This window comes from Microtus pennsylvanicus, chromosome 4, assembly GCF_037038515.1.
Source record: "Microtus pennsylvanicus isolate mMicPen1 chromosome 4, mMicPen1.hap1, whole genome shotgun sequence".
In the NCBI taxonomy this organism is placed as follows: domain Eukaryota; kingdom Metazoa; phylum Chordata; class Mammalia; order Rodentia; family Cricetidae; genus Microtus; species Microtus pennsylvanicus.
This window is the reverse complement of record NC_134582.1, coordinates 20,436,521-20,501,447: the sequence shown is the minus strand read 5'-3', so window position 1 is coordinate 20,501,447 and position 64,927 is coordinate 20,436,521. Positions and strand designations below refer to the sequence as shown.

General features: G+C 39.5%; 1 protein-coding gene across 3 annotated transcripts; it reads left to right on the top strand.

Annotated features, from left to right (window-relative positions):
* The first annotated feature begins 4,200 nt into the window (after positions 1–4,200).
* On the top strand, positions 4,201–59,154 carry Malt1 (MALT1 paracaspase). 3 transcript variants are annotated; one of them, XM_075968458.1, is made up of 20 exons: positions 4,201–4,442; positions 6,926–6,995; positions 12,846–13,052; positions 14,836–15,815; positions 21,316–21,482; positions 25,130–25,251; positions 30,036–30,195; positions 30,865–31,043; positions 31,436–31,532; positions 32,091–32,123; positions 34,765–34,791; positions 36,700–36,732; positions 39,876–40,079; positions 47,505–47,682; positions 48,906–48,980; positions 49,593–49,720; positions 52,331–52,480; positions 55,108–55,265; positions 57,278–57,403; positions 58,236–59,154. In XM_075968458.1, exons 4-20 carry the CDS (start codon positions 15,589–15,591, stop codon positions 58,674–58,676), a joined length of 2,505 nt encoding a protein of 834 aa, XP_075824573.1. In that variant the 5' UTR covers positions 4,201–4,442; positions 6,926–6,995; positions 12,846–13,052; positions 14,836–15,588; the 3' UTR covers positions 58,677–59,154. The 3 variants fall into 3 exon arrangements, with proteins under 3 accessions (XP_075824573.1, XP_075824575.1, XP_075824574.1); XM_075968460.1 differs by lacking the exons at positions 4,201–4,442; positions 52,331–52,480 and having other exon boundaries at positions 6,830–6,995; XM_075968459.1 differs by lacking the exons at positions 4,201–4,442; positions 32,091–32,123 and having other exon boundaries at positions 6,837–6,995.
* The last annotated feature ends 5,773 nt before the right edge of the window (positions 59,155–64,927 follow it).

Sequence of the window (64,927 nt, the reverse complement as noted above, 5' to 3'; positions counted from 1 at the left end):
CCTCCAGGGTCCTACTTCAAGTTCCTACCCCGACTTCCCTCCATGATAGACTGTAAACTATAAGACGAAATGAACCCTTTCCTCCCCAGATTGCTTTTTATCATGGTGTTTATTGCCATGGGCTAGAACAGGGAAGTAGAACAGGATATGAGAGGTGAAGGAACAAGAATGAGAAACAGAACAGGTGAGCAGGGCAGCACACATATAAGAGCTATGGAAATGTTATAATGAAACCCATTGCTTTGTGCAATTTATATTCTGATGAAAGTAAAATGAATGTATGAAGCTGATATATATATGTGTGTGTGTGTGTATATATATATATATATATATATATATATATATATATATATATATATATTAGGTCTGACCACATTTGATTTGTCAATCATCTCATCAGCCCACAGATACTAGAATTCTTGTTTAAATAACAGATTTTGAAGGGCATAGATTCATAAAAATCAATAAAACAAACAAAACATGGAATTAAGTCCTATTTAGCCAGGATATTTGCTCTGAATTTTCTGCTTACTCGGGAAAGATAGAAGTAAGATTTTGAAGAGGAAATGTAAGGCCTATACATTTTTATTACATTAAAAACTACAAGTTTGTGCATAAAAATAAAATGGTAAAACATTTAGCACCATCTCAAGTAAAGCAATATAGAATAAAAGAAAAGAGGTTTCAGTGATCTCTTTTTCTGATGCTATAAACCAGCAGTGCCCGACCTGTGTGTGGATCGTGACCCTTTCAGGGTTCACATCAAATATCCTGCATATCAGGTACATTATGATTCATAACAGTAGCAAAATTACAATTATGAAATAGCAGCAAAATAATTGTATTATTGGGGTCAGCACAACATAAGGAACCATATTAAAGGGTCACAGCATTAGGAAGGCTGAGAACCACTGCTTAAGCAAAAAAAAAAAATATTTCTTCTATAGGGAGATTTCCCTCCTACTGAGTACAGTTAGAAATATAGTTTTATTACAGATGTTTTTTTTATTCCTCTTCCCAGAATCCTGTTTGCTATTTTCTCAGCTTCACAAAGTAGTGGATGTCCTCATGATCAAAGGCATCAGAGGTTTTGGGGTAGAGACCGAGTTGATCGCTAACTAATCTGAACACTTAGAGCAAATCCACTTGGTTCTCAGCTGCTCTTTGCTCCCATATCTGGGGCTAGGACTGGTACGTGGGGAACTTATCTGCTTGTATTCGTCTTCTGGCAGGGCAGGTCTGTGAACGCTGGTGTAGGATGGCAGAAGTGATGTCATACCCTCCCCTGCTGAACACATTCTTGGCTGAGGCTTGGTACCAATCACATGTCTGAGCAAAGGTTCTGCCAGAATCCTTGGGACAAGCTGCAGCTACTTAGGTGTCTCTTGCTTTAGGGAGCTATCAGTGTTTGAAGGAACCACACACACACACACACACACACACACACACACACACACACAGCATACACTCACACAGACACATAAATAAAAATAAATCCTAATTAAAAAAAAGAAAAACCAAACAAAAAATAAACAAACCAAACAGTGTAAGACCAACCATAGCTGTTATGCTGGAAAAATACTTACAGAAATCACCTAAAGGCATGCCACAATTTGATGTCTTATGTATGATTGAAAACCTTGTTGGTGCTGGGCAATGGTGGCACATGCCTTTAATTCCAGCACTCTGGAGGCAGAGACAGGCAGACCTCTGTGAGTTTGAGGTCAGCCTGGTCTACAGAGTGAGTTCCAGAACAGGTTTCAAAGCCACACAGAGAAACCCTGTCTTGAAAAAGAAACAAAAAACACCTTCTTGGTTTGGGGCAATAATAGTGAATCTCTATGATGATCTGCCTGGATCTGTTCCCATCTCCTCCCCTCACTTTGAAGCACAAAGGATCCATCATGGGCGTTTTCACTGTCATGGGGGTTTTCACTGTCATGGGTGACGGAGGCCCACTAGATTTAAACAGCAGAAATGTTTGCACTCAACAGTGTCAGTGCTGGGTGTAATCTTGGCGGCAGGTGAGTGGAGAAGGCCGTCATCACTGTTCCTGGCTTAAGAATGAGACTGCGACAAAGTCTACATTCACATGCAGGTCAGAGAGAACCCAGCTGTCGGCAGAGCCTCCCCATGAACAGAAGACTCAGGTCAGGGCATTGCAGAAGCAAACCCAGGGCAGGCTTGAAAATGGTAGAAACTTAACTGCCCTCCTCTTGGCTCTCACTAATCTATTGGCAGGACATGGGAGATATTAATCATTTATGCTTTATGCTACTAAACTGCTCATTTCAAATGGGTGTGACAAGTGGTAAACTCTACACTGTTTACATTTTACCACGTATCTTGTTGATAGAGATGCCCTCCCTCACCACTGCAACCAACTGTGATCATGTGACTATGCCTATACAGTATATCAGCTCTCTGAGACCTAAGTATCACAAGGTAGGAAATACACCCATGCAAAACAATGCAACACATTTTTGGAAATAAACTGAAGAGTGTGCACCCGGAAAGCCCCTCCCAAATACTAACCACAATGGGAGGAAACATAAGAGGGTGAAAACCCAAAGTTTGCAGCCATAGCTTAGAGTCCATGCTGTCGCATTGGGTATAGTCTGACACAGCGCAATCACAAATTAGGGATGCTGGGAGCATTTGGGCTTTTTTGTTTTAGTCTGTGCTTTCTGTTCTAGGGATAGCCTTGCTCCCAAACATTTTTGAGGCAAACAGGTTTGAAGCACTTTAAACTACTTATGTCACCAGAACTAGGCAGTCTGTGTTGAAGAACTCCGAGACAGCTAGGCTGAAACTGAGTTACTGCTGGTTAAGCTGATCTGACGGGTGATGATGGACCAGAAGGACGCTGAACACTCAGTGCTACTTCCAAAAATAAAAATAAAAAAAATCTGTATTTTATTAAATTAAAAAGTTTTCTCCCAGAGGACAATTAGTGGAATCTACTGTAAAATTTAGAGACATCCAAATGCACAAACAATTCATAAAGTAAATTGTAAAGTGGTACCCAGAAAAAGGAAGGCATAATTTGATTAATATTGTCAAACTAAGGGATATAAATCACTTAGAGCGATAAAATTCTTTGGAAATTTTCTACACAGAAAATCCATTTTCTCAACCTAAAGTCATCATAGCTTTAAAGAATGTGCAAAAATGGGCCTGCAGAGGTGGCTAATGGTCCAGAGTATTTGCTGCACTTTCAGAAGACCTATAGTTAGTTTCCAGCACCCACATCAGGTAGTCCACAAGGACCTGTAACTCCAATTCCTGAGGATCTGCTACCCTTTCCTGGCCTCTGCAGGCACCCACACACTGACACACACAACACACATAAGTAAGAGCATACAAAGATTCTGGCATTGGGTTGATGCTAGGAAGTGCAAGTTCAGTCCAAAAGGAAATCCTTCCCTTGGGAGGAAGGTGGGGGGTGACAGTGTGGGTGCTTTAAAATCTACTATACTGTAGACATCAGTGAGCTTGGGCAAATGCCAAGAGAAAGAAGATAAAAATCACAGCCTGATAAAAATTGTTGAGTCCCCTGAAATAAACATCAAATTCTAAATCGCTGTCATCTGGGGCCATTTTTATTCCTCCTCTGCTCTCAGCTCCTGGAGACCTATACCCTTTTTTGCTCTTTATTCGCACAATTTCTGGACTAATCTTGACCAATAAATGAGACTCTCCGCATCTCCACTATACAGTGTTCCCAACTCCTTAGACCCTGGAGTTAACCTTTAAAACTCAACAATGGCAGACTATGCTGTGCTCCTGCTTGGACCGAATCTTGGATTGTCCAGCGATTAAATGGTGGTCAAGGGGAGGAAAGCAAGAACCGGCCCTGGTAACCCCTTCTCAATGCCAGCTGTGTCTTCAGCTCCTCCGTGGTTTCCCTTCTGCTGAGACCCACCTGGGGCTGTTACCCACAAAGGCATGTAAGCGCAGTAGCTTACACTTTTGAAGACTGAGGCCTCCGCCCTTCAAAGCTTTGAGAAGATAAATTTAGATGTGAAACAGGAAGTAATCTCTATGTGACTGAAAGGGATCACAGAGAAATTATTGCCCCCAAAATATTTTGAAGCTGAAGTGTGGGGGAGCCATTCTCAGTCATTAGCATGGACCAGAATCCCCTGTTGGGGTTTTGAAGCTACCTCAGTATGTGTGTGTGTGCATTGGGGGGGGGGGGTATCTCCATTTTCTGGTTTAGGCTGTCTGTGCTGGAGCCTGCAATTTTGCATTTCTAAGGAGCTCCCCACGATGCTGACACTGCCGAGGTAGGACCATCGTTTGAGAACTGTCACAGAGGTTAAAGAAGAGAGAGAAAAATTTTTCTAGGCTCCAAGGTCTTATCCAGATTGAAATGGGCAGGATGCTGGACCAGGTCAGCTAAGGTGCTCTATTGGTGTGACTTGGTTAAGACTGATCAGGTAAGTCTGCACTGCCGTTTTATAAGTTATTGTTTTCCATTGACGTGACAAAATGCCTGACCAAAAAATAATAATAATAATAACTTAAAGAAGGGAGGGAAGGAGGGAGAGAGGGAGGGAAGACTTACTTTGGCTCATGGTTTGATGGCTACCACCCGTTATGGTGGAGAAAGCATGGGACAGGAACCCTCACCTTTCCTGGAGACACATGCGCAAACATCTATGATAGAAACGGCTATGTAAAGAGCACCGGTGAAAGACCAAATCAATGATGTCATCCACCTCTGGTTTGTTGGGCGAAGGACTACTGATGAGTAATTGCCTGCCCCCCTACCACCACCAAATAGCTGCATCATAACACAACTCCAGCCTAGCATGGACGATGACCTCCCAGAGCCTGCATAGGCAGGGTCTCTTCCATAAACCTGTCTCTTGCATGCTCTAGCATTTCTCAGACCACATGCAGATGATGGCTGGAAACATGGGGGGGGGAGGCACTGTGGTTCCATGCTAGTGTCTAATGACCCTCTCACCACCCCCACCACCAGGCCCCAGCTGGGAGGGCCTCCTGCAGGTAGAGCAGCTGCAGCTGCTTAGACTTCACAACAGCAAAGGCAATGTTAGGCCCTAAATACAAAGCTCCACAAGGAGGTGATTTATAATGATGGAGGATTATACGGCTTATAACTCTGGAGTCTGGAAAGTAGAGAATAAAAAGCTGCTTCCTGGGTGCTGGGATTAAAGGTGTAACCCACCACACCCAGCCTTCCCCAATGGTTCCTCTCTAGATCACAGGGTGAGCACCAATATCCTGAAGGTTATGAATCCCTTCTTAGGCCATGGAAGATTTGTTAAGGAACTTTAAAAATCAACCCAAACCAACTAAAATCAGTCTAAGAGATTTGGGGGTGGGATATCAGTAATTTCTTAGGGTTTTTCAAATGAATATTGAGGATATAGATTATACCCAACATTAAATTTATCATTTTAATTTATGGGGATGGTTTAATTTTTGGTTTTGGTTATTGGCTTTTGGTGTTTTGATTTTAAATGTAAAAAGAAATATTTTATGTGTATGGGTATCTTGCTTGCATGTATGTCCGTGCACTTCATGCATGCCTGATGCCCTGGGAGGTGAGACGAGGGTGTCAGCTTTCTTGGAACTAGAGCGTAGATGATGTGAGCCACCATGTGAGTGCTGAGAGCCGAACCCAGGTCCCCGGGGAAAGCACCACTGCTCTTAGCCACCAAGCCACCTTCCCAGTCTCACTGTTTATTTCGTTGGTTTTGCTTGTTCATCTTGAGACAGAGGTTCATGTACCCCAGGATGGCCTTAAATTCCTTGTGTATCCAAGGATGGCTCATAATGTGGAACACACTACATAGTGAAAGTGTATGAAATCCTGACCCTTCTGGCACCTCTCAAATTCTAAGATTATAGGCATGCACTGTAAAGCCTAGCTTCATTGTAACCACTTTAAGTATCCAAGTTCGTAGCATGAAGTGCGTTCACAAGCATAGTAGAACCAGTATCCACTCTCAGAATGTTTCATCACCCCAGAGTATCTCTCTGCTTTCCTGGCTCCCCAGCCCCTGCAAGCCACCTCTTTATTTTCTGCCTCTGTGACAATCTATGAACCTCAGGTCACAGAATATTTGTCATTTTGCATCTGGATTATTCGCTGCATAATGCTTTCCAAGTTCATCCATGCTAAAACCTATATTAGTCTTTGCATATTTTTAAAGTTAGAGATCAAATCTAGGGCCTTGTATGCACTATGCTGAGCTACAGCCCCAACTGAGCTACAACCCCAACTCCTGCAGCATACGTCAGAAACAATCACTTTTGGTGTCTAAACAATATTCAATTATATTTATGTACCACATTTGACATTTGAATTTTTATATCAGTTTTAGTGCTGCTATGAACATTAGTACATAAACACTTGAGTCCTTGATTTAAATTCTTTGGGGTATATATACATGTACTAATAAAATGGGTTGTATCAATTCCCCCTAGAGGGTCTACAGTACCATCATGTGAGACTTACATGTAGCCTATGGTGAAAAACACTAGTATGCCAGCATCCCTCTTATCCAAGAGAGTGCAGATTGGAAGTAGATAGAAATTAATGAGTTCATTACTAGATGAATGTCTTTATATGCTGTACTTTAGTCAATGCAATTGTTATTACCAGAAATTTAAAAACCTGTTTTATGGTCAGTGCAGTGATAGCACTGTTGAAAATCCCAACACTATCTCATTTTATTAGAAATGACACCTCACTTGTAATTCCCACCTGCAACTGAAATCTATCTCCATAGTAAACATCATAGAATGTAAACATCATAGTTTCTAGATGTTTTTACTTGAAGATAATAAATCGTATAAGTTTTTTTCCTATCACAGTGTCACTTTTATTAGAATGTCTAGTTTTACTCTTGTCATAACACCTGTGCTCAAATATACTCTTTCTCCCCAGGGGGTTTCTACTCTGAGATACCAACTATCTTTTTCAAAGTTCTGTTGTCTTGCTGAAGATTGAACTGTGTGTAAGTTGTTTTTCTTGTTGTTCTGAGAAAATGCCTGACATTATAATTACAAAAGGATTTATTTTGGCTCACAGTTTGAGAGAGGATAGGGTCCATCACAATGGGAAAGGCCTGCTGGTGGGAGCAGGAGGTGCTGGTCATATTGCATCTGCAGTCAGGGAACAGAAATGAATACTGACGCTTAGCTGGCTTTCTTTTTTTTATTCAGTCAAGACTTCAGTCCCACCTCCCTCAGTTAAACCTTTCTGGAAAGCCCCTCATAGACTCCCCAAAGGTGTGCTTCCATGGTGATTCTAAACCCAACCGAGTTGACAGTGACTAGTCACAGTCTAGACTGATTCTTTGATTTTACAACAGCTTTCACCCAGGCATCAGCTGGGATTCTGTGTATAGACCCAGGGGAGGATAGTGAGAGATGAAAATAAACGTAGTATCCCTGCAGAAGTTCTACAGTTCTACACTTCAACACATATAAGTCTGTAACAAAATACTAATACTGAAACAAAAAGGAAGCAAGAAATAGTTGATTTTAGAACAAGGAACAAGGATAGACACCTCAAGATTAGCCAAATAACTTAACCTCTTCCTTTTTTCTTCATGCTTTACAATTTAAAAAAAATGTGTCTGTCTGGCTGTGGTGACATAGACCTATAATCCTAGCAACGGGGGGTCGAAGTGTAGAGGCTGCAATATCACGAGTTCAAAGCCAGTCTTGATACTATAATAAGTCTGACTCGAAACCAAGCACTAAAAAGTACTTGAGGCTGAGAGTAGTTCCTAAGTATGGGAGAAAATACAGTGCTTGGGGCATCTATGGTTGTCAGTGAGGGTGGCAGAAAGAGCAGGGTGGGTCAGTGCTGCTCGGACACTTCCTGGGTAGAGATGTGGCAGCCACTCCTAGTCTTGAGACGACACTTTAGAAATTACATGTATTTATGTGCTCATTCTGTTTATGTGTAGGTAGCTGTGCCAGGGTTCAATCTCTGAAACACACATTGTGAAGGAGGGAATCTGACCACAGTATACACCCTGGTGCACACACACCTGGTGCACACACACCTGGTGCACACACACCTGGGTCCATCCGTCCTTAGCAATACATACACAAAACGTAAACAGAACTGATTTGTTTGGGTTCCTCCTGAACAAAATAAGTGGAAGTTAATACCTCAGGATTTTTCAGTCATGATGATTCCTACAGTCTGGCAGCTCTGTGGCCCAATACCTGGCAAGAAATAACACGAGGGGAAAGGTTGATTGGGGCTCATGGTTTGTGAGAGTATGGCCCGTCATGACAGAGAAGGCCTGGCAGCTGAAGGCCTACCTTCTCCAGCGACGGCCCACCTCTTAAAGATCTATAGCCTTTCAAAACATCACCAGTTGAAGGCCAAGTGATCACACAGGAATCTGTAGGGGACATTTTCATTCAAATTCTAACAGTCCACTCATGGCTCCCAAAGGTCATGTTATCTCACTATCAGTCCAACTTTAAACCTTCCTACAGTCAGCTGGCAGGGTGGCTCAGCAGATAAAAGGTGTGTGCCTCCAAGTCTGACAATCGGAGCTGTATCCCCAAGATACATGTGATGGAACGAGAGAACAGACTCCTAGGAGTTGTCTTCTGGCCTCTCTATATATGTCATTGAACACATATGCCTGTGACACCTGCAACACATACACAAAAATAAATAAATGAAATAAAAAAACTTTTTATACGGCTTATAGTTCCAATATTGTTCAAAAGTCAAAAGTATCTTTTGTCACGAAGGCACTCTTAGCTATGAGGCCCAGCAAATCAAAACATAAAGTTACTTAATTTCAGCACATTATGGCACAGACTAAACATTCCCATTCCAAAAAGGAGGAATGGAACTATATCAAAACAAACAAAAAAAAAACTATACCAGAACAAGATCAAATCTAGCAGAGAAAACACAAACTCTGCAGCTCCATATCCATTATCCAAAACCTTGAGGTCCTTATCACACCGGAGGCTCCATACAACAGCCTCTCTACTTCTCCCTCCAGGGAATCTGACTGTGCCACACATTGCATGGATTCAATGGCTTTCAAGAACTTTGGTGCAAGGCATGATGGCCTTGTTTGAATGAAAGTAGTCCTCATAGGCTCATATATTTGCATACTTAGTCCCCAGTGGATGAGACATTTGGAAAGGATTATGAGGTGTGGTCTTGTTGAGGAGGGGTATGTCACTTGGAATGGGCTTTGAGATTTCAAAAACCCAGGCCAGGCTCAGTCTCTCTCTCTCTCTCTCTCTCTCTCTCTCTCTCTCTCTCTCTCTCTCTCTCTCTCTCTCTCTCTCTGCCTGCTGCCTGTGGATCAGAATATAGAGCTCTCACTATTGCTCCATCCAGTGCCTTGCCTGTTTTCTTCCCACCATGATGATAATGGACTAACCCTCTGAAAATGTAAGCAAGCCCCCAATTCCCCAGTTGAACTCTTTCATAAGAGTTGCCTTGGTCAAGGTGTCTCTTCACAGCAATAGAACAGTGACTAAGACACTCTGTAACTCTTGTGTTTTGTCTGCTTATCATGGTGGTGAGTATGCGAGTTTGATGCAATCTAGAGCCACCTGGGAAGGGAGTCTCAATGAGGGACTATCTGGATTGGGTTGGCCCATGGGCACATCTATGAAGGACTATCTTGTTTATAGTAAATGAGGTAGGAAAACACACCCACTGTGGGTGGCACCATTCCCTCGGCAGAGGATTGTGAACCACAGAAAGTGTTCTCTGCTCCCGATTAGGGATATGATTTCTTAAACTCCTGACAACGTGACATCCTCCTTTACCCTAGAATTGTGAGCTTACAGCATACTAAGGCTTTGCTAGCCCATGGCTCTAAGCTCTTCCCACAGCCCTCCTATGTTCTATTTCCAAACACATACAAACCATGTGGTCAGGATTATCATAGCAATAGCTTTTACTTCTCAGTATCCATTTTCTATATTCCATACTTTTTTCATACTAGCCAAAACTTAAAGGAATAAGAATTTACTTTCTTTATAATCCATCATGATAGGAAATGCATGGTATCTGAAGTGGCTGGGACTATGGCAGGGGCATAAGACTGCTTATTTACATCTGAGTGACTGAACAGGAAGTAGTAAGACTAGGACCAGAAGAGAGGTGAGGCTATACCCCTCAAGGCCCAGACCAAAGCAACCCACTTTCTAGAGCTAGGGCTCAAATCCATAATTTCCCAAATCACACTCTCAGCTGGGATGAGGTGTTAAAGACATGAGCCTGTGGGGGATATTTTACATTCAAATCTACAAAGACTGGTTAAAAGTAACTCTATATATTTCTTCAATTTATGGTTGCTTTTTTTTTTCATTCCTAGATTACTATTGGCAAAGATCACTTACTACCACAAAATACTATAGTACACTACACTATACTATATATAGACCGCTCATCTATACTATTTTATAATACTTTTTATTTAGATTTTGCTTTTCCAGAGTCCAGATATATAGCTCAGACTGGTCTTAAACCTTTGATCCTTCTATCTCAGCCCTCTGAGTACTCGCATTTCAGGCCCGCACCACCAAAGCCAGTTGTAAGACTCCTTGAACTTCTAGTCTTCTTTCTAGTGCAGACTAAATAAGTTCTCAAAACTCCAAAAGTTAAGTAACTATCGTGATTGCAATATTTCAAATATTCCCCATCACTTACTAAAATCAGAATTTCTCAAGCTTTAAGCTCTTGCCAGTTTTTAGGATTTCAACACCCTCACATGCCTTGGTAATTTTATAGGCCCTTTAGAGAAAAATTACATTTTAACTTAAATAAATTTGGCATTACTCTAGTCAAATTACTGGAGAACTGATGACTCTGACAGACATTTTCTTTTAAATACTATGAAAAGAAAATCGACATGCTATTAAAAAGGCATCCTGTATAACCCGCTGATGCTATAGTAGGCACAAACCTGTAACAACCTAGCCCTTTAGTCTGACTTATTCTGATCTGACTCCTTTCTTCAGTTTGGTCTTCGCCCTTTTTCTTGTGAGCCTCCAGTTCGCCTGAACCAACCACAGTTGTTCCCGTGGTTTCCTTGGGTCTTCTTCCTGCTCTGCTTATGAGAGCACTTCTCTCTCTGGCCACAAAGAAGGAAGTGCTTATCTTTGTCTTTCATTGTCTTTGGCTAAGGCTGTCTCACTGAGAAGTGGAGAAACCTCACAGCAATGTAAGCAATTCTTGTTCATTAATAAACTCTGTAAAGTGGCAGCTCAGCTGATTCTCTCTTTCACTGTGGGAAAAGGCCAGTTTTGTGTCTGTGAAGCAAATGCATTCCAGCATCCCTGATAGGTTTGTATGTTTGCTTGTATTTATCACTGCTAATCACATCATTAGAATCTCTTCCAAAGAGGCAACAATTTTTGGCTCCCTCACTAAAAAATGAGTTACATGAAATCTCTGACATATGTTCATTGTGTGTTTGCTGAGGTTCATGACTTCAACTTAAAACAAAACTATCCTCCAGCAGTACTTGGCACAAGGGTCAGACACAACGTAAGCACCCAGTGCCTATTGGCTGGCACTTGAATGGATGGATTTAGGCAAGTACAGTCTTCAAAATAACTAGAAGCAGTAAGATCTAGATGGTTCATTATGAGAGTAGGGTGTGGAACACTGGAATGATGTACTTAGCTACCATGTTTAAGTTATAAGTGAAATAAGATAATTCCCTCTGTTCTTTAGGAAACATCAGCCAAAATGGGCTACGAGGGATGTGGCCAGTATTGTGTCTGAGTGCGGCCTTCACGGTCCTACCTCAAGGATGAGTCAGAGAGGTCACTAAAGGTTTAGACATGGAGTAAGGGATGGGGACAATGAGTGACATTTAGTTGTTGTCATTTTCAGTTCCCTTATCTTCAGTATATACAGACCCAGAGGCCTTTAGATATTCTCCTATACCAAGTCTTTTAAGACCTGTTCATTTACGAACTATAGCATCTGTCATTTTTTGGTTAACATCCACAATCAAATTCTGTGAGAGAGAAAAAAACTGAGTCAGTGTCTACATCCATGAGTAAGATTAAGATTACATCATCAGACTTTTCTATGGACTGCAACCGTAAGCTTCCTCAAATTGTCCAGATTCACAGAGACTTTTATCCCTTTCAGCTAATAAGGAAAAACTCCCGGTGATATTTATTACCTATACATACGCATTATATTTAACGGACATTGGGAAGCCGTGATCTTTGGCCAGTGAAGGAAAGGCTCTTCCTGCCAAACCCGACAATCTGAGTTCAATCCAAGGACCCATACAGCGAAAGAAGGGAACCCTCTCTCAAAAGTTGTCTTCTGGCCTCTGCATGTTTGCTCCCGCTAACCTCCCCCCCCCCCGCCTGCTGCCACCACCACATATACACATTCACACAATAAATAAATGAATTTTTCATTAAAATTTTAGAAAATTTTAAGTTAAAAATTAAAGCCATTTCTAGATGGTTGTGGCTCATGTCTTTAATCCCAGCACTCAGGAGGCAGAGACAAGGCAGATCTCTGTGAATTTGAGGCCAGACTGGTCTACAGAGCGAGTTCCACGACAGGCTCCAAAGCTACAGAGAAACCCTGTCTAGGAAAAAAAAAATAAAGCTACTCATACATTTTCTCTTGGCATTAATATAATTGTTGGGAGAGAAAAACAAAGCTAAGTTCTTAAAATGTTCCCAAAATTAATGTATCAGTTTTCAAAGTACTAACTAATATAGACATACGCCACATAACATGGTGATCAACAACTATGCTAATTGGTTTAACAAAAACTAGGGGCATCTGGGAAGAGGGAATCTCAACTGAGACAATGCTTCATTAGATTGCCTGCAGGCACGTCTGAGGGACATACTGTTGATTGATGGAGGAGAAACAAGCTCACTTTGGGTAGTGCCATCTCCACCCAAAGTTGTATAAAAAAGCAATCTGAGCAAGCCATGGAGGCAAACCAGGAAGCCGCATTCCCTGTACGGTCTCTACATCAGTTCCTGCCCTGCCTGAGTGTCTGCCCTGACTTCCCTTAATGGTGGTAAGATGAAATAAACCCTCATATGTTGTTTTTGGTAGTGGTGTTGATCATAGCAACAGAAATCAAACTAGAATAACAACAGACTGCACCTGTTGTCCCAGGAGACTGGGTTCACACAACAAAAATCACCTCATGAATGGAGGTTCCTATGTCCCACAATCATCGTGAGCTCCTGGGTTTCACAGAGCTGGGGGGAGGAGGGTAGGAACTCAGTGAATGATACATCCTGTGCCTAAGAGATGGCTGACAGATAACTGAGTTCAATAGTGGGAACCTTCGTGGTGAAAGAGAGAACTGACTTTTACCATTTGTCCTCTGATCTCCATACAGGTGCCACGGCACATGCAATTGCATGCACATAGGCAGATAAGTAAATGAAAACAATAAACATGTCTGTAATGGAAAAAAATCACCGCATGATGCATTTCTCAGAATGTACTCCCACCCTCAAGTCATGGATATGCTGTGCTTACTTTTCCCAGTCATAGGCACAGAAACTAAAGCTCAGCAGACAGGTTCACTAACTCACCTAAGGGGATATCAGCAATAAGTGGCAGCATCAAGTTGTGAACTCACAGCTAACTTTAAAAGTCACGCATGCCCCAGAAGAAAAGTGAAAATTAGGTAGTAGAAATATAAGGACTTTATTAAGAGAAGAAATATACCAACCATAAAATGCAATGTCTGTCAAAGTACGGAATGGAGGGTAGCAGAAAAGGTGGCTGTGTAGATTCTAAAATAGTAGACAGAAAAAAAAAACTCTTAGGAGGAGGGCGAAGTGAAAGAGGCACTTGGAGAACAGGGGGATGGGAAGGGAAGCCACATGGCACCTAGCTGAGCTATACTGCATAAGGAAGCCCAGACTGCAAACAGAAAGGATACCCACATGGTAAATAGTATAAGCATGGACTTATGATCTTTTCACATAGGAGAAGCTTCATAAGTAATGACCTGCGCAAGTAGGTTTGGAAGGGGAAATAAAATTATTGGATTTAAATTTAATTGAATTTCAATTAAAAGGTAGAATGACAATAGATGAGGAAACTTAGGACTGGAGATGTAACATAGCTGACGGAGTGCTTGTCCAGCAAACGACAGGCCTCCGTTTCTAGAACCAGGTCTGCATAGAACTGTGCACGGTTGTGAACACCTGCAGCCCCAGCTCTCAGCATCACGGTGCAGAGAGGACAAAGTTTAAGGCCAGCTTGAACGACATGAGGTAAACTGGGCCGGGAAGGCTTGTACCTCAGGGCTGATTGGTCACCCTAAATTGTTTGTTCCTATGTCAAACAAGCCTATAGTTTCCAACGGGATAACAACCTTTGCTGTGGATGAGACTAGGCAAGAGATAAATGTAGTTCTTCCTACCGCTTTGTCTAGAATCTAGGCGGTGTTCATATTCCAAGCAGTTCCCCTGCATGATCTAAATCATCTATGATCTAGACTCATGAGCTAGGGTCTAGATTATCCAGGGGAACCGTTTGGAATATGAACACTGTGACAGTTTGATCTGAAGGACACCACACCATTACTGCTAAAATCCATTTGCAGGATCTAATAAGTTAAAATAGACAGGAAGTATTTGGGTTTTGCTTGCTTGCTTTTGCGGAGCTGAGGATGGCTCCAGAGCTTTAGACATGCCAGACCAGAGTCCTACCACCTAACTGCACGATTGAATCCCTCAGTCTTAAAATAAAAAGACTCGAAGCGAGTTGGGTCAATTCCCTTACGAGTATCTAAATCTCCAATTCCACTACTTTCCTCTGGCGACATCATCCGCTAGCAGAGGAAGCGTCTGCTGAGGTTGCCCAATGTGGGGAGCTGGCGGCCTCTTGGAGAACACCGCACATACGCAAGCCCCGGGGTCCTCGGAGAGCAGACGCGCGCGTGGGGGCGCCGCCAGGAAGCGCGTGCTACCCTCTCCGGCGTGAGGTAAGCATCCTCCCACGGTCCCGGGAAGCTCCTACGCCGCAGGCTTCCTAGCTGTGGCAATGCCTCCACCGCTGCTTCCTCCAACTGTTCTACCCACCCATCCCTTCCTGCTCCGCAGACTCAGAAGCCGCCCGGGAAGGGCGGCCGCATGCCCCGCCCACATCCCGCCCCGTGCGAAGAGGGGGAGGCAAGCCGGTGGCACGCCCGCAGCCAGACCCCGCCCCCTGTCCCGCCCCCCTCACCGCAGGTGGGACTGTAGCCACTCGTGAACCGGCCCCACCCTAGGGCCCGCCCCCAAGCCCAACTCTCCCTGCAATTGGAGAGGCCGCCCGCACGTAGCAACGAGGCCCCACCCAAACTCCGCCCACACACGCGCAGCCCGGCCCCGCCCCCCTCTTCGGCCGGCGCGCCCCGGGGCTTCTCAGGGGAACCTGTCGCGCGGGCCGGGAGCAGTACTTCTTCCTGTGAGGGCCTCACTGTGCGGCGGACTTCTCCTTCCGCTCCTGCTACTCGCGGGACGGCGAGGAGCAAGCGGAAGGTGCACACGGGCGCCGAGGCCCGAGGTGACCGGCTGGAGCTGGGCGGCGGGGCCACCGGCGTAGCCATGTCGCTGTGGGGGCAGCCGCTGCAGGCCTCGCTGCCCCCGGCTGTGCACCCTCCTCCGACCGCGCCCTCGGGGCCTCCGAGCGCCCCTCCAGCCGGCGCAACCCTCAACCGCCTGCCGGAGCCGCTGCTGCGGAGGCTCAGTGAGAGCTTGGACCGCGCGCCCGAGGGCCGGGGCTGGAGGCAGCTGGCGGAGCTGGCGGGCAGTCGGGGACGCCTCAGGCTCAGGTGAGCGGGGACGCGCGACCCTCGGGTAGAGGGGTGTGCCCCGGGGCAGGGAGTCGCGCGAGACCGGCAGGGACCCTGGGATCGGGAAGGAACTGGCACTTAGGGCCAGATGGCACCTTCACACCGACCTTCCTCCCCTGAAGCTGGAGAGCCCTGGCTGGGAATGAACCCGCGCTGTTTTAATAGGAGGAAAGCTTATCAGCAGGGTTGTAATCCGATGGGTTTTAAAGCAAAAGAGAGGGATGTGGACACCGCCCTCGGACCCCAAAAGGGCGATCCCGAGGGACCCGGGCGGGTGGAGGAGCGAGGCGTGCAGGGGTTCCTGGAGGCTGGGTAGAGAGAGACAGAAGGAGAGGAAAGACGGGACAAAATTCCCCATTGGTTTCAGTCCAGCGAGCTGACCAAACTTTATCCTGACTTCACCACGTACATTAGACTCTTGAGAAATTAAACTGCTTTCCTGCTGAGAAAAGGGACCGCTGACATATGCCTTGGCCCCACAGTCGGTGTTTCTCAACGTTTTGGATCTCAAGATGACGTGTTGAAGACGACAGATAGGTTTTGTGGGGGTTCTGTATCTTCTGCAGGTGTATACGAATATTTATCATTTGAAAGTAAAACCAATAACCCTTAAAATATTGATCTTAAAAGTAATTCTTACACAGTCGCAGAAACAATGTCAGGGTTTTTTTTTTCTTCAGAAAAAGTTTATCCAAAACCAAATAGAGCATTGGTTAACATTTTTAAACTCTGTTGCTTTGGTTTGGTTGGTTTTTGTTTTTCAAAACAAGATCTTGCTATGTGTCCTCGGATTTCTCTGTCCTGCTTCAGTCTCCCTAACGCTGGGATTCCAAGCTGGCACTGTCATATTCATCTTGAAGTCTTTTTCCCTTCTTGGTTTTTGCGACAGGATCTCACTGTAGCCTGTGGTGTCCTGAAACACCATGTCAACCACTCTAGTCCAGATCTTGTAGCCTTCATTCTTCCTGCCTCAAAATGCTGAATGCTCTGGACGTCTTTACAGTGCCGTAGTTTAATTGTAGAGTTGGATTCTTTTCTGTATTTGATTCATTCCGTTGAGCATCGTATCAGAACTCTAGAAACTTGTGTATACACCTTGAAAAATAAATAGAAAATGGTGACTTAGTACTAGTAAGAAAAAAAAGTGTTTTAACCTTATGGGTCACCTGAAGGTGGACTCAGGAGCTGCACTAGGGGTTCCCACATGAACTGTGAACCTTATACACCTGTTAAGGTTTCAACCTGCCTTTTAACTCCTCCAGTTTCTTGTCAAATAACTAAACTTAAACTTTTACTGAAATTATTTGTGTGCATCTTTATAAGCTCAGGAGCAGGAGTCATTTCTCATACATAGAACTCTTAGACAAATACTTCTTAAACCAAGAGGGGAGTCTTCACTCAAAGTTATATTGATTGAGTGCTTCTTTTTAGCTGGAAGTTCTGATAGACTGGTTTTTGGGAACATTCACAGTAACATGTGAAATGCTGGGTTGGATGTAAACAGTATCCTTTATTGAACACATAGTGTGTTACAGTGTCCTGCTTACATGCATTATCCACCTTAACCTTCCCAACAACCCTGAGCTTCAGAGTTTAGGACTGAGGCAGAGTACTGTTGGTATGGGATTATTGCTCAAGTAGAAGAGGCCCATGTTGCCTGATTTTTAAAAAAATCAGAAAATGGCAAACTAAGCTGGTGCCACATACTTATAATCCTAGCACTTGGGAGGCAGAGGCAGGAGAATCAAGGAGTTCAAGACCAGGCACGTGAGACCCTGTGTCAGAGAAGAAGTCAGACAAACAACGGACTAGCAAAGCTGAGCAAAGGACTTAGTTCTGTTCTAGGGAAAAAAGATACTGGTGTTGGGTATCCAAAAAGATAGAAAATGTTATTCAAACTTCATAAATTTCCCAACTTCTAGACTTACATGATACAAGAAATTGTTTTCTTTGAGGGCAGATCTGCAGGATATTATGGCGTTAACTGTGAATCCAGTTAAGGAAGGTGCTAGGCTTCCTGGAGAGAGCCTATGTGGAGATGGAGGAAGACACAAGAGTCAGTGTACTAAGCTACTAAACTATAAAAGGAGTGGGTTCTTGATTCTGGGTATTAAGTTTCCCTTCCCACGCCTTCAGGAAGATATTGCTAAGTAAACTGCAGAATGGTATTAATCATTGTTTGGGGGAATTTAGGGAAACGTTTGAATTACAAGGAGTTATTAATATAGAGAGAAGGCCAGTTACTGTCCACTTTTAGGATATTAGAATTTGAGATAGATTTCATGAGTCTTTCAAGATAGTGTTTAGATAGCTCCGTGTAGGTTAGTTGGGGTAGGGAGGGTTGGAGAATCTGGTAGTAAACTCACACTGATTGACATTAGAAGAATTGGTTGCTATTAAAAGTTAGTACTGAAAGCCAGGCACATCTTTAATCCCAGCACTTAGGAAGCAGAGGCATGTGATCAGTGTTGAGTTCTGGGGCAGCCAGTGCTACATAATCAGACGCTATCTCACAAACAGCAACAAAAATTAGCGCTGAAAACTTGAAACTGGCAAGTCTGAACCAAAGGGATAGGTAGTTACAGCTGGAGATGCTTACTGTGTTTAAGACCTTTTTAAACGTTCTTTTCAAGTGACTTCATGCTGGTGGTAGAAGAGTGTCTGGTAATAAGAGGTGGTAAAGACATTGTCCTCTGGTTGCAGAGAGTCTGGTCCAGAATGTATGACAAGTCGTGGGGAAACATGAAGTGCCTTCCCCAGTCACTGAATTCACAGCCCTAATCTCAGAATGTTGTCTTTTCTACTTATTTTTCTTCTTTCTTTTTTTGCTGTTTTGGTTTGTTTGAGGTGAAGTCTTACTACATAGACCAGGCTGGCCTTAAACTTATCATGATCCTCCTGCCTCTGCTTTCTGAGTGCCACCGTTCTTACTCGACCTGTTATCACACTTCCCTTTCACTCCTTACATTTTTAATTAAGCGGCATTATTAAGAATTTAATAATATAAACCACAGGGAGGGTCCATTCAGAGCTATCTCCAGAGATGAGGAATATCAGAAACGTTTTCAGGTGATTATTGATGATTTAGTTTGAATCTTTGCATGTAGTCTAGTTTGCTCTAACCAGAGACATGTAGGAATGCCCTGTATTCAAACCCTGATTGTGTTCAAACTGATCTAACATCAGACATTTAAGTGAGGATCTCAGAGAGAGCTTCCTCTGCCTCTCAGGTGTCGGAATCAAAGGTATGCACCACCATGCTTGACTAAAATCAGATGTCTTTGCTGCCAGTTGAGACAGTCTTAGAGTGTCAGCATATGTTGATTGGTGGTGAGTGGAACAGCTGGCCTCCAAGGATTGGCAGAACTTTCAGAAGGCTTGAAAGTAGGGTTGTGAAACATGAGCCAAGGGGGAACATCTGTTGCCGCTAGTCTGCAGCATGAAGATGCTCTTTAGCTGCAGAAATCTTACCCTCAAGCAGATCATGATAAAACAGAAAGCATGTATTTAAAAGATTAATGCAAATGTCCCTTATCTGTCTGTTCAGTCTGAATTCTGAAGTGTGCTAGAAGTCAAGCTTTTATATCTCAAATGCTTTTCTACCTAATCTTCTGATGTTATCCTTCACTGACGGTTTTAAATAGTCAAGCTGATTACAACTATTAAGTATATCTGCTTTCCCCAGATGTGTGTGTGTGTGTGTGTGTGTGTGTGTGTGTGTGTGTGTGTGTGTGTGTGTGTAGACTGCTATAGCTGTCTCCTCTTAAATGACTAGTAGGCATCTTAAATGTAACATGTGCAAAACTTAGTATGTACCCTCCAGTAAACCTCTTGCTCTTAGTTCTCTGTATCTGAGTGACTACTACATCTCCCCAGTTGACCAGAAAATCCAGTCACTCCAGACTTCACTTGTATACACATCATCTTTGTCAGTAAATCCTGACTGCTATGTATTCAGTATATATTTGGAATCCAGCATCCACTGCCACACTAGGCTAAGCCTACATATCTCACCCAGTTTTTTTTTTAGTAGTTGCTTGAGTTCTCCTTTACTCCATTCCAACCTGTTCGAAACACAACAGTAAGAATGCTTCTTTCAAAATATTGGTTAACAAGTTGGGGTTGTAGCCAATTCTATAGGACCTAAAAATTTTTTAAAAGCAAAATTTCGGCTGCTTCAGTGATAAAGAAGTTCTTTTATTTCTAAATTTAAGTTTTTAGAAACCACATCAAAACACTCTTACAAGAACATAACTAAAAGAGGAAAAATAAAAGTTGGCTAAGTGTACATATCACCTTAACCAAAAACCAGTGAGTGCCCATGCAGAAAAGCAGTAAAGCAAAAGATATACAAAATCTTACTTCTAGTTTTATACCTTGTTTTGGAACAGAAATATCTAACCTCAATTTGATCTTTGTTAAGAAGGAAAACTCTGGCCATTGAACTTTTTTTTTTATATCAGTTAGAACATCCCTTGTTTATATCTGATGTAATTTCAAGTCTCAGTGACTGGCAAACTTCTGAATCATGAAACGTGTATTTTGTGTACTGCACTCATGTATTTATGAATCTCCTATTCATGTGAACACTTAGTAACTTATTTCTAATACATGTTCTTTGACAAGGCTTCTTATGACTTTTCTAGTTTCTAACTTTATAACATTGATTATCCTATCCAGTATCATTTTTGAGGCATTAGCTTCTCTGTTCTTAGTACTTCTCACACTGTTTATATCTGATCATGCTATGATTTACAGTATCTTGGCCTCATGGGATGAGAAGCACATTCCTCTCAAATGAGAGCAGCATCTTGCTAACTGGGTAGTCCCTTCATTTTGAGTCATATTTGGCTTCATCTTTTAAAAACGTTAAGGGAGCTGTAATTCTGTTAACCTGAACATATATCATGCTTAAGATTCAGCTGGAAGTTTATCAGAAATGCTGTCTAAAATAATCAAAGGATGTTGAATCCAGTAGTCATTATCATCTATAGCTTTTCAAACCTTTTGTGTCTTTACTGCAACTGTTAACCATAGAGTATTTGATACACAAATAAAAATATTTATATTTTAAAAAAAGAACCAAAAAGAAGAAAGAGTGAAAAGAAAAGGAAGGAAGAGTGCAGAGGCCTGGTGCAGTGCCCTAACACTCAGCAGCTGGGAGGAGACAGGTAGCTCTCTAAATTCAAGATCAGCTGATCTTTATAGGAAGTTCCAGGCCAGCCAGAGCTACATAGTAAAACTCTGTTTAAATAAATAAATAAATAGAGTGAAGAAATTTTCTAGTCTTTTTTAGGATAAAATTTCTCTCAGTCTCTTTAAAAGTAATTATAGGAGCTAAGGGGGAGAAGAGGAAGGAATGCCGGAGGAGGGAAAGGAGGATGGAGGGGCTTAGTTTTCATCATGTAATTAGTTTCCTGCCGCCTATAATGGTCCAGCTACATATTGGGCATATCATGAATTAAATCTGTTGTTTCAGTTGCCTAGACCTGGAGCAGTGTTCTCTTAAGGTACTGGAGCCAGAAGGAAGCCCAAGCTTGTGTTTACTGAAACTAATGGGTGAAAAAGGATGTACAGTCACAGAATTGAACGACTTCCTACAGGCTTTGGAGCACACTGAGGTTCTTCAGCTTCTCAACCCCCCAGGTAGATGGTTTTTGTTTTGTTTTGTTTTTTCCTTTAGGAACGTTCCTCAAAAATTCATGGAGTCAGATTTAGAGAAAAGCACATCTTTTAACCAGGTAAATTGTGTTCAGTATTTTTTAGAATATATAAATGCATAGAGCATCATTCTCTCCCCCCACTCCCCCATTGAGACCAAAGGAAAGCATCAAAAGTGTTGGATTATAGTTCAAGAAGCAAGCTACATAGGACATTTTAAGCAATTATTTTAAAAATGTGATGTAACCACATATTTAATATTAGAGAATTATGCAATAATATTATAGTTCAGTACAAGACTCCCCTATTGTAGAAAGATGCATGCTAAAGTATTTACATGTAAGGTTTCTATAGCATACACTGAAATACACAGAAACACAAATACACAAAAATAAAAATGAAATTCAAAATTAAAAACAAAACAAATAGGAAACAGGCTGGAGAGAGAGCTACTTCAAAAAATAGAAAACAGTTTGTCCATGTAGCTGCAGGTGAAGTTGATCAACCACAGTGATATCAGAGAGGAAGGACCTTTCATCAAGTTGCTTGATTGGGCCAGGTATGGTAGTCCATGTCTGTAGTCCCAGTACTGTAGAGACTAAAAGGAAGACCAAGAGTTCCAGGCCAGCCTAGACTACATAGTGAGATTCTGTTTCAGATAAACAAACATTGCTGGTGGCAGCAGCTGTGCAAGCCTCCTTTCCAGGATTCCATTTGGCCATATGTTCCATTAGAAGCGAATAATCCAGTCAAGCATGGAAAGACTGTAAAAGTTAGACTTGATGCTCTCTATTTTACACAATTTTGGTGTATTAATTAATGTTTCCTTATATAGCCAAACTGGTTATTATGTATTTTTAAATTATTTATGTATATGTGCACATGTCTATATAAGTTTGTTCACCACATGCATGCAGGTGCTTCGAGGCCAGAGGGCATAGGATCCCCTGGAGCTGAAGTTATAGGTAGTTTGTGAACTGCTTGATGGTGAGTGCTGGTCACTGAACCTGTATCCTCTATAAGAGCACTAAATACTCTTAACCACTGAGCCATCCCTTCAGCTTCTCTGATATAGTTTGACTATGAAAAATTAGGAATATAAGATATAGTGGTAAATTGCCAATTACACCTACCAGAAACCCAAACTCAAATTGATGAGGGTAAATTATTATTTCTACCTGAAACACCCAGAAGTGGAAAAAGACTTCCTAAGAGACAGAGAAGAACCCTAAGTGTAATGTTTTTCCTCTTCTTTCTTGTCATTGACTTCCTTCTAAAACTGACACTCACCTAGCCCAGGATGTCTGCTAGGTGTTCTTAAGCTCATTTATCTTTGTCCCAGAATGCTAAGCAAAAAGGCAGGTTTATTCTAATTAACTAGTTTTGCTCACTTGCTTGTTCCTCATACTTTCATTGTAGCCAAGATGTGGAATGTGTTGATATGCCTGGCTTAAAGCCAAGAATGAAGTTAGGCTGAGTCAGCTTTCCAGGAACCACATGGATCACCAAACAAGAATAGACTTGCTGGATAAGAAAAAGAGGCAGGCGACCTGGAGATGTAACCAGGCTGCTGACTACAAATACAAAGGGTCCTAGACTCCCAGCCTTCCTCTTATACCCTTGCATACCTTCTTTTGAGGTGTACAGTATTGAATGGTTGGCTTCAACTGGAGCCTATGAGCTAGGAGCAATGAACTGCTAATGCAGATGCCACGTGCTGTTATTGCCCATCTCTAAAGGAGCATTTAAATTTTTTTATATACTCAGTACTTCAATTAACAGGTACTCAGAAGTTCTAAAAATTGAAATCTACTAGCTTAATGCACTGTACTATCTACTAATTTCTCATGCTTTATAGAACACCAAAGCCTCTGAAAATCTAAGCCTTTCTGAGAAATAAATATAACTTTTGAATCTTATTCTCCTTTTTAGTAATATAATCACTCTGACTGTAGGTTACATGCAGCGAGTGGGCTGTTCTCTGCCTCAGAGAGTTACAGGAATCACATGGAATGGAAGCCCATGCCTGTAATTCATCATTCAGAAAGCTGAAGTAAGAGGAGCACCATGAGTTTAAGGTTAGCCTGGACTACGTAGTTAGTCCAGGCAAGCTTTAGCTACAGAGTAATTCTATTTATCAGACAGACAAAAAATAATTATAGAACTATCTTTTATGTTTTAATAACAAATTTGAGAATAAGACTATCGTAAGAAAAAGATAAGCTCTGACAAAAATCAGTTTAATTTGTGACTTTACTTGGAATTATTCATTGAACACTTCTTGTATTCCATTATCTTCACAGTTTCAGGCATTAAGTATATGGATTCAGAGATGAACAAGGCAATCATTTCTGCCTATTAAAAAGGTCTTTGAATTATAAACCAGATGTAGTAGCATACATCTTTAATCTGAGAACTTGGAAGGTAGAGATAGATTCCTAAGTTCAAAGCCAGCCTGGTTCTAGCACAGCTGGAACTACATAGTAAGATCCTGTCTCAAAAACAAAACAGTCTGTGTGTGTGTGTGTGTGTGTGTGTGTGTGTGTGTGTGTGTGTGTGTATGTGTGTGTGTGTGTAAGTTTATCTGATCGCCTGCTTTCCTTTTTAATACATTAATAAATCTTACTGAAGATGTAGAATGTGCTGGTATTTTCTCTGTTTTGTACTTAATGCCATTTTTTTAAAAAAAATTGAGTTCCTATTCCAGAGAAAGCCATGTTTTTCTCTGACAGTCCTTGCAGAGAGATATGATTAGGGTAAGATGTTCTTAGAAGATGCTATGGCATCTTACCAGACCTTTAAGGTCCAAATGCAAGAAGGAAAAACTAGATGCATTTTGATTCAAGGAAGAACTTTAGTCTAATTCTGCCATATCCCATTCAATTGTTATGGAACTGTAGCCAGATATAGGTTTCCCCCATGACTTAGCTGGTCTCGGATTCTTTGTCATTTTAGCAGTGGCAGCTACAGGTCCCATCTCATGGAGTAGGCCTTAAAGCCAATCAAAATTGGTTGGTTACTCCGATGACATTTGTGCCACTATTGCACTATTATATCTTGCAGGCAGATCATTGGTGTACATTGCACCATTTGCAGCTGGGAGATATTGAAGATTTTCTTTCTTCTTTGCTATATTCAGAGTCCTTTCCAGTACTATGAACACTAGTCAGTAGGGGTGATGCTTCTAGTTACGCACCACCTCAACTTCACAGAAAAAAACTAACTCATACACTACTTACTTAAAAGTTATGACCATATGAACATTTACGACTAGGTATTGAGCTGGCATTGAGAACTGCACTACAATGTCTGTCTAGCAGGTGTCTTAAAGGGTGCATCCTGATCTCAGAAATGTTAGAGTTTGGGGGAAAAGTATTCCTAATTGGAGAAATGAGGCAATTAATTTCCCTTCCTAACCATGGAGAAATAGAGTATATCAAAGTCTTTTGCAGATTTTTTTCTTATGGTTTTACAAAGATTTCAGCTAAAGAATACATACCGATAGAGAAGGAGAAGTAAATATATGATTTATGATAAAGATGAATATTTCATTGTTGTTTTGTATATATAAGCAAGGAAAATCTTCCTTATGACTTTACTTTTTTGTTTGTTTGTTTGTTTGTTTGTTTTAGGATTAAAGATCACTGTAAACCCAGAATCAAAGGCAGTTTTGGCTGGACAGTTTGTAAAACTGTGTTGCCGGGCAACTGGACATCCCTTTGTACAATATCAATGGTTCAAAATGAATAAGGAGGTAATTTTAAAATGTCTTTTAATTCTACTTAGGTTTATTGCTTAGTTGATTGGAGGCAAGATCTTATTCTGTAACACAAGCTGCCTTGGAACTCACTGTGGAACCCAGACTGGTCTTGAATTGTGGTATACTGCTGCCTTGCTTCCTGAGTGCTGGGATTAGAGTGTGAGCCATCAAAGCCTGACTATTTCACTAATGTGATTGGGTAAAGCCACTCCCAGAAGACGTAATGTTATTAAATGAAAACATGGAAAAAAGCTATGTTGCCTCTAGGGGAGATTGGAAGATCATGGGTTTCCATATAGCTTTTTCATGCATCCTTCATTTTGGTTAAGCCTTCCACCACCCCTCAATTTCCCCATCCCTTACCCCTCTTTGTGCTTTCTTGGTAGTGATTATTCCCTGTGGCCCCTTGACTTTGTTTATTCTTCTCTTAAATCCAAAGTATTCCTTCAGGTACCCTCTGTAGAACTGGCCTGATGGTCATAAATTCCTTTTATTTTGTTTTTATTGTAAAAAGTTTTATCTTTTGTAATTTTAATCAATAGTTGTGTTGGGTATAATAGTCTGGGTCAACAGTCAAGGTCTTTTAGCACTTCGAATACATTTTTCCAGGTACTTCTGGCAATAAAAATTTTTATTGAACAATCCTAGGTATTATTCTGATGGGCCTACCTTTATAAGTGACTGACCTTTCTGTCTTTCAGCTTTTAATACCCTTTCTTTATTCTCTGCTTTTAGTATTTTAACTATAATTATGTCATGGGGATTTTCTTTCTTGGTCATCTCTATTTGGTATTTTATCTGCCTTTTGTGCCTGAATGTGCAGTTCATTCTTTAGGTTTGGAAACTTTTTTTTCTGTTATTTTGTTGAAAATAATCTCCATGTCTTTGGTGTGGCATTCTCCTTTCTCAGTGCTCATATCTCTAAGGCTGTGTCTTCTCAAAGTTCTCCAGTGTTCCATACTTTTTTTATAAAAAATTATTATTCACCTTTACTAAGCAATCCAAGTTTTCCATCTCTGACACTGTTGTCCACATGATCCATTATATTGCTTAAGCTTTCTGCTGAGGTTTTTATTTGGCTTATTGATTTTTTATTTTTAGCATGATTTCAGTTTGGGTTTTCTTCAGCAAGTCTACCTTGACTTCCTCATTTCCCTCAGCTTTTTGCTTTTATTCTTCTGAAATATTTTTATATCTTCGCTGAGTTGTTTGAACATAATTAAAATCTTTTGAATTCTACTTGTTTGAACATAATTATAATCTTTTGAATTCTATATCTGGTAGTTCTTCCAAGTCATTCTTACAAGATTAGTAACTTTAGGAGATGACATATTGTCATGATTTTTGTATGTATGTTACTTTTGTTTCTGCCCTGGGACTTGTGCATCTGAAATAGTTTGTTGATTGAATTTTCTTCTCAAGACACATTTCTTCTTGCAGTGGAGGTTTTGTACAGTGTTTAGGAGAGGCTATTGTAAATTGTAAGAGGGTTAAATTGAAGGCTGTAGGAAAAGGGTCTACCTAATGGTACAAGGAAACATGTTCTCAGAGAAGCAGGATGGCCTGTGTGAGGGAAGGAATGGGCCTAGCTAGAGACACAAAGACATGAGGTCCTAGAGTAATCAGGCAGCCTGACAGTGAAGAGAAGTCAGATTCTGGAGGAGTTGGATGTGATGTCAGACTAATGGCAACTCAGAAAACTGGAAAGCCTAGCAGCTCAGGACTTTTTGAGGAGCCCTGCAGCATATGGGCTGGGACAGAGTGGGGCCTACCTCAGAGTGCTGAGAAGTGAGATCCGGGAGGCCTAACAGTTCTAATAGTTGTTTGCAACAGATTATGTTATTTTATAGAAAAAAATATGGTTTTGTACATTTTTCCCTACATAAAAATAAGACAGAGCAGCTATGAGGTATAGCAAAATGATTACATAGACATTTAGTGCTAGGTTAAGTCTGTGTTGGCCCTTAGTTACCATTACTGGTTGTGTGAATTCTTGTCACCAAGGTTGGGAGATTCTACATGTATCTAGCCATTGAGAGATGGTAACTAAAAGTATTTTATCATATTTTTTCTAGTTTTTATTTTAATGAATTTTTTGAAGAAATATAGAAAAAACTTACTCCATGAAGTTTATAATTATAAAATACATCATGACTGAAAGAAGTTAGGAATATAGGGAATGTAGAACACATCTTGAATTTAAAGAGCTGTAATGGAGTTGGACTGTTTTAGGAGATTTTTGTGGGCACCTGTTTTGTGCCAAGCCATGATAAAATGGAACAGTGACACATAATGTCTCTTTCCCCCAAATAATCTACATCTAGAGGAGAGAGATGGCGGTCTCTTTATGAGTTCAAAGCTAGGAGGAACATAAGCAGATGGTCATAGGATGTGAGGAACCAACAGTCTTTAAACAGGATTGATGGCCTTTGTACATACAAGCTCTCTGCTTGAAGAAGGCAGAGAACAGCAAGACAACCAGGTACCTATTGTCTGTGCTGCTGAGAAAAAGCTGTAGTGTGGTCTTGGTGAATTCATGACAGTGAGATCCCAGGGCACGCTTTAGCATATGTTCTGAGGGTATGCTGAACCAGACCAATAGATCAGTGTGGAACAAGAAGAAGCAAAAAAAAAAAAAAAAAAAAAAAACTTAAGGAGAACTCCCTAGCTTTTCCTCTTGAATCTCTTAGCCATGGTTACTCTATAAGTTTTGTTTGTTTGTTTTTGAGAAGACTGCTGAGGTCTTTGTCGAGGAGGGAAATAAGAGTGTGACTTCAGACCATGCCTGTTATATGTACAAGGGAATCACATGGGCAGTTTGGGTATCCTGACAGACAATAGTGAGAGTCTATAATGAATGAAATTAAAATATGGACCAGTCAAGAGAGTTAGAAGAATAAAAAAAGCAAAGTCTTTCAAGAAGATAAGGGTGACCAGCTTCTTCAGTGCTGCTTGCTAAGAAGAAGCTGTAAACGAAATGTGTGTTGGCTGATTATGATACAAAGGACTTAGAGTATGTTTTTGAAAATGATTTGATAAAGGGAAAAAGCACATGCTGAAGCAAAGAAAAAATATAGGAACAATTTTAGAGAAGATGAGATCAAGAAAGAAAAACTTTTCCCTCTGAGACTTTGTGCTTGGGTCTTGCAAATAGCAAATAAGATGGATTAGTGGGGACTGGAAGTGACTCGGCAGTTAAGAGCACTTGCTGTTCTTCCCAAAGAACCAGGTATGATTTCTAGCACTAATTTGACTGGTTACAACTGTCCATAACTCAGTTCCAGGAGAGCTGATAGCCTCTTCTGGCCTCTGCAGGCACTGTGTGCTTATAGTGCACATATAAATATAGGCAATCACATATATAATGAAATAAAAATGTATCTTCAAATTTAAAAAAATTATGGATGGGCATGCCTTTAATCTTAGGTCTCCAGAGGCAAAGGCAGGTGGAGCTCTGAGTTTGAGACTACCCTTGTCTACATAGTGAATTCCAGGATAGCTGGAGTATGTGGAGAAACCTTGTCTCGGTAGATAGATGGATGGGTGGGTGAGTGGGTGGATGGAGAGAGAGACAGAGAGATTAGCAGTAGAGAAACATGAGTCTACAAGATGGCTCATTGGGGAAAGATTCTTGCTGACAAAACCGATGATCTGAGTTTGTCCCTAGGACTCACGTGATAAAAAAGAAAGTAATTCCCAAAAGTCGTCCCCTGGCCATCACAACATGACTTGTGATACATGCACATGTGTGCACATACATACAATAAATAAGTGTAAAATATTTTGAAAAACTATTTATATGCATGGAGAAACCTACAAATTAAGCAGTTTTTAAGTTGGTAAAGTTAGATGCTTATATGTCTAACTTATGAGAAACTATGAGAAAATCAAGTGTGTTTCTTCATAAAAGACAAGAGTTTCTAGATGGTTGGACCACACCTTTAATTCTAGTAGTTGGGCAGAAAGGCAGATGGATCTTTATGAGCTCAAGGGTGCCAGAGCTACGTTATAAGACCCTGTCTCAAAACAAACATACATGCTCAAAAAATTACATACTCAAAAAATTACTCTAGAAGAACAAGGGTTTTGTATTTCTTCATAGAGTTGTGAAAGTCTTCTTTATGACCATAAAACTGAGAGAATTTGTGATAGATTTATTTATTCTGATCTCAGAGTAGCATGAAAAGAACACTAACTGTTGCTTCAGATTCTGACCAAAGTGAAAAAAACATGTGATGGCCATTTCTTCCTTTCTTGTCCATGTTTCCATGAAGCCAAAACCTTGAAAGATAGCTGGATATGGTTTTGTTAAGCAGCCTGTCTCATAGTGTTTTGTAGGTGAGAAAGTGAAGTCCCAAGGTAAAATAGTTTATGCACACATTCATAGCCATTTGTCCAGAAATGAAAATAATAGGTAATTTGTTCCCTTCATGCCACTGTGGTGTTTACTGCATTTTATATATATATACATATATATATATATATATGATAGTTGTATAAGTGTACTAATGACTGAACAGACAGGTTCAGTGAGCTCCTTTAAGATCTGAGGGATAACTAACCTCACTGTTGAATGGATTTGTTAAGGACTGTATTTCTATTATTCCAGTCCTCAAAATCATACTTTTTACTCCTTTAACTAGCACATTTTAGAACTTGAAAAAAAAGAAACATACTTTTCAAAGGTCTGTAATGAAATCAGATTTTACACAGCGTGTATTATAAGCTGAATTTTTGATGAATCCTTCACTTATGCTCACTTGTTGTTTCTTTTACAGATCCCATATGGAAATTCATCAGAACTTATTTTTAACACAGTGCATGTAAAAGATGCAGGCTTTTATGTCTGCCGAGTTAACAACAGTTCCACCTTTGAATTTAGTGAGTGGTCACAGCTAGACGTCTGTGATGTGACAGAAGTAACAGAAAGCTTCCAGGGTATGTGATAAGTGAAGTTGCATATTGTTTAGTGGATCACTTTATTTTATTTAAATGTTTATTTAAAAATAGCTTCAAGCCGGGCGATGGTGGCGCATGCCTTTAATCCCAGCACTCGGGAGGCAGAGGCAGGTGGATCTCTGTGAGTTCGAGACCAGCCTGGTCTACAGAGCTAGTTCCAGGACAGGCTCCAAAACCACAGAGAACCCCTGTCTTGAAAAACAAAACAAAAACAAAAACAAAAAAAAATAGCTTCAGAGTATAACTGTCACGCCTGAGTCGTTAAGAGTTAATGCCACATGGTTTGATTGTCATTTTCTGTGTCAGTCCCTTAAGATGACATGGCCCCTTCTCATTCTTGTACCTGATGCTGAACTTGAACCTTTACATGTGGCAGCTGTAATTCAAGCTTAGTTTCTCCCCTCACTCCTCCTCTCTTGAGTATCCCCACCTGTTAGCCCAGAATTCCTAAACTGTTTTTGTTCACCACAGTATTCTTTTCTCTTCAGAACATCTGTTAACATTTATGGACTTTGATGAAAATATACTTTAAGTATGGTTTTAATGATTATAAAAACTAAAGGATAGACTTAGATATATTTTTGTTTAAATTGTAGGAAATTTTTGGTTTTATGTTTAACCCAGAGGTTTTTTTTTTTTTAATTTAAGGAAATGTGGATGGTGTCTCAGAATCCAAGTTGCAAATCTGTGTTGAACCAAGGTCCCAAAAGCTGATGCCAGGCAGCACATTGGTTTTACAGTGTGTTGCTATTGGAAGCCCTATGCCTCACTACCAGTGGTTTAAAAATGAATCACCATTAACACATGAAACAAAAAAGCATTACGTGGTAGGCAGTTGATTTTTTTAGGGAGTGGGAGGGTTGGATGGATCTGTAAAATAAATGATACAATTAAGATAAAGGGACCACTCAAATTCATGCTCCCTGGAATGTTTTTAGTACTTTTAGTTCAAGTGCTTTGTTTCAGTATTAATTAGTTTCTTGTATTTGCAACAGGACTAGATTTCAAACCAAACTTTGGAATAAGATGTCAAATATTACTGCAACAAACTTTGCACTGTTAGAATCATTTTATAATTTGCTTGCTATTACTTAGCTTAATGAATGAAGATAATCTAAGGATGTATAAATTTTTTAAAATCTGCATTTGGGAAATTTTATAAATATAAATGACTTATTTTAAGCAATTTTTAAATTAAAGTGTTCTGATATTGATACAGGTTCCATATGTGGATCTAGAACATGAAGGAACCTACTGGTGTCATGTATACAATGATCAAGACAGTCAAGATAGTAAGAAGGTAGAAATCATCATAGGTAAGCAGTATTGGAGTTCTGTCACAGAATACATAATATAAGCTGTGTACACTGGAGTGCTTAAACAATAGAAACTCTACTACTTTTTGTCCCATTCCATTTAATAACATATCACATATAAGGAGTTAATTTGTTTACACATAAATTCTAGAGACTTCATACTAAGTTAATTCTCCTAAGTTATATACAAAGAGCAAAATAAAAAACTGAAAAATTATTTTGTTTACTAATTTTACTTATTTTTAGTATTACAGTTTATCTTAAATATTTGTGTCAAAATGTCTTCCTTGTAGTTGTGAATTAGTAAAAGATTGATTTGGTGAAAAATTTTAAATGAAAAATAAAAAGTCAGAGACACATAAAAAATAATTATTGGTCAATATTCACTATTATCAATTATATTGACTACATTTATAGTGATGTTTTCAATAGCAGGAAATATTGATGCATGTGTTGCTTTGACAACGATTCTGTGATGTATATCTATGTTTACTTAGTGACTACCCTTCCTAAGATTATGAGTTACAATATATTCAAATTTGTTTTCTCTAACATAAGGAAGAACAGATGAGGCAGTGGAGTGCACCGAAGGTAGTATAATCCTTTGGTCTCCTGCATGCTGGTTACTCTGGGAAGAGGTGCAATGTCCTAGCTTACTGAGTGCAGTGATGGAAAAAATACTGGCTCAAATAAGCCATTTTGATTGAAGGATACTGTGTCTTATTCCTTAAAGTTGTGAAAATTTTCTTCAACACTATTGAACAGACACTTCTAACGTAATCTTCAGCTGACTTCCTATTGCACATAAGGCCTGGAGCTCCTCCATAGTGTTAGAAATAGTGAATATTTGCAATTCAATGTTAATTTTTAATCTTAAATTTTATTTAAAATATTATCATCAATATTTGTTTGGATTATTTTACTTATTTATTTATCTTAAGATGCCCTTTAAAAGCAGCTATAGTTTCATTTTTCTCAAACATTAAATACCAGAAATAATATTGATAAGTATTTTCAAAACTGATTTTTTTAGATTAATTTATATGCCAATTTCACTATGGAAAGAAAACTGAAAATCCATTTTAGTATAAACTTCTAACTTGTTTCAGTTAACTAAAACATTGGACTTAAATTATTATAAGTCAATATTAAAACTTAGGTTACCTCTCTTAGTATACTATCACATTGATTTGCAAAATTAGGTTTGTGGATAGCTAAGTATTTTTTCAATTGCTGCTTTGAACTATTACATAGTCTTTCTTAGTTTCTCCTTGGGTAAAGTAAGATAGTAATAGTCAATCATACATTTCTTGGTTTTCCTGTCGTTCATCTCTATTACTGTTTTGATCCTAATGCAGAGTTTTGAATCAGAATTCTCTAATCAAGAAGTTCCAATCTCACATCTGTTAATCTTACAGAAGGGAAGCCATGTAGAGAAATCTTAACCAAACTTTTCTTATCTTTTACACTTTTTGCTTAATTGCATGTGTGTTTGTTTCTTTACTCTTCCTAACATACAGGAGACCTTTAAAAATAAATATAAAAGAGCACCTGCTGTTTGGCTTCAGAGTGAGCATGCGATTGTTACGCTGCCCTGCTATTTCTGTAATTGTACAGCTCACTATGCTGTTTTTTTCAATGATGAGATCAATCAATTAATAATTTTCAATAACTATTTAGAACACAGAAATAACAATGTAGCTAGAGTTGCTCTAAAATCTCAGATGGAAAACATCAGTTCCAACTCTTTTTCTCAATGATCCTACAAAACTAACACATTTTATAGTTGATAGATTGTTTATGAACAGTATCCTCCATTTACATCTTATTTTAATGTAGAGTACATGATGGATGACTCCTATTCCATTTTGTATATTTTGTAAGAATATTATTAGAACAAGGGGTGTAGTTGAAGAGGTGAGGCTCACCTGTGGTTTAGGGTAGTGAGACCATGCAAATTTTAAACATTTGTTTAGGGGGCCAAAAGAAAGGCATCAAAGATGGAAGGCAGAATATGACAGAAACATCCAACTATATTACAGTTGTATGAAACATCCTTACTGAAAAGAGGTAAAGTGCTAACCTACCTATGTAGAAACTAGTCTATGCAGTTAGATGAAAAACAGCAAAAATTGTACATATTGTGTGAACAAGTTGATACCACTCCCTGTTAAGCTGAGCTTATGTAGTATGAAAATACCAGCCTTAGCATAGTGATGTGACTATGATCCCAGGACAGGGAATAAATACTAAGGTGGGAAGATTGTAGATTTAAGGATAACCTGGGCTATGTACCAAGACAGCATCTCAAGCAAATAAACCAAATAATATATTCCCTTATAATACTTTATGAATCCTGTATTACTTGCAACTTATTTCATGTTCATTTTTGTCTTCACAAAGTTTAATAAGTAAAAAACCAATGATGACTTTATGTTACAGACTTGTGATCAGATTATTTGTCTATTCTGTATGAAAGGTGTATGAAGGATGCAGGTTAATTCTGAAGCTGTTCTGCTTCCCCAAAAAGAACGCCATACCTTGATCTAACTTAAAACACACACACACACACACACACACACACACACAGACACACACACACAAATTCCAATTGGAAAACATTCTGCTGCTCAAAATTGAAATGGCCATTAAAGAAAAGGAGTGCTTTGTCATTAAAAACAAGGAATGTCTGAGGAACTATCACAACCGAGAGTGTCTTAAGAAGACACAGTAAATACTTCTGGTATCTTAAATAGGTCTTGGGGGAAAACATAAATGGTTCATTAGTTGTGATCCATGTAGTGTACTAACATAGGATGTTAATAATAGAGAAACTAGGTTTAGCATACACAGGAACCCTCCTCAGCAATAGCCCACAATAATTCATCCAGTTTCCCGGTATTTTAAAGTTAAAGGTTTTGTTTGTTTTTATCTTGAAAGATAATTTATGAAAAATTATCTAAAACTTGAACAAATTATAATGAGTTTAATTGTTTAGTTTGTTGTAATTTAGGGAAAGTGGAGCAGTTTTGAAGTCCTGCATGGTTTAACAGCAGTATTCTTACCTATTCCCTTTTTATAGCTTCTTTATTTAACTTTGAAAAGTTCTAAACTAATAAAGCACTATAACATGATCTAACAGTTCATAAACTGCTTCTCTTCATTCTATTATCTGTGCTGTTGGCTGTTAGATTATATAAAATTAATCTATTTTCTTTTACTCTATTCGTAGATGAATTAAATAATTTTGGGCATCCTGGTAAGTATTACAAAGTTTTGTTTTAGTTTGGTAAATTTGATACAGTAAAGGTATAATAGACATTCTTGCCTGCATTCTTAGGCTACTACTACTTACATGAAGTTCAATTTAAAGCAAGTAAAGTACAAAAATATTATTGAATATAAGACCATAAGGGTTGAAAAAGTGTTTTGGGTAACAGTAAAGTATCAATGCTTGAACTGATAGTATAGGTGAATGAGGAAGATTACCTATGGCCATACTTGATTACCTGTGTTTGATCCTTAGAGCCCACATGGTGGGAGAAGAAAACCAATTCTTTCATGTTTTCCTCTGACCACCACATGCACCATGGTCCCCCACACAAAATAAGCAAATATGTAAAAAAAAAAAAAAGATGAACAATTTTGTTGTTGTGTGTTACTGGGGATCAAACCCAGAGTCTTTGTATATGCGCTGCCAAGTGCTGACTACACCATCCAGCTTTGATCCTTTTTTAAAAAAATCCTTTTATGTTGCTCCTTATAGAAAGAAGTACATTGCTTTTAATGTGGAAGACTGGATGCACATTGATAGAGTGACACATGACATTGCAAACTGTCAGAGAACATCCCTGGAGTGGTTGAGCAGGTGCCTTCCCCTGATGAAAGGCAGTGAGTGGAGAGAGTTGGCAGTAAACGGATAAATTGTCTATAACTATTAAGAGACTAACAGTGACAGTTTCTAGGCAAGTTTTGATCAGAACAGATTTCTGAATAAGCTAAACTAAAGAGAAAGCTATCACCAGGGACAAGGACATTTCAGTAATGAGGATCATACAAGGAAAGAGGATGTCAGTATAAGCTGTGGGCATTTTGAAAGACAGGAATAGAGTCCATGAATAGATTTAATCAACTCACACAGAAATGCATTAAGAAGGCATGAGGTTATTAAGTTCTATCTGGATTCTACTGACCATTTGTAATCATATTAGCAAAATAAAGCCACCGTGACCAATAGATCATTTTTGCTGTAGTAACTTCAAATTCATGTGAAGCTCAGAAAGAATTGCTTCAAGTGTCCCAAACTGAAGACTGATTGAAAACATCCTAGTAATCATTTCTCTTGGTGTTGATAGAATCCCTTCCCCTAAAATATCTGCTATATCTTGCCTTTTTAAAAAGTTGTATAATTACTTTATGAAAACTTTAGCATATACCCATCACTAAGTTTCTAACATTTTAAAGGCCTGCTTTTCCTTATTTTCCAAGATTCAAAGAAACCAAACCTTGAGTTTAAAGACAACGAATGTATGGTAAAGCTTGTAGTGGGCTCCCATCCCATAGCATCAATATTATTAAATGTACAAGTAAACTCCCCTTCCCCCAAATAGTGGACTCACAGAGAACTGAACTTCATCTTTCCCTGTGTCGCTTCCTAGAGTGAATATGACTTCATTCTATGTATGATAGTGATAAGCTCATATATTTTGTCAAAAAATGTTTTAATTATAAATTAGCTATTCATAACAATATTCTGTATTTTTCTTTACTCATAATTATTTATGAAGTACCATATTGTGGCCTGATACATCTAGACAGTGTAGAATGATCCAGTCCAGTAATTAGCCTTTCTGTCTGCTTAAATATTATGAGTCTGTGTGCTGAGAGCCTTCAAGAGCTTCCCTTTTAACTATTCTATAATTCTTAATTGTTAGAGATATAGTTGCCTTATTATGCCATATAACATTAAATCACTTCCCTTCCTGTTTTTGTGCCCTCTTGTTTACCCTCTGTCTCCCCTCTTTTTTCTAGCCTTTGTGACATCTACTCTAATATATTTATTGTATTTAAATGGTATCCTGCTGTCTGCATTCATTGCTTTTATCTCATTAGCTCTGAAGATATACCATGAATAACAGCATCTGTTTGCTCTTTTATCTTTGCACAGATAATAAAGAAGAAACAACTGATCAGCCTTTGGGTGAGTTGAGTTTAATGTACATGATCAAATATAATTACAGTATTTAACTCCAATTTTTGATTATCACGAAGGAATTTATGTTATTTACCTTCATTGATTGAAGGACATTGGAGCAGATTTTTATTTTTGGTAAAAGAAATTATGGAAGAACCTTTAAAAAGATTATAGCTTTTGTTTTTGGTTTCAAGTCAGTTTCTATTTATTTATTTTATTTATTTATTTAAGATTTCTGTCTCTTCCCCACCACCGCCTCCCATTTCCCTCCCCCTCCCTCGTCAGCCCAAAGAGCAATCAGGGTTCCCTGCCCTGTGGGAAGTCCAAGGACCACCCACTCAGTTTCTAAGGAATAATTTCTGTTTCTGGCAACACATAAACAGAAAGAAATAGGCATGCTCCATAGAGGAAGAAGCAGTTCTTGCTGTTCTCTGGTGAGGTGGAAATTAGGAAAATACCATGTAGGTGGCAATGAGTCTTGAAGTTTGCTTTCCCACCTTCCACAATTGGAAGAGAAGGATGTAAGATAAGAAAATTTAATGGGTAATGACATTTAAGTGTGCTTTGGGGAAGAAGACACAAGGAGGAAGATCCAGGAGAGCCGCTCATAAAGGCTCAGTAGACTAATGTTTAGAGAGTAGAAATAGTTAACATATTGATCTATGGCTATCTGATTAAAATAATGTCTAATTGCTTTTATCAGAATTTTGAACTCCTTTTTGGGTTTTTTTGGGTTTTTTTGTTTTTTTCTTTTGAGGCAGTATCTTAACTTAGTTCAGGCTAGCCTTGATATTGAAGAAGACACGGGGCTACTAATTACTTTCTTTAAAAAGAAACTTCTACATTTCATTTATAATGGTAAAATTTCACATAGTTCAGTTCATTTTATCTCCTGGTTCTGTGGGTTTTACTGATGGTTCTTAGAGTTTCTTATATAGTTAATAGTCTGTTGGTGACCAAGGCTACAAATAAAAAGTTCTTTCCTTAGAACCGCCTCGCCCCCTGCTCTCACTTATAATAGTGAGATCAAGTATAATAATAATCCGAACAAAGCCATAACTACTGTATTCTGTAGTGAGAATGTAATAATTACACACAAATGACAAGCTCAAATGTAACTGAATAGATATTGAAAGTTCAAAATGATTACTTATTTTGCTTTATGAAATGTGTAACTTACTCCTGAGATGTAGACTATCTCCTCATTTTTTTGTGGATGAAAGCTTAGCCAGGTGTAGATGTGCATGTCTTTAATCTCAGCACTTGCGAGGCAGAGGCAGGCAGATCTCTTGTGAGTTCACAACCAGCCTGGTCTACAGAGTGAGTTCTAAGACGCTAAAGCTGAAGAGTGTGTACTACTTTAAGTTCTGGAAAATGTCTAGGATCGTCTAGTAAGGATATTTCTAAAGTGATTTTATTGTTCTTTATAGAATCAAAAAGAATTTTATTTTTTGAACCCAGGACCTCACACATGCTAAGCATGCACTCCACCACTGAGCTGTGCTCTGAGCCCTGTGTGTCCTTTTTCCAGTAGATGGTTTGTGTTCAAGAACTTGTGGGCGGCTCTTACAGTAATTTATGATTTCATAATAAATTTGTTGAATTTATCATCTAAACCCCATGATAACTTGCTTACATACTTGCTATTTTAAAGTTTCCTTTATTCCTCTCATCTTTTTTAATTCAAATTTTACTATTCCTTTCTCTATCTGGTTTCTTTGCCACAACCATTTCCTAGAATGAGTCTTTGTCATCTTGTCTCAGCCCATCTCTACTTCTCTATTCTAAGTCCACTTCAGCTCTCCTGCCAGATAGGAACTGCTTCACAAGTAGACTGGTCAAGGTAAGACCCACCATCTTTATCAGGAAACTTTAAAAAGTTATATAATCTAAGAATTATCATTGACAGAGTTTTACAGGAGCTTTGGGCGATTACTGGTATTTTCACGCTCCTACATTCTTGGACTCGTGTATTCTGTAAATCATTCTTTCCCAATTACCTATTACTGAATGATAGATATGTGTCTTGAGAAATGCGTCATTAGACCCTTTACGTCAGTTTCTCGATTATTGTCCCAGTGCATTGAAGAAATAAGTAAACCCCAAGGCATATGAGGCTGCTGCTAACGTTTTTTTTCATATGTAGAAGTCGTATACTCTACAATAGTGATAAAATTTGTAATTTTAAAAATAAATTTAATAATGAAAAGCATTATATAGTAAATATATAAACCAATAGTGTAGTTTTTAATTTTACTACGAAGTATTGTGTGTTTTATGTAATTCTCTGTGCTCTCATTTTATGCAGCTGGCAGTGTGTAGGTCTCTTGACGATTTGCCACCATTGTCACCCAAGACCATCAAGAAAGATGCAGTGTTGAAGTCCCTTGAGCACTAAGCTTTGCCTAACTGTTTATAACTGTTCAGGCCAGGCCACACCCCTAAGTAGACTGATATTTTTTAAGGCATAAGTACATATCATTTGCATGCCCCCACCCCAAAACACCTCTTTCTGTCTGAGCCAAGTCAAATAATTAAGCTCAAAAAGTTCCTCAAGTAGCCTTATCTCAGGCAAACAGAAACTTTGTCTTTAAAAAGTTAAGAAGGAGAACAGGCAAGATGAAGTTGCCCTCTGAACTACACACACACCATTGTGCATGTGTGTCCTCATTCATAAATACTATAATAATGATGATGATATTTTTTTTTAATTTAGAGGTAGGAGGAGATAGTCCATCCACACAGCTATTATAGAACAAATGTGGTCCTTGTGAAGTTCCTTTTTTTTCTCTCTTTGGTCTCTCTTCTAGCTCTGTAAATTCTTGCTACCCCTCTTTAGGTGTTTGCTTTGTTTTACTTCCCCCATTCTCAATAAAACAACCCATTCAATGAAAGCACACTTCGGTATATAGTTCATATATAACTAATAAATATTCTTTGATTCACAGAGAATACATATTTAGTCTTAATTTTTTGATGTTTCAGGCTGTTGTGTTCTTAGTCTCTTATGTAAAGTAATATCTCTAAAATGAAATTTAATGTCATAAGTAATCTTAAAGCAAAGTTTTTCATTTTAATACTTCTATAAATTTTAATATTTATACCCTCTTTTATTTCCCTCCCACTCACCCCCTTTTTTTTTCTTACAGCAAAGGACAAGGTTGCTCTTTTGATAGGAAATATGAATTACTGGGAGCACCCCAAACTTAAAGCTCCTTTGGTGGATGTGTATGAATTGACCAACTTATTAAGGCAACTAGATTTCAAAGTTGTTTCATTGTTGGACCTTACTGAATACGAGATGTGCAATGCTGTGGATGAATTTTTACTACTTTTAGACAAAGGAGTATATGGTAAGATATTTCTAATATTCATCTTTATAATTGTATGCCATTCCTATTATACTCATTAAGAGTTGGGCTGGAGAGATGACTCAGCCATTAAGAGCACTTGTTGTTCTCCCAGAGGACCTGAGTTCTATTCCCAGCACTCACATGGTGGCTCACAGTCATATGTAACTACAGTTCCAGGTAATCTAAAACCTTATTTTGGCACACAAGTGGTGCACAAGCAAAACATTCATGTATATAAAAATAAATAAAGAGAAATCAGATAAAAGTAGGTAAACATGTTGTTGAAGGGTTTTAATATTCTTGAAAAAAAGATAAATTTTATCTTTATTCCACATGAATAGATAATTATCTTATTGTCTTCTGTGGGTTTTTTTTAGATTTATTTATTTTATGTATGAGTGTTCTATCGACTTTAGGCCAGAAGTGGGCATCAGATCCCACTATAGATGGTTGTGAGCCATCATGTGGTTGCTGGGAATCGAACTTAGGACCTCTAGAAGAGCAGTCAGTGCTCTTAATTGCTGAGCCATCTCTCCAGCCCCCCTGTGTTTTTTTTTAACATGTTAGAACAACATTTCTTTTTTTGTTGTTGTTATTGTTGATTTAGTTTGTTTGTTTTTTCGAGACAGGGTTTCTCTGTGTTACAACTCTGGTTGTCCTGGAGATCACTTTGTAGGCCAGGTTGGCCTTGAATTCACAGAGATCCACCTGCATTTGCCTCCAGTACTGGAATTAAAGGCGTGCACCACCACTGCCTGGCTTTGAGGTAGAATTTTAAAAAAATAAATAAATAACACCCCTTTGAAGATTTAGCAAACTGCTGACTAAGGGATGTTGAAAAGCCTTATAATTTAAATGATCCATTCTCTCAATAATGAAGGTTACTATTGTAGTGCACATGAATAGTAAGCTGCTTCAGGTTTTCCATTTCTACCAGTATGCTGATTTTGAAGCAATAGTTTTCTCATGAGCATTATAAATTGATGATTAATGGATGTATTCATCCATTTTTCTTACAAAAATGGGGAGTAGCTAGAGAGATGGCTCAGCATCTAAAAGCACATGTTGCCCTTCAAGAAGACCCAAGTTCAGTTCCCAGTACCCACATTGAGCAGCTCACAGCTGCCTGGAACTCCAGCTTCAGGGGAATCCTATGCCTCTGGTGTTGGTAGGCACCTACACTCGTGTGCATATACTCACACACAGACATATATACATACACATAATTAAAAATAAGAAAAGTAGATCTTTAAAAATAGGAAAGCATATTCCATGCAAATAGGCCTTTTGACAGCTGGCCTATATTTTTCATTCTAACAAGAAGTGGGTTTCAGTATGATCAAAATATATTTGAATTTAAAAATTATTTTAAATAATGAAAAATATAGTAATGATGATAAAAGAAATTGTCAAAGAATAAAGGAAAATAGATCATGGCAATAGGAAGAGACCAAAGAATGCATTCTGAGAAAACTTGTCTACAAGAGTATCCACCCAGTGAACTAAGCATCCAGGTACTTTACATGCAGAGGGTGGAACCAGGCTATCAATCACTCCTTATCTGAATCACGTGCCAGGACTCTTCCACAGCTGAGACCCAAGGTGGGGCCCTCCTCCTCCCAGCATTCATTGTTGTACACTATGTGGGATGTAGCTTTAAAAATTATGACTACAGTTGATAAAATTCCCTGTAAAAAATGTTATCTTTGAGAACTTACTTTGTATGAGTCTTCCATAAATGAAAGTTTTTTGTTGTTGTTCTTTTTTTTAAAAAAAAAAAAAATGAGCCAGGCAGTGGTGGCACACGCTTTTAATCCAAGCACTCAGGAGACAGAGGCAGGCATATCTCTGTGAGTTTGAGGCCAGCCTGTTCTTCAGAGGGAGTTCCAAGACAGCCAGGACTACTACACAGAGATACCCTATCTTGACAAAAACTAAGAAAAAAAAAGTGGATTGCTTAAGTATGTTACATAATTTATCTGTTTTTAAGGTGCCTCGGTGACTTGCATAGGGAATTGCTTCTAAAACTGCACTAGAAACAGTGAAGTGTAAGAAAAAAAAGTAATGATAAGTATTGATTTAGGCTAAATTTAGGTTTCTGGGTTAGTCAATATCTAGAGAGTGAGAGAATTATATAAATAGTTATATGTTCAGTTACTCCTATTTTTTACTGCAGTTGTTGTCATAGCTTTCCAGTTCTCTGACTATTTAATTGCCCGTGTTATAAAGCAGAGAGCTGGAACTATAAAAGGATGGTTAGGAGACAAGACTTCAGTTTGGCTGACACTTTACACACATTCCCCCCTGTAACAATATCAGTTTGTGGTATAGAATAAAGAACAATAAACAGTAGAACAAAGGGCAGCTTAAGAAAGCTAGAAAAATTTAAAATCCTAATTCATGTCTTAACAGGGTGACTGCATTATATTTTGAAGTATTGTGACTACCCAAAACATCAGACACATCTACATTAAATGTAAGTGTGGTGAAGGCTTCATGGTGTAAGGCATGCCATAAAGAGACTTTATTTCTCTTTTGGACCATGCCTTTACCTCTCCTCGTGTCTCCAGGTGACCAGTGGTCCTTTAGGGATGAGGGGAAGGTAGAGGAGTTTCAGCATGAAGAACTTTAGATACAGAAACAAAGACACAAGTTGATGCTCTCTTATTGCCCACTCATTGTAAAAGAAAAGTCACAGTAAAACAGAAAAAGAGGTGAATCAGTCTATAGCATGTCAACAAGCAACAACCAAAAATAGAAATAATTTACATATAGTTATCTTATACAGATTGGTAGAGAAAAAAGTAACTGTATGGCGGTCTGTCCTCCTCACCAAATGTGTTTGTGTGTTTATCACTGCTTACCGCTTACCTATGCCTTTTGTGGAAGAGAATATTAAATGAACTTGATCAGAATATGACAAAAACCCGTTTACCATGGAGCCAGTCATTTAGTTCAGTGTAAGTCAATGGTTAAGCATTGGAATAAATTCGCCCATGTCCATGCTTTTGATTTTATCGTTATGTAATTTTTCCAAACTGAAGGTGATCTATAAAGTAGCTAGAACTCAATTATCAAAGCTGTTTTAGGAAAAAAATTAATTACCCTCATGCCTGACATACTCAAACTGCCTGGTTTATTGTATCCATTATTATTACAGTTTTTGACATTTTATTAAATGGGCCAGAGAGTTGGCTCAGTGGATAAAGTGCTTAGTGCATAGGAATAAGGACTAGTTGGGATTCTCAGCACCCATGTAACTGACAGGCATGCATAGAAGCCTGCCTGTAATCCCAAACAGTTGAGGGACAGAAATAGGCTCCCGGAATAAGCCGGCTGACTAGCCTATTTTGCAATCTCTGGGTTTGCGTGAGAGACAGCCTCAGTCTATATGATGGAGAGTGATCAAGGACGGCCCCCAGCATCAACTTCAGACCTCCATACACATGCACATCTCTACACAAGTGTGCACACAGCCATGTAAACATGCTTGTACTCAACATACATGTATACACACAAACACTCTTAAGAATCTACTAAAGGAATTCTGACTGTCCTTTAGATTAGAGATTTGAGCTAGGTAGCACTTTGGGCCTTGACTAGAGAAGACCAACTCATCAGGTTTTGTGTATTAAGAGTCTTCCTAAGATTTCTTTGGGGAAAATAACAGTGGTGGTGGGAGTATAAACTATAATGCAGTCGACACAATGAAATATCAGTGCACTACATTAATATTATAAGCCAGCACAGTGATCAAGCTCACCTGCATCCAAAGTCTGGAGTTTGAGTGAGCTTTTAAACCTCCAGTGTCTCGAGCTCCTGTGTATGTAAAAGGGGAGTGATGCCATTGCCTGCCTTGCAAGGAGAGTATATGAGACCCCCAGAGTGAGATTCTCAACAAAAGAGTGCTCTGCAAAGTAGAATGCAAATCCACTTGAGTGGGAGAGGTTTGTTACTGTTTTTATTTGATTGTTTTGCTTTGTTCTGTTTGAGACAGTTTCACTATGTAGCCTAAACTGTCCTTAAACTCAGGCTCCTCCTGTTTCAGTTTCTGTAGTACTGGGATTACAGGTATGTGCCACCACTCAAATATTTTATCTATAGCCAAAAATAAATAGCTATGCTTTTTTAAAAAAAAAATTTAATGTACATGCTTGGTGGCACACACTTTTAATCCTAGCATTTAGGAGACAGAGACAATGAGATTTTTAAGTTCAAAGCCAGCCTGTGCTATATAATGAGTTCTAGTCTAGCTATAATTACATAGTGAGATTTTGTCTCAAAAAACTAATTCAATTGTATTTATATAGTGTGTGTGTATTTGTATGTAGGTAGGTGTGTACCACAATGCCAGATGATCAGGGGACAACTGGCAGGAGTCAGTTTTCTCTTACAATGTGGATCCCAGGGATCAAACTTATGTCATCAATTTTGGTGGCAAGCACCCCTTCCCAAAGAGCCATCTCACCAGCCCCAACATGATTCTTGAAAATCATGTTGCCAAGATACAAAATTCTCTAATTATTTAATTTGCATAATTATATTTCTAACTACACTAAATAGCTTGATAGTTCTAAAGGTGTCTATTTTCCCCCTGTCCTTGAATAATTAAGAGAATTAGCAGTAATGGAGATGGAATTTTTAAAATATAATTATTTTTACTGACTTACTTTACATAAAAATTATGCCTTTGATATAATCTCATTGCAAACTCTGATACATTTTGCACATTGATTTTGGAAAGGAAAAAGCATATTTTGTAGTAAATGCCTTAATTTGAGCAGTTGCTAAGGATATGGCAACCATGTGATGGAACCACACCTGTCTTTTATGTCTCAATGGGAGCAAAGCCACTCTCAGAATTGCTGCTTCTCCATAGCTGAATCTTGTCAGAGCCAGCTGGGGCAGCACCCGGGCTTTATGACTGGGTATCTAACTTATACCAGTTGTGAAAATGGCACCAGTTCTAAAAGGTCCTTCGCTGCTGGACTCTGTTGATTATTAGCATCAAGTGCTTACTGAGTTACTGTTACATCTGTACAGATACAGAGGTGACAGTGTTCTGGTGAGCACTGTAACAACAGAACAATGCGGGGAAAGAACAGAAAAAGACATGGTCAGTCAAGAACATTACATTACATAATACAGTGGTGGAAGTACCACCTGTGGAGTCCAGACACCTCAGCCATGTGACTTGAAACATTTGTTTAATTTTTTTCTTCTGTGACACACCTGTCATCCCAGCACTCAGGATGCTGAGGCTGGAGGATTGTTACAGTTTTGAGACCAGCCTGGGCTGAATGGGTTCCATTTCAGCCAAGCTACAAAGTAAGACCCTGTCTCAATAACCTCGTGCTGGCAGCCCAGCTCAGAAAGCCAGCATTTTGAAACTGCAGCTTTTTTTTCTACTATAGCAAACTCTGGAAAACTTCTCTTAAAGGAGCTGCAGCATGCCGCCAGCAAGCAAAGCCCATTTGGGGAGAAAAAAAATGTGTTTTTTAGGGTTTTTTTGTTCGTTTGTTTGGGTTTTTTTTTTTAGTGTGTAGAATTCCTTTGCAAGCCCTCTCAGGTTTTAAGTGGATTTTAGTTGCCCACGTGGGCACCAATTTCTTGGAAGGAGGCTGCTTGTTGGTTCCTGGCAGCTAGGTAGCTCAGACTCGAAATAATCACACAGAAACCATATTATTTAAATTACTGCTTGGCCCATTAGCTCTATCTTCTTATTTGCTAACTCTTACATCTTAATTTAACCCATCTCCATTAATCTGTGTATCACCACAAGGTTGTGGCCTACCAGTAAAGTTTCAGCACGTCTGTTCTGGTGGCAGCCTTTTGGCTTCTTTCTGGCTCTGCCAACTCTTTCCCAGCATTCAGTTTAGTTTTCCCCACCTAGCTCTGCTTCCCTATAGCTCTGTTATAGGCCCAAAGCAGTTCCTTTATTAACCAATGATATTCACAGCATACAGAGGGGAATCCCACATCAGGGAAGAAAGAATGTAGATACATTTTGAACACTTGCTAAAAGTATAACTTACATTCTTTAAAAGTACAGTTTAGTGGGTCAGAATATTCTCAAGTTGTGCACAGGTCATGTGCCTGAGTCCTCATTTTATTACTGGGAAAAGGAGAGCCACGTCCCCTTGTGTGTCTCTTTAACCCAGTCTTTGACCACCACAAATAATACTTTCAGTCTTAGGAACTTGCCAATTCTAGATGTTTTATATAATTGGAACCACTGGGACTAGAGAGATGATGGCTCAGCAGTTAAGAGCGATTGCAGCTCTTGTAGAGAAGCAAGTTCAGTTCCCAGCGCTCATAACAGACAGCTCATAAGTGACTGTCTCCAGATCCAGGAGATCTAATACCCTCTTCTGGACACCATGAGCTCTAGCATTCACATAAGTGTATGTCCACACACTTTCTTGAAGAAGGACACTTGAAAGAAATCCCACACTAGCTCAGAATTGAGAATAATAGGCGGTTATTTATTTAGAGGTGGACTCACTAATCAGAATCCTCTGCTGGAACAGAGAACAGAAACTGAATTCCGCGGCCAGAAAAGAAAGCGGACATGTTCTTTACATGAAGCCATGCCCTGGTGGGCAGTTAATTTAAAGGCTATTGGCTGTATGATTTCCTACAGCACTTTCTTGGTTTATTTGCTATTGCTGTGATAAAACGCCATGACCAAAAGCAACTTGAGGAAGGAGGGGTTTAGTTTTGACTTACACATTCTGATCACAGCACATCATGAAAGGAAGTCAAGACATGAACTCCAAGTGGGAACCTGGAAGTAAGAACTAAAGCCATGGAGGAACACTGCATCAGGCTTGTTCAGTTTTTTTATATATAACTCAGGACTAGGGCACCTAAGAGTGGAGCGACCCACAGTGAGCTGGGCCCACCCACGTCAATTATTAATTTAAAAAAATATCCCACAGATTTCCTGAAGGCCAATCTTATGGTGAAGATATTACCACTGCAAGTAAATGAGCATCCTGATGATTTCTTCTCATTTTTGTTGCCTGTCTTTTGATTACAGTCCTAGTAAGAATTAAATGGTATCTTATCACAGTTTTGATTTGTTAGTGGTAAATGATGTTAAACATCTTGAATTGTGTTTGTTTATGAACCTGTTAAATATTTACCAAGATTCTTTCCTGCATTTTAGCCTCATGAGGGGACAAATTAGGAAAGAAGTCCTTACTACCTTTCTCTACTCAATAGTATACTATTAACTGGGTCTTACTTCTTTAAATTAGAATATATTTCAACTTTTGATTATTGTTTGTGTCTGTAATTGGGTGTTTTTTAGATATGCCTCCATCAGCCTGAAGAAAATTACATTGTTTTCTTAATTACAGTGTATATCTGTAAATGTTGAAATGCATTGAGAGTTGACATCTCTCCTTTCCCCACCCCCAGGGCTGTTATATTATGCAGGACATGGTTATGAGAACTTTGGGAACAGTTTTATGGTCCCTGTTGATGCTCCAAATCCATATAGGTCTGAAAATTGCCTGTGTGTACAAAACATACTGAAATTAATGCAAGAAAAGGAAACTGGACTCAATGTGTTCCTGTTGGATATGTGTCGGAAAAGGTAAAATTCCTAATCTCTATAAAGCTGTTGTTGAAATCAAGTATCAACCCTGACAAATGCAACCTAAGGCGATTCAGTAAGATGCTAAGAACCAGTGGGAATTGTGAGCTACTTATGGCAGACTTAATATATTTTCAGTATGGATATCTAATTATTTTAACTTATTTTCTGTTTGCTGTAAAAGGAGCTAAAAGGTACAAGTTGCATAGTTGTACCCCAAAGCACCAGCTCTCTAGAATGCATGCACGTGTTGCTGGCAGTCACTGCTGTTACTCTCCAGAAATTAACAAGTCACACCCTTGAATTTAGAGCATGTAGTCACCAGTCTGTCTGTTTTAAAAATGCGAAAAGTATAGTTGAGTAGATTTTGAAAGTCTTACATCTGCTTGTCTGCCTTTGTGTCTCCAAGGATCAGAACCAATGATTATTCCTCAGATTTTTTGCTTACCCATCAGAATTCAATGAGGGAGTTCAGATATAACTTCATTTTTAAAGCTAATAAAAAAAGCCAGTCGTGAACTAACTTTAATCCCAACACTCAGGAGGCAAAAGCAGGCAGATCTTTGTGAGTTCAAAGCCAACCTGGTCTATATAGCAAGTTTCAGGCCAGCTACGGCTGCATAATGAGATCCTGTCTGGAAAAAACTAAAAGCTAGGTATAGCGATACCTTAGCGATCAGGAGACTGAGAGAGAGGATCTTGAGTTTGAAGCTAGCCCACACTACACAGCAAGATCCTAGCTTTTGAAAGAAAAAAAAAGCTAACAACATGTGCTCCACCATGGCCCAGCTTTACACCTTTAGTCCAAGCTCTCAGGCAGTAGAGGCAGATGGATCTCTATGAGTTCAAAGTCAGCCTGGTCTACAGAGTGGGTTCCAGAACAAGCTCCAAAGCTACAGAGAAATCCTGTCTAGAAAAACACACACACATACAGAGAGAGAGGAGAGAGAGAGAGAGAGAGAGAGAGAGAGAGAGAGAGAGAGAGAGAGAGAGAGAGAGAGAGAGAGAGAGAGAGAGAAGAGAACACGCAAACATAGCTGCTTACTATTTTCATAATGTAAGCGCCTAGGTTGCCTGTGGTATGTATGTAGCTCTCTTAGTAAAAGAATTTGAATCTGTCATTTTATGTGTACTAAAAGTATGAGCATATTTTTCATTGAAGAACACTGTGTAATTTCTCATACTTGTATCTGCTCTTTTCTCCTTCCCGTACATATAAATAGAAATGACTATGATGATACCATTCCAATCTTGGATGCACTGAAAGTCACTGCCAATATTGTGTTTGGATACGCCACGTAAGAAAACTTTATATTCAGTTGTCTTTATTCTTGTATATCTGTTTTGACTGTAGATTAGAGACAGAAATATCCATGGGCATGTAGGCATAAATTTACCTTCTTGACGTGCTTGATAGACAGCTTCAGCTGTGCACTTCAGTCTCAGTACCTTTACACACTGAGCAGCAGATTCTTTCACTTTTGCCTCCAGCTCAGTTCCAGTTGGGAAGCCATTGAAGGACAGATAAAAGAGGGAAGCTTATCTGTGGGTATGGGCACTCCACTAGCAAACACTGACTTTTCTTTCTGTTTGTCTCTTTTCTGTTGGAAGTGACAGATCTTAAGCATATATATTTGTGGGATACAGGGTCCTACAATGTACACAGTATGAACTGGTTGTATGAACCCCATTAGCATTTCAGTTCCCTTTTATACTTATTTACTTACCCTGTCTAAGAGAAAGAAGCATTATTCCCTGACTGGCATCGCCATCCCACCCCATCTTCCCAGCCTCTGATCACCACCATTCTGCCTTTGACTTCTGGTGTGTATTCAGGTTTGTCAGTTAACACCTGGTTTTGTTGTTCTGTGCCTGGCTTATTCACCTTCTTCTCTTGGTTTGTTTTTAAGGTGCCAAGGAGCAGAAGCTTTTGAAATCCAGCATTCTGGATTGGCAAATGGGATTTTTATGAAATTTTTAAAAGATAGATTATTAGAAGACAAGAAAATTACTGTGTTACTGGATGAAGTTGCAGAAGGTAAAATTTTAACCCAAGTAGTCCAAAAAAAGCCCAGCAGTGGAGGGAAACCCACTCGGGGTTCCTTGCTCGCTAGTTATTTTATTCTCATCAATACTGTGTGAGTTTGGAATTATCATGTAGTTCAGGAAGCAGTTTTTTGGCTTAGTGCTCAGCAACTCTGATGCTACTCAGTTCTTCTCTTTCCTTGCTGTCTTAGCGAATATCATGAGCAGTGGTGAGATAGAATTCAGTCCTCAGAGCTCTGCCTTGTTAGCAGCCTGCTGCCTTGCTGCTGCCCAGTCTAGTTGTTGGGGGGAAATGTGCGGTGGGGTCTCTGCCAAGCAAGGCGTCTTCCTCTACAATTCATCTTTCAGAAATGTGGACATCCTGTCAGAAAAAAAACAGCCTCCTTATTTCTTTGATGAACTCAGGTTTTTCTAGGTCCTGCTTTAAGTATATGACCTTAAAGATGATATCTCCCCTTTTGTCCCCTTCTTTGTCTCTTCATACAGTGCTACAACTCATGACAATCCAGATCTGTACCTCTTAAATAAATATGTGGGTTACAGTGTGGTTGAATTTGTTGTTTTGTTGGTTTTTGAATTTGGTGTTTTTGTTTTATGAGACAGGGACTTACTATGTAGCCCAGACTAGCCTCTACCTCACAATCCTTTTTTAATTTATTTTTTTAGTTAATTTTGTTTATATGTATAACTGTTTTGTCTGCATGTATGTCTATGTACCACGTACATGCCTAGACCCTGAGAAGGATAGAAGAAAGCACTGGATCCCCTGACTGGAGTTATAGATGGTTGTGAGTTCCCATGTAGGTGCTGGGAGTCAAACCTGGGTCCTCTGCAAAAGCAGCCAACTGCTAAGCCATCTCCCCTGCCTCAGACTATTAAGTACTGTGCTTTGCAGTATATTTTTTGAAATGAGCTTTTGTAAACCACATCAAAAAGAAGGTACACCCTTTGCAAGCCCTAAAAACTTAAAATTTCACAGCTCTTACAGAGTTGACAGGTTCTGTTTTAGTTGGTTTTTTGAGGCTTTACATTGCTTTTTAAGATAGTGTTTCACTCTGTAGCCCAGAATGACCTCAAATGCTCAAGCGTTGTTCCTACCTTAGTCTACTGAGGACAGGTAGTACAAGCATAGGCCACCACACAACTCAGATGTAGCACATTGAAAATAAAATATTTCATTAACAGCTGTTGGTCACTTTTTTTTTAGGTGAGCACACATACACAGAAACCATGTGACTTAATCACTTAGCATTAACTTGCCAGGTCTTTAGACTTTGCCCTGCCTGCTTCAGCTGGAGAAGTTCTGCTTTTATCTGTTTTACATACTGAGTTTCCTCTTAAGCTCTCATATGAAAACACTCTGCTTCTTCAAATTTAAAGCCCTTGGATTTACTTCAGTTATCTTCAAACTGAGGAGTATGGTGCTGCCCCAGACTCTCTTTGGATGTTTAAACTTCCTTTCTTTTGTGGGAAGTAGGTAGCCCTAGCCATCCTGGAACAGCAGTTGTATTGATCAACCACAGCCTCCCAAGTGTTTGTAGGAGGGGCATGAGCCAACATGCTCTGGCCAGTTGCATTTTTAAAGTATAATTTAAAGCTGGAGGTAGAGCCTTTTGGTAGAGTACTTGCCCAAAGTATATTTTAACTATTTTAAAACTTAATAAAAATCACATGCTTGTTTACCTATGATGTTCATCAAGTTGTTTTTTGCTTAGAGTATATTTGAACGTCTTACAAACTTCTTAAGTTTTGCTGTTCTTTCAGAGCTGGCATGCCTCCATAATTAAGAGTGCCCATACAAGAATAGACTAGAATAAAACATGTAGTTCAGTGTTAGACATACTGTTCATTCCATGGGTAGCAGCCAACCAAGTGTACAAAATAAGTACAATTTAATAAAATAGTAGTTAAATGTAGCATGATAGTCCTAGTTTTATTTCCCCTCGCTGTGATAAAATATCCTAACAAAATCAACTTAAGAGAGAAAGGTTTGGTTTGTCATCCAGGTTACATCCATCATTACAAGGAGGTCCAGGTGGTGGTGGTAGGGACTTGACCAGCCAGTCACGTCTCATCCACAGTCAACAAGAAAAGGCCGTGTTTTAATGCATGCACTCTGTTGCTCACTACCTCCACTCATACAGTAAGGATCCCCTGCCCAGAGAATGAATTTGAGGTCAGCACATGCAACATGAGACCCTTTCTCAAAAAACTCATAATTAGTAATTAGGAAATATGCTTTTAGGTCAGTATTTTTATGTTTGCTCACTGGTTCATCCCCAGCATTTTGAACTATGCTCAGTACATAGTAGGTACTGAGTAAATATTTGTTAACAGATGGTATTGGGAATATAACCTGACTTACTAAGAAAAGCTTAACCTTAAGTTTTTATTTTTTGAGACATGATTTTTCTATATTAGCTAGCTCTGCTGGAATTTGCTACATAGATCAGGCTAGCCTTAAGTCACAAAGATCCTCCTGCCTATGCCTCCGCCTCCTAAGTGCCAAGATTAAAAGTGTTCTCCACCATGCCTGGCCTGAATATTTTAGACATAACAAAAGGATCGGTCTTTAAAAAATGTTTACCTTCTTATCTTTCAGATATGGGTAAATGTCACCTTACCAAAGGCAAACAAGCTCTAGAGATTCGAAGCAGCTTGTCTGAAAAGAGAGCACTTACTGATCCAATTCAGGGGACAGCTTGCTCTGCAGAGTCTCTAGTGCGGAATCTACAGTGGGCCAAGGCTCATGGTATGGTAATGTGTTTTCTATGAGAGCTGTTGGAATTTTACTTTTTATCTTGTTTTTTGTTTGTTTATTTTGCTTTGCTTTTTGAGACAGGGTCTCAGTATGTAGATCTGCCTGGCCTAGAACTCACTGTTATAGACCAGGCAGGCCTCAAACTCAGAGACCCACTTACCTCTGTTGGCTGAGAGATTAAAGGCATGTGCCACCATACCCATACATAAATTTATTTTTAAAATCATACATCTTTTTTTTTCTAACAGGTTTTCCCCCAAGTTTTACAATGAAATTGGGGTGGTGTGTGCCTGTAATCCCAGCACTTAGAAGGCTGAGGCAGAAAAATCATGAGTTTTTGGCCAGTCTACATACAAAAGAACGCATGTTCACCTTGTAGGCAAGTCTAAAACTAGTCTTTAAGTTGTATATATTACACTGGTTTATGCTAGCAATACCAAGTTATTTAGTTTATTATTTTACTATTATTGAAAACAAATTTATTTATTTATTGTCTTTTGAGAAAGGCCTCATCATGTAGCCTAGGCTGGCCTAGAACTCTAAAACTTAAATAATCACGTTTGATTCTTCTGTTCTGAAAGTAAGTTAAAATTTTATTTATGTGGGATGCAAGCAAGTCTTTAGCTTCTCCATAGTGTGACTTTTGAAATGTGCGGGTGTCAGGAGCCAGGCAGCTCTGTGTTCTACCATGCGCTCAGCTTGTCTAGACTTAGGAAGCAGCTGCTGTCTCGTAGGGTTGTAGATAATAACTGCACATTCACCTCTGTAAACTACATGGTTCATGGCTATTACTGTCATGCTACTATCTGTGACACTTCATTGGTGGGTGGAGTGACAAAGGCAAGAAAAAGAAGATGCAGAGGAAAATCATATCTGTACCTTAATGACCTTCTGGTAGTTTTATGAGGTGTAGTTAAAAATTTGAGCTTAAAGTAATGCCTGAAGGAAAGGATTTTTTTGTGAAATTTCCCAGGTATCTTCTCTGAGTCTTTTATCATAGAAAAGATAGAAGACTAATGTATTTCTTGAACTTCTGTTTTAAAAATATTTATAATACTTTGTTCTCTTAAGTTGTAGTTTTTGGCAAATTAGCATGTTAGAGCACATTAAGGGGTAATGTGCTATAAATATATCATCTTCTAGATGGTTGCACAAATAATTAAAATTGAATGTCTTTCCCACATATATACATTTATATAAATATGTAAGTGTGTGTGTGTGAACAACACTGTGTATGTATGAACAACATTGTGTGTGTGTGTATGTATGTGTACAACACAAACAAAATTATAGTGGTAAAGATGAACATTAGGGATAGGGTAGCTTAGTAGTTAAGTATTTGCCTGGCATACATGAGTCCTCAGGTTAGGGTCCCAGCACCATACCACAAAATTAAAATTAAATAAACTCAACAGAAAACAAAACCTTACATGAGATAATATCTAACTGGGAATGATGGTTTACTCCTGTAATCCCAGCCCTTGGGAGCCTGAGGCAGGAGAATTGAAAGTTAAAACTAGCCTAGGCTAGTTAGTGAGTTCCAGGTCAGTCTGGGCTACCCAGAACCTATCTATCACCCTGTCTCAAAAACCAGAGAGAGAGAGAGAGAGAGAGAGAGAGAGAGAGAGAGAGAGAGAGAGAGAGAGAGAGAGAGAGAGATACTTAAAATCATTTATTTCATTGTTTAATCCCACACACTCAAAAAATAACCCTGTTTTAGTGAAACTAGTATATTTCATGTCAATTAACAGTATGATCCATGTGTAGGAACCATCTAATAGCTACCTCCAACAATCTGAAGCCTTAAATATATGAAATATTGGCTAATAGAAAAATATCAAGCTGGGCAGTGGTGGTACACATCTTTAATTTCAGCACTCAGGTGGAGGCAGGTGCGTCTGTGTGAGTTCAAGGTCAGCCTGGTCTACAGAGCTTGTTCCACTACAGCCAGGGCTATACAAAGAAACCCTGTCTTGAAAAAAAGGAAAAGAAAAATATTAAAACCCAAAAATACTGTAGATATCCAGGAGTGGCTGAATGACTAGTTAACAAATTATCAAAGCCACTTGGTGACAGTACATTTTATAAAATTGAGGTTTTTAGCTTGATAGTAGACAGCTTACCTAAAATGCACAAAACCCAGAACTTTATCCTTCACACCGTACCACACCACACACACAAGTTCTTATCGTAAATACTGAGTTATAATAAAAATCTATGTATATTTTTATTACCTCTAGAAAAAAACTATATAGATTGAAAAAATTTGGGTTTTGATCTAATTGTGTGTATATGTTTCACCAGTAACATTACATAATGTTTTTTTTTTTTTTTTGGTTTTTCAAGACAGGGTTTCTCTGTGGCTTTGGAGCCTGTCCTGGAACTAGCTCTGTAGACCAGGCTGGTCTCGAACTCACAGAGATCCGCCTGCCTCTGCCTCCCGAGTGCTGGGATTAAAGGCGTGCGCCACCATCGCCCGGCTACATTACATAATGTTTTTAAGCAAATGGTCTAACCAACCATATGCTTCCCCATGTTTTATTTGCTCTCCATCAGAAAATTTACCAAGCACTCTTTAAATGATATTATTATATGTTGTTTCTGCTGTTCTTTTCCAGAGCTTCCAGAAAGTATGTGCCTTAAATTTCAATGTGGTGTTCATATTCAATTAGGATTTGCCGCAGAGTTCTCGAATGTCATGATAATCTACACAAGTATAATTCACAAACCACCTGAGATTATAATGTGTGATGCCTACGTTACCGATTTCCCACTTGTAAGTCTCGTTTCTTTTATTTAAAATAGAGTGATAGGTTCTTATTTATTAAAGACTAAACTTTGATATATATATATATATATATGTGTGTGTGTGTGAAGGGATAAAGTGCTTACTTCACATGTGTAAGACCCTGTGTTCTAGCCCTAGCCCCCCCCCAAAAAAAATCACTTAAATAATAAACTTTTAAAACCATAAGATACACCATGCCGTGGTAGCATACGCCTTTAATCCCAGCACTCAGGAGGCAGAGGCAGGCAGATCTCTCTGAGTTTGAGGCCAGCCTGGTCTACAAGAGCTAGTTCCAGGATAGGCTCCAAAGCTACAGATGAAACCCTGTCTTAAATAAATAAAACCATAAGATTCAATGAGAGGTGTAAAGGAAGTATATGTTCTTATGCATGCTTACTTGTGCAACACTGATTATAGTATTTAATAACTGCCACAATACCTTAAATTTGTCAAATTCAGAAGTTTCTAAAGTTCACTCAGGAAGGATGTCTGCAGTATCTTATCCTCTAAGTAGAATTTTAAAAGTGAGAAGAATGAAATATTACATATACAAAGTGTGTGTGTATAAATGTCATGAGTAACTTTATTTACTTACTTATTATTAATTTTTATTTATTTTTGGTTTTTCAAGGCAGGGTGTCTCTGAGTGGTAGCCCTGTCTGTCCTGGAACTCACTTTATTCCGTCTGCCTCTGCCTCCCAAGTGCTGGAATTAAAGGCATGAACTACCACCACCCTGCTGGGTAACTTTACTTTAAAAACTTGTGTATAGTGTAAGTTTTTATTACAACATAAAATTCACTGCTGGAGCTGGACAGATAGCTCAAAGTTATGGGCACGTGATGCTCTTGCAGAGGACCAGGGTTCAGCAGCCACATTACCTACCTCACAACCACCTGTAACTCCTGTTCCAGAGCATCTAACATCCTCTGACCTCCACAGTTATCCTTATGCATGTGATACACATACACTCAGCCAGGCACATACACATTTACATAAATAAAAAATAAATAAACATTGAAGAAAAAAGACTGATTTGTGAAGCTCTGATAGCCATAAGAACAGAAATCTGTTCTTTCCAAACATTTAGTTCTGATGTCACTTTGGACTAGTTTTTTAAAAAACAATATATAAGCTAAGCAGTGGTGACACATGCCTTTAATCCCAGCACTCGGGAGGCAGGGACAGGCAGAGCCACCCTGGTCTACAGAGCAAGTTCCAGGACTGACACCAAAGCTATGCAGAAACCAGAAACCCTGTCTCGGGAGAAAAAAAGAAAAAAAAATAATAGCTATTTTCTTCCCTATGTACATGTGACAAATTAAGCAAAGACTAGGGAAAAAAGAAATTCCTACTATCATTGTTGTTACATATAGAGACTTCATGAAGGACATAGCTTCATGTGAGAACAAATTGTGTAACATGGACTGCAGTCACAGCTCCAGGATAGTCCTCCCTGGGGCCAGAGAAGACCACGGGCTTCCCTGTGGAGGAGTAGAACACCTCCTGCCCTCCACTAGTGGGTAGCTCTAAAAGAAGAAAAGGAGAGGGGCTAGTTTTTATCTTGCTCATTTATTCTTTCTAAATATTTTAGGCATCCGAATCTCCCTGCACCTTCCCAGAATGATAATAAAGACAGAGAGAACTGAGGAGTCAAATAATAGGACTGGAAAGGAAACTGGAATAGGTTACAGAGTGTTTCAGGGAGTAGTTTAGAAGGCAATAATCCAGAAGGCAATTATTATCAGAAATAATTTTAAATGTTTTTAATGTAGCTACTTTTTAATTGTATAGAAGCCAGAATTCCTATGGCAACTTGCAACCTTAGAAGATTGTTTTCATGTTTCTTTAGTCCTGGGTAAAGGATTATCTATTCAAACCAGTGCTCTTGAGAGAATAGTATCTATGGAGATATTTTATGTTATAGACAATATTATGACTTCCATTGATGGCATCATTGACATTCACTTACTTTGTGTGTGTTTGTGTGTTTTTTTGTAGGACCTAGATATTGATCCAAAACATGCAAATAAAGGGACTCCTGAAGAAACTGGCAGCTATTTAGTATCAAAAGAGCTCCCCAAGCATTGCCTCTATACTAGACTCAGTTCACTACAAAAATTGAAGGTTACTGCTTTTCCTGTTTATAGCAACTAAGGAAAAACTGTGGAACTAAAACTGATTGTGGCATAATCCATAGATGAGTTGCTTCATTTGGTATTAAATTGGAACAACAATAACCAATTTACAGTGGGTCTTCTCTCTGATACTTTTGGCATTAAATTCTGTCTCTGATACTTGCCTAGGGACCTCTCTGTCTTCTATGCTGTTGAGAAGTTAGGGCATGATTTTTTATTGTCGCTTTCTACAAACATACAGCAAATTAAAATAGGAATTGCTTTTTAATCTATGTCTTGTTGACTGACAAATGAGAAACTGGTTCTGTCCAATTAAGCTTTCTAATGTAAGCATATCCTTGCCAAAAAAAAAATCTTCATTTTTTCCTTGGCTATATGATTACAGTGTAGTAAAAATTAGAAACACTTGTTAGGAATACAACAGACTATTATTATTTGTTCATATCTAGTATATATCAACTCTCCTCCTATTTTCTGATTGAGTTACTGTCTAGTAATACATTAAAACAGCTTAGGCCTTTCATGCTCTTATGAAATAGGTTCACATTAAAGGACGCTATTTCTAGTTATGGGGAAGAATGAGATCCCAGTGCATCAGAAATGGAACTTGTTGTAACTTATAAATTATGTGACTTACTTTAGTAAGATCTGGAGTTTCATTAAACAGATAAATGTTGAATGAGACAGCCTGCTTGTTGGCTTTAGGAGTGTTGGAAAGGAACCTCAGAGAGGGAGCTGAGTGGGGCTTTGTTGTAGGGTAGGGAGTGGTACTTTAAGGTTTGCACAATTAATAAACATGGTAAACCTCTTTTCATTTTTAGGAACACCTGATCTTCACAGTATGTTTGTCATATCAGTATGCAGGACTGGAAGACACTGTGGAGGAGAAGCAGGAAGTGAATGTTGGGAAGCCTCTTATTGCCAAGTTAGACATGCATCGAGGATTGGGCAGGAAGACTTGCTTCCAGGCTTGCCGTATGCCTGATGAGCCTTATCACAGCTCCACACCTACCGCAGGGGGAGCAGGCCGTTTTCATTCGTCTCAGGACTCCTTCCATGGTGTGTACCATTCACATCTTGGTAACTCAGACAGTGATATGCCACCAGACAGGTGTCATTGCAGCCGGACTCCACATGCCTTTATTTCAAGTTATCCCACCCACCATTACTCCTGCCAGTTTGGTAGAAGTAATGTGCCGGTAGAGACAACTGATGAAGTACCATTCAGTTTCTCTGACAGGCTTAGGATTTCTGAAAACTGACCTTCATGTGTTTAAAATTAGAATAATTACAGTGCTTTCACATGAAATAGCACTTTTATAAAATGAGGTAAAAAAGCAAACGTATATGTATAAAAGGAAAACTGGCAACAACTGTCTAGAGCAGGCTCTCAGGAGTGGGGGTACTAGAATTACATTATTTAAGCTGGGTGGTGGTAGCAACACACTTGTAATCCGCGCACTTAGGAGGCAGGGGCAGATGGATCTCTGAGTTTGAGGCCAGCTTGATCTACAAAGTAGAAACCTTGTCTTTAAAAACCAAAAAAAGAAAAAAATTACATTATTTAATCAGACTATATATCTTGCTTTTGTCTTGTTTTAAGAGTTTGTGAAATTATTTGTTCTATAAGAGTGAAATATGAGGCCTGTAAATATAGCTCAATGGCACAGTACTCAACTAATATGCGGAAGGCCCTGGGCTTGATCATTACTGGAGGGGAAAATAAATTATTTGAGTGTATATGTATGTATACCAAATATTTTCATTTTGACTACACAGAAAAGCAGTATGAATGGCATTGCTATAGAGTGAGTTATTGTTGGCACCAGAAGAGAACCCTTTTTCAGAGTTATTATATGTGTATATGTGTGCGCCTGGATGTATAATGTGCCCATGGAGACTAGAAGAGGGCATCAGATCCTCAGACCTAGAATTACAGACAGGTGTGAACCACTCACTGTGAATGCTGGGAACCGAATCTGTGTCCTCAGCAAGAACAGCAAGTGCTCCCCTGGCAGTGGTGGTGCATGCCTTTAATCCCAGCACTTGGGAGGCAGAGGCAGGCCTGGTGTGCAAATCAAGTTCCAGGACAGCTAATGCTACACAGAGAACCCTGTCTCAAAAAAAAAAAAAAAAAAAAGAATAGCAAATGCTCTTAACCACTGAGCCATTGCTCCACCCCCAGCAAGAACCTTTTTAATCACCAGACTTAACAACTTCAATTTATCAACGGAGAAAACCGAGGCAAGCTGTCGTCTGAGTTCTAGTCTCAAATTTCTGTGCCAGTGGTTTGCTACTGCACACTTCCTTCCCTACAGGTTCTTAGATAGGTATTGTTTGTGTATCTAAGGAGGGAGAGGGAGGAGAGAGAGCTGTTTATAACCCTGAGAACCGCTTATGATTTTGTGATTACAGAACTTTGCTTCAAGTGTTAGTCAAGAGGCTTGTATATAAATCTTATGTGGAACAGACTGAAATTTCTTGTTCATAAGTTCATGCATCCATGAGGAGGTGGTAGAATATTAAGAATAGAGATTAACTGAATAGTTCTGGTGATTGCTGACTTTTCCAATCATTGAAAGTGGCTTTCTTGCTTCCTTGTTTAACTTCAAAAGCCACAGGAGATAATAGCCTTAACATTTTGATTTGACTACAAGCAGACTTAAAAGCAACTTGAAATAACAAGATTAACTGGTAACAAAAAGATTAGTAATCACAAGAGCCCCAACAAAGAAAATCTTACAAACAGATGCCGTCACTATTCAGTCCTGACAAACATTAAAATTAGCCCCACCTTTCTTGCAAGTTCTTCCTAAAATAGAAAATATATCCTACTATTCCCCCAAGCCCAAAGCATCATAGCAAAACTGCAAACTAGTATCTGTTGCACATACAAACACCAAATCATTAATAAAATACTATCAAACTGAATCTAGCAATACATAAAAGGGATTATAAACCTTATTAAGATTTATCCCAAGAACTCAAGATTGGTTTAGTGTCCAAAAGTCAAGTAGGCTCTTATGCAGTTGAGTTTCACTTTTCATGGTAGCTGTGTTCTAGAAGTTGCAGAACACACCAACTTAGATTTGATTTCACAAAAATGAAAATGAGGTTCAGAGTATTCGGTGAGGCTACCCCACAAAGTTACTGTAGTGAAATTCACTTCCTGTCCAACTTGGCCCCTTGGCATATCATATTGACCTGCCTTATTTCCATCCCCATCCTTTTATCAACTGCAAAGAGCTACAGCAGGAAGGTAGAGCATTGCCTTGTTAGACATCAACTGGAAACATCATATGTACTCACCTCCAAAGCCCTGGATCTGATCCACAGCACCACCAAACCAAAGTAAATCTGGTCCTACCTACACACCGTGTTTTTCATCAGGTTTGAGCATGATGGATAAATAGCATTGTAAGTAGTAAAAATAGCAAGTGAGTGTTTGCTTACATTAAGTTGCTAGGCTTGAGAGTAGTGGATAGCACCACTTTCTGTAGGCTGAGATGGGCATTTTTTTTTTTTTTGGTTCGGTCTCATTTAACCTTCAATGGGCTTGTAATTATAGATGAAGAAACCGATTGTTGGGCTAACCTGAGATGTTCATGTACCTCGGATGACTCAAACCTAGACCACAGTGCTGTTTTTGCTGTTACAAAATGATGGGGAAGGTATTGCAGTGACTGTAAATCAGTGCAGAAGCTGTTACGTTAGGTACTCATACCTGATGGAGGAGAAAATAAAGATTTTTATGTCTAAGAGACAAAAGGAAAAGGACCTTTGAAGTCTGCAAGAAGTTGTCGTCTTTTGACAGCAGGAGAAATGATGTCTTTAATTTGGAGACTTCACGTGCTAGATCTTGGTGTTCTCTAACCACAACAGGAAAAGGCTTCAGATAACTTTTTTTTTTTTTGGTTTGATTTTTTTCTTTGAGAAAAGGCCTCTCTAGTCCTGGTTATCCTGGGAGCTCCTCATGTAGACCAGGCTGACCTCAAACTCAGAGATCCACCTGCCTCTGCCTCTCAAGTGCTGGGTGGGATTAAAAGCGTGTGCTACCGTGTCCATTTCTGAAAACATTTTAACAGTGCCTCAGTAGTTGAGTCTTCAATGATAATACTTACTATCTATTTATCTGTGTGTGTGTGCGCGCATATGCATGTGTTTTGTATGTGCAGGTGCACATGCATGTGGCTATGTATGGAGGCTAAAGGTTGCTGCTGGTCTTCTCAATCCTACTCTGTCTTCTTTTTTCTTTGAAGTATTTTTTTATTTATTTTTATTTTACTGTATGTGTATGAATGTTTTGCACGGATATATGTCTGTGTACCATTTGTTTGCCTGGTATCCACAGCCTACTCTGCCTCTTTAAATGTGTGTGTGTGTGTGTGTGTGTGTACATAAATGTGGGTGCTCTTTAAGATCAGAATAGAGTATTAGATTCCCTGGATCTAGAATTGAATTCATTTTTGAGCCACCCACCAACACTAGGAATTGAACTTGGGTCCACTGCAAGAATATTATATGCTCCTAATTGATGAGCCATCTCTCCAGACCCTACTTTTAGGCAGTGTCTCTTACTGAAATTAGGGTTCACTGATTCAGCAAGATTAACTGGCCGGGAGCCCTGAGAATGCCTGTCTACCTACCCAGTACTGGGATTCTACCACACCTGGCTTTTTACATGGGTCTGGGACATTCAAACTCAGGTCCTTATGCTTGTATGGCAAGTACTTTACAAAGAAAGCCATTACCCCAGACCAAGAAAATTTTTATTAATATTAAAATGTTCAGAGAAGAAAATAATTTGCCATCTCTCAGGTGAATACCACAAGTCATATTAAAAATATCTCTTAAGCTAGGTGTGGTGACACATGCCTTTAATCTTAGCATTCATGAGACAGAGGCAGGCAGATCTCAGTTCCAGGCCAGTGTGATCTACAAAGTGAGTTCCAAGACCACCAAGGTTACACAGAGAAACCCTGTTTTAAAAAATAAATAGATAAGTAAATAAAAATCTCTAAAGGATTTGGCCTAAATTAATGATGTTGATATGGTCTGTTTAGTGGAGAAGGCTGTTCTGATAAAACATTATTAAAACATCTTAGTTACTTTCCTATTGCTATGAAGGAACACTATGATCAAGGCAACTTATAGAAGAAAGAATTTACTGGGGGCTCACAGTTTCAGAGGGTGAGTCCATGACCATCACGGCAGTAAGAATGGCAGGTCAGCATGGTGCTGGGGCAACAGCTGAGAACTCACATCCCTATCTACAATTCTGAGGCTACCAGAGAGCTCACTGGGAATGGTATGGGCTTTTGAAATTTCAAAGCCCTCCCCCAGTGGCACGCCTCCTCTAGCAAGGCACCTCCTAATCCTTCCTAAACAGTTCTACCAACTGCTGAGCAAGCATTCCGATATGCGAGCCTATGGGATCCACTGTCATTCAGACCATCCCATCTTTAAAGTCGGTTTATAAGCTTTAGTTTTACTCCTCCCAATGTCCTTTCTGAATTGCAAAGAGCACTTCCCTCTCTCTAAAGGCTGGTAATCTGTAACAATCTGCAACACACCGTTCAGACGTTGTTATCTGACCTCAGCATCCTCGGTTCTCTTCCCACGTGAGCTTTTGTTGCCCTTCTCACTGTCTCATTCACACACTTGACCTCACAGTGGAGTCCAGTGGTTTTCAGACTGTTCTAGCAGCTCTCCTCTGAGGGAAGAGGGGCTTCCCCTTATGCTGCAGACAACAAGCCTGCTGTCATCTCTTTTACTTTCCAGGTAAGCTGTGGTTTGCATGAAGTTTCTCAGCCGAGGAGCTTCTGGTCTCAGTAGTCCACCTTTTGCTTGGCAAGTCTCCTCTCACATGTAGCCACAGCAGCACCAGACTGCGCTGTGGGGGAGGAAAAGGGGAACTTTTATCATGAAGGGGTACTGAATTTTGTCAAAGATCTAATGAGGTGACCATGTGGTTTTTGTCTTTCTGTCTGCTTATATAGTAGATCACAATTATTGATTCGTATATGTTGAGCCATCTCTGCATCTCCGGGATGGAGCCTCCTTGATCATAGTGAATGATCTTTTTGATGTGTTCTTGGATTCGGTTTGCCAGTAGTATTTTATTGAGAACGTTTGCATCTATTTTTATTTGTTTCTTTGCTTGTTTTATGAGACGGGGTTTCTCTGTGTAACAGCCCTGGCTGTCCTAGGACTCACTTTGTAGTCTAGGCTGGCCTTGAATTCACAGAGATCTATCTGCCTCTGTGTGGGGGCTGGTTTGAAAGAAAATGGTCCCCATAGGGAGTGGTACTTTGAGGAGGTGTGGCCTTGTGGGAGTAGGTGTGGCCTTGTTGGAGGAAGTGCCACTGAGGGAATAAGCTTTGAGGTCTCCTATACTCAAGCTACAACCAGTATGGCACAGACTCCTTGCTGTTACCAGCAGATCAAGATGTAGAACTCTCAGCTCCTTCTCTAGGACCATGTCTGCCTACATCCTGCCTTGCTTCCCACTATGATAATGGACTAAACCTCTGAACGAGCCCCAATTAAATGTTTTCCCTTATAAAGTTGCCGTGGTCATGGTGTCTCTTCACAGCAATAGAAACCCTAACTAAGACACTGCCTCCCTAGTGCTAAGATTAAAGGTGCGCACCACCACTGCCCGGCCAACTTTTTAAGTTTTTTAAATTACACTTTTACTTCTTGGTGTGGGCCATGCCACAATCCGCAAGTGAAAGTCAGAAGACAGCAGTGGGAGTCGGTTTTCTTGTTATGTGGGATAAACCTTGAGATGGAATTCAGGTCGCTAGGCTTGGTCAAGTGGAGTCATCAGTCACCGCGAGCACATGAGTTTTGGTTGCAGTCTCTCCCTCCCCCTGCTGGCGAGACAAGGTAATTGTGCCCGTCTGTAAGCTATCTGGAGAGAAATGGAAAAGAAATCCCAAAGCATTCACAGAAACATGGTTGGAAGAGTGCCAGCAGACATGGCTTTATCTCTTGTCTTGAAGTCTCATCCTCCACCCCACCCCCATCATCCTTGGGAAACTCAACTCCGTGGTGATGTCCCACCCAAGTTTTCTCTGATTTCCTCACCAACAATGGCCTCTTCTCATAAACCCAACCATCCCCGAAGACATCCTGGACTTCATCTTCATAGGCCTTTCACACCGTCAGCGCCATGAGAGTGAAAACTACTAGCCCGCTGGTGTTTCTCGTTTCTCTCTCTCCTGCCTTCCACTGTAGGCTGACCTGGGCTTACTTTGCCCTGGCTCACTATGGCTCACGCATACCAGCAACTGCTCTCAGCTGCTCTACCAGCTCCCATCTCCATCCAACTCACCCAGTGATGGCTTCCGTTGAAAGGATGCAATCCCAATCCTAGCCGTCTTTCCTACACATCTCCCTAAAGCCCTCAGTCCCTCTCCCTTCCCCCTCCCGCTCATTCTCTTCTCTCATTTTTGACTGAGAGCCTCTCTTTGGTTTTCCTTGAGAAATTGGAAACCACCTAAGTCTC

Coding starts and splice junctions, on each gene's coding strand:
- Malt1 (XM_075968458.1), top strand. CDS start 15,589: ATGTCGCTGTGGGGGCAGCCGCTGCAGGCCTCGCTGCCCCCGGCTGTG. Junction 30,196..30,864: donor AGTAACAGAAAGCTTCCAGG/GTATGTGATAAG, acceptor TTTTAATTTAAG/GAAATGTGGATGGTGTCTCA. Junction 36,733..39,875: donor AACAACTGATCAGCCTTTGG/GTGAGTTGAGTT, acceptor TTTTTCTTACAG/CAAAGGACAAGGTTGCTCTT.